At 40.4% G+C, this 71,504-nt stretch overlaps 8 protein-coding genes across 9 annotated transcripts in view; 2 read left to right on the forward strand and 6 right to left on the reverse strand.

The window, feature by feature from the left end:
- Positions 1-95, forward strand: part of LOC128701235 (cuticle protein 8) — an 871-nt gene extending 776 nt beyond the window's left edge. The window contains exon 3 of the mRNA XM_053794821.2: positions 1-95. This exon is cut by the window's left edge and continues 274 nt beyond it. Coding sequence (XP_053650796.1) covers positions 1-14 — 14 coding nt within the window. The 3' untranslated portion in view covers positions 15-95.
- Positions 96-4,725: 4,630 nt separating this feature from the next.
- Positions 4,726-5,551, forward strand: LOC128701234 (cuticle protein 7-like). Its single transcript, XM_053794820.2, has 3 exons — positions 4,726-4,760; positions 4,878-4,994; positions 5,181-5,551. The coding sequence occupies exons 1-3, from the start codon at positions 4,749-4,751 to the stop codon at positions 5,472-5,474; spliced, it is 423 nt and encodes a 140-aa protein (XP_053650795.2). The 5' UTR covers positions 4,726-4,748; the 3' UTR covers positions 5,475-5,551.
- Positions 5,552-10,673: 5,122 nt separating this feature from the next.
- On the reverse strand, positions 10,674-11,910 carry LOC128701390 (cuticle protein 7-like). The gene is made up of 3 exons (XM_053795101.2): positions 11,538-11,910; positions 11,288-11,404; positions 10,674-11,069 (listed from the first exon to the last, which is right to left on the reverse strand). The coding sequence occupies exons 1-3, from the start codon at positions 11,547-11,549 to the stop codon at positions 10,758-10,760; spliced, it is 441 nt and encodes a 146-aa protein (XP_053651076.2). The 5' UTR covers positions 11,550-11,910; the 3' UTR covers positions 10,674-10,757.
- Positions 11,911-14,629: 2,719 nt separating this feature from the next.
- On the reverse strand, positions 14,630-15,394 carry LOC138854882 (cuticle protein 8-like). The gene is made up of 3 exons (XM_070100462.1): positions 15,374-15,394; positions 15,157-15,252; positions 14,630-14,964 (listed from the first exon to the last, which is right to left on the reverse strand). Exons 1-3 carry the CDS (start codon positions 15,383-15,385, stop codon positions 14,713-14,715), a joined length of 360 nt encoding a protein of 119 aa, XP_069956563.1. The 5' UTR covers positions 15,386-15,394; the 3' UTR covers positions 14,630-14,712.
- Positions 15,395-27,116: 11,722 nt separating this feature from the next.
- On the reverse strand, positions 27,117-27,909 carry LOC128701236 (pro-resilin-like). The gene is made up of 3 exons (XM_053794822.2): positions 27,889-27,909; positions 27,677-27,772; positions 27,117-27,459 (listed from the first exon to the last, which is right to left on the reverse strand). The coding sequence occupies exons 1-3, from the start codon at positions 27,895-27,897 to the stop codon at positions 27,190-27,192; spliced, it is 375 nt and encodes a 124-aa protein (XP_053650797.2). The 5' UTR covers positions 27,898-27,909; the 3' UTR covers positions 27,117-27,189.
- A 7,892-nt stretch (positions 27,910-35,801) lies between these two features.
- Positions 35,802-36,587, reverse strand: LOC128701447 (pro-resilin-like). Its single transcript, XM_053795151.2, has 3 exons — positions 36,554-36,587; positions 36,335-36,445; positions 35,802-36,137 (listed from the first exon to the last, which is right to left on the reverse strand). The coding sequence occupies exons 1-3, from the start codon at positions 36,563-36,565 to the stop codon at positions 35,886-35,888; spliced, it is 375 nt and encodes a 124-aa protein (XP_053651126.2). The 5' UTR covers positions 36,566-36,587; the 3' UTR covers positions 35,802-35,885.
- A 2,334-nt stretch (positions 36,588-38,921) lies between these two features.
- On the reverse strand, positions 38,922-39,726 carry LOC128701393 (pro-resilin-like). Of its 2 annotated transcripts, XM_070100212.1 has the most exons (3): positions 39,693-39,726; positions 39,452-39,580; positions 38,922-39,252 (listed from the first exon to the last, which is right to left on the reverse strand). In XM_070100212.1, the coding sequence occupies exons 1-3, from the start codon at positions 39,702-39,704 to the stop codon at positions 39,001-39,003; spliced, it is 393 nt and encodes a 130-aa protein (XP_069956313.1). In that variant the 5' UTR covers positions 39,705-39,726; the 3' UTR covers positions 38,922-39,000. The 2 variants fall into 2 exon arrangements, with proteins under 2 accessions (XP_069956313.1, XP_053651077.2); XM_053795102.2 differs by lacking the exon at positions 39,693-39,726 and having other exon boundaries at positions 39,452-39,685.
- A 3,104-nt stretch (positions 39,727-42,830) lies between these two features.
- Positions 42,831-43,631, reverse strand: LOC128701448 (pro-resilin-like). The gene is made up of 3 exons (XM_053795152.2): positions 43,593-43,631; positions 43,354-43,482; positions 42,831-43,155 (listed from the first exon to the last, which is right to left on the reverse strand). Exons 1-3 carry the CDS (start codon positions 43,602-43,604, stop codon positions 42,904-42,906), a joined length of 393 nt encoding a protein of 130 aa, XP_053651127.2. The 5' UTR covers positions 43,605-43,631; the 3' UTR covers positions 42,831-42,903.
- Between the last annotated feature and the right edge of the window lie 27,873 nt (positions 43,632-71,504).

Below are 71,504 nucleotides of genomic sequence, written 5' to 3' on the forward strand. Positions count from 1 at the left end.
CTAGCTATGCTTAGTGCTTCACTGATATTCACAAATGATCTATTTATATAAATATATTTTAGAAGTATTAAACCCAATAAAGAAATGCAAATTCTTATGCAATCTTTAAATTAATTCAAACTTACATTAATAATTCGACCGCGAGATGCAAGTGAGTACTCCTTATTATGTGCTCTTAGTTTCTGATTATCATTGCTTCACCAGCTGAAGGAATGGTGTATACGGAAGAGACATTGTCAATTATAGATCTTCATGCGTAGTATCATGCTTATCTGATACCATACAGACTTCGAAGCATTTCGACTTTGTGCTTCTGGCTTCTATTTTGTTTGTATAATTCAATAGGTTGTGTGGAAAAGCTGTACTCAAGTGACCCTGTATATATTTTTAATACCTTGCATTTATATATTCTGGTCCACAGCACAGCAAACCACGGATACCTAATTGTAGACACTTTTGTGTTAAATGAGGACATCGGTGCGTTGTGAATAACTTCCAAATTCATCTATCTTACGGGATGAAATGGAATTACAAACAGCAATACGAGTCATAAGTGTATAACAAGCTCCTTTATCCCCAGAGAAGTGTTTAAGCATTTTTGAGGTTATGTTCTCTTTATTAGTACTGTTGCGCTGATATTGTCTGTGATCGTTATCTGAAGCTATGTTAAAGTACCTGTAAGTTTATCCCAATTACTGGGTTACTCAATAATCTTAGATTTATGAATCTCGTGCGGGGTTTTCAAGCACTCTGGCAAGAATCTTCTCCACCTAGTATATACTAAATACAACGGAGGAATATATGAATGAAATTCTTGCAATGTTCAGTGTCTTAAAAGCCTGACTCCGAGTTGAAAGCTTGAATGATGGACTGGTAGCTCAACTGGTGTGCTGGTAGTTTGGTGGGCTAGTAGGTTATTGGACTGGTAGTTTGGTTAGCAGAATGTCGTTTTGATATGTGGTCTGTTAGCTAATTTAAGTGGGTGTTAGCAGCGCTGATTGGCTGGTAGCTGGCTGGTGGTCTGGTAGCATGGCTGTAGGCTGGTAACTTGGTGGTAGGATGTTAGGTTGGCTGGTCTGGTATCATGATTGGTGGGCTGGTAGCATGTTTGTGGGATGGTAGCATGGGTGGTGGGCTGGTACCATGGTGGTTGGATGGTTGGTGGGCTGGTAACTTGGTGGTTGGATGGTTGGTGGGCTGGTAGCATGGTGGTTGGATGGTTGGTGGGCTGGTAGCATGGTGGGCTGGTAGCATGGTTTGTGGGCTGGTTGCTATTTTATAAAGTGGATTATTACAACCAAGGAGTCCAAAAGGCCTGTTATCCTGGGTGTAAAGGGAGCAAAATAAACGCAGCAGAAAAACTTTTGACTTATATTATCCTTCACCAATTTAGAATAGAAGTACGTACACTATATATACTATGTACAACAATAGGTATTAGTGCACTCCACGGTAAGCAATGCAGAATAGAAGCCACAAGAGAGCAGACCGTGCTTCAACCAGCTCTAGAATGGGAATGACAAGGGCAGACAGGTGAGTGGTACCCACATCACCTCTTCGATTGCCAAAATCATCTTCTCATTGGCTGGAACCTGGGTACTGATTGAACGACGGGGCCCCATCGTCAACCCTTAGCCCCTGGTTCGCTGGTTGGGGGAGATAGCCTGTAAATGAGGGTGTGTACATGCGCCGAATAAAAGTTACGGACTCTTTGCATGCCACATGGATGCAAGATGATGAGCTGGTAATTGGGTTGGTTAGCCAAAAGCTTAATTGTAGGTTTCCTAGCTGGGTTAAGTTGGCTGTGATTTGGTGGGTTAGTAGCTGAATTTGTGAGTTGGTAGATGAGTTGGTGTCCTGTAAAGGTGGGCCAATGGCTGTATTAGTGAAATAGATCTACTACAGTAAATATGGTAATGGACAGAGATAGATAGAGGCGAAATGAAGAAATTAATAAAAGTTTGTAATTAGTGAACATAGTAAGAAACTTCAGTCAAGTGTAGAACTGCGTTGCATCTAAGCAATTAAAGTTACAATTTCCTGATTAAACTGAATCACAGGAAGTCTACAAATTTTAAATTTAGCCAAGGTGATTTTTTTTTCCTTTCTTGATAACGAAGCAGAACACAATAAGTCAAGGCCAACATCAATTGCTTCAAACACTAAATGACCTGTTTAAACGCAACCCACGGAAGTACCTCAATATGCAATAGCTTTCCTCGACGCCAAGCAGGGGCCTCCATTTCGAATCTCCATCGAAGCACCTGCTGCCTGGGCTTAAGAGACTGCCACTTTGAGGCACCCTAACTACAGTTACCACAGCACCATGTTATTAACCAACAACCTCAGGTAAATGCGCTTCTTGAAGTACTTACAGCTACCACCAAGGAAGTCACGGCGTAACTACCAGCAGTAGTTGTTACGGAACCAGAGCCAGTGAGACACTCCTTCAGTCAAGATCACATTATGAACACTGATCAGTTAAATGTACCACAAATACTAGTTCAACCATCAACAGTGATAATCTCCAACAACCAGGCTTCCATAGCAACCACCCCCACGACAACAACCTCCAGCAACCACCCCCACGACAGCAATCTCCAGCAACCACCCCCACGACAACAACCTCCTGCAACCACCCCCACAACAACCTGCAGCAACCACCCCCACAAAAACAACAACCTCCAGCAACCACCCCCACAACAACAACCTCCAGCAACCACCCCCACAACAACAACCTCCAGCAACCATCCCCACAACAACAACAACCTTCAGCAACCATCCCCACAACAACAACAACCTCCAGCAACCACACCCACAACAACAACCTCCAGCAACCACCCCCACAACAACAACCTCCAGCAACCATCCCCACAACAATAGCAACCTCCAGCAACCATTCCCACAACAACAACAACCTCCAGCAACCACCCAGACAACAACAACCTTCAGCAACCACCCCGACAACAACCTTCAGCAACCACCCCTAACAACCTCCAGCAACCACCTCCACAACAACAACCTCCAGCAACCACCCCCACAACAACAACCTCCAGCAACCCCCCCGACAACAACAACCTCCAGCAACCACCCCCACAACAACCTCCAGCAACCACCCCCACAACAACCTCCAGCAACCACCCCCACAACAATCCCGTAATAACACTAGCTCCAGAAGTAACTTCATCTATAGAGGTGAATAATAACAATCACTAACATATTACCTTTTACTTAAATAGTGATGATACTCTTATATTTATTGCACAAAAAAAAAACTCAAAACCGAATACTCAATGGAACTATTAACTTCAAACTTTAAATTCCCGTCGAGAAAAACTGCCCAAAAGTGTAAACAAAACTGAAAGATTAAATTTAGTTTCCTGTTTGTTTAATTTTCCGGTTTGTTTCTATTTCATGAAGGATAAATAATAAGAGTGGGAGGAAAAGTAGGAAAAGTATATTGAGGAACTATTATACATTATATATGTCGTGCCAAATAGGTAAACTTGGTCAATTAGCAAGAGCTCATTTAAAATTAAGTCCTTTCTAAAATTTTCTCTTATACGTTTAAGGATATATTTTTTCATTTATGTTAATGTAAAAATTAATAATTTTGTGCCAAAAGAACCTTAGAAAACTTACCTAACCTTATTATAACAAGCGCAATTTAATTTAGCCTAATCCAGTTAAATATATTTTAAATAAGTTTACAATAATTTATTAATAAACAAACACACTGAAACATACTTTTTCGTCAGGTTCAGAATGATTTTTGCTAAATTATTGCATACACAAATTTTCGCTTGCCTTATTCGGCAAGAAGAACGTTGCTATATAAGACAAAATAGCAAGTTTTACCTATGCCAACTCCAGTTGACAGGAGTGGAGTAAGTCATGTTTATATTTAACGTGTTGTACATAGTGCGATACTTTGCGTGTTTTATATTTTTCATGGTCGTTATACCTGTAGTATACCTGGAGAAGGTTTCGGGGGTCAACACCCCCGCGGCCTGGTCTGTGACCAGGCCTCATGGTGGATCAGGGCCGGGCTGGCCAGGTACTGACTTTAGGTGCCTGTCCAGTGCCTTCTTGAAGACAGTCAGGGGTCTATTGGTAATCCCCCTTATGTATGCTGGGATTTTCGTGTGCAAGTTTGGTACTAATCCCTCTAGGATTTTCCAAGTGTATATAATCATGTATCTTTCCCCCCTGCGTTCTAGGGAGTACAGGTTGAGGAACTTCAAGCGTTCAAAGCAGTCGTTTTAACTAACATGTGTACCACTAATTTCGCAACAGGGTATGGCATATGCAGAAGTAGCGTTACCCTACTTTGGTTGTATACGTTGTTGTTTCCTCAAGATACGTGATTACGGAGAAAAAAAAAATTCCAGCACACTTTTCTCACCATTTGGAGGAGTAAAAATTTAAACTCGTCTTCATAACTTAATTAAGCACACAAATATTCCTAGTTCATTGGTGTCTCTGTTATTCGTCTGCCCATTAATACATTTCCCGGCAAAGATTTTCCTGAACTTCTAAAAAGGAGCAGAGAAAGAAAAGGAGGAAGGAAATGAGGTCATGATGACCACTACTCCTCGGTCAAGTGCGCGAGTTATTTCAGTATGTATAAAATGTGTTGCTTCCCCTGTAATACTACTGACGTCACACTGTGGGTGGAGTCTCCGGTATATAAACGATGAGAGTGCATCAGCCAACATCAGTTTACCTAGACTTGAGTTGCTAATATCATGTTCATCAAGGTAATCTTTTGCATTAAGAAAAAAAAACGTGATAGCAGTGTGCGAATAACATGAATATTTCTTTGGGCACTTTTCAAGATTATTTAAAAATAAATGTCACATATCTATGGTTTGCAGGCTTTTATCGTGGCAGTGTTTGTTGCCGTTGTCTGGGCAGAGCTTCCTCCCTCCTACAACCCTCCAACACCCTCCTACAAATACCCAGCTCCCTCCTACGGGGCCCCAGCACCAACTGTAGGTTTATATATGTATCTCATATATCAAAGCGTGAAAGTGTTACACACTGATATCCTTATGTTGTGATAAATTCCCTGTTGCTATGATCATATCAACTCTTAAGTGTTCTTTGTTATTAAAAATTTGTTGTTGAAAATTTTCTGTAGTAGTTTTGTGATAATGAAATTTGATATTTCTAATCAGGGTCATCCTAAGTATGACTTCAACTATGCCGTGAAGGACGACCCTTCAGGTGACGACTTTGGACATCAAGAATCCCGTGACGGCTACAATACTCATGGGAACTACTACGTGCTGCTTCCTGATGGTCGTCTGCAGAGAGTTTCATACACTGTGAACGGTGACGCAGGCTACGTGGTTCAAGTTGAATATGAGGGTAAAGCCCAGTACCCAGCCTACCAGCCTGCCCCAGCCTACCATCCTACCCCCAGCTACAAGCCAACTCCCAGTTACAAGCCAGCTCCCAGCTATGCTTAATTTATTGGTACACTGGTGTTAACTATTGATCTATTCATGTAAATACAATTTAACTATATTAAAGCTCAATAAAGATATGCAAATAATTATGAAGAATTTACATTAAGGGAATCTTAACCTAATATTGTTGACTAAGAAAGAGATGCAAGAGAATCCTTGATATTTTGTGGGCTTAGTCTTTAAGAGGGTAGTATACCCAACTGCAGAAGATATGGTGCATAAGAAATAGTTAACATGGGCCAACATGTGTCGTCCCATACTATCTCGTTTCATTTATACGTTTGTAGTGCTTCTGGCAGCCACTGGAGCTGTATAATAGAACACATGTTGTTTACAAGCTGCACTTGATGACACTGTTTACCTCTTAATGTCTTGTCTTCTTTCCTTTTAGTCTGCAGCAGAGAACACAGACGCCCTAAGTGAGGATAGTGGTAGCAACTCGAGTTTTTCTCAAAGAGTTCACAATAGCAAAAAAAAAAAAAAAAAATCCTTCTCATATGGCAACTTCCTTTGCATTCAGAAAAAATAGCCACCTTTAATTAAAGCTAGGCTCTTCTCACTAGGCCCTTTCATTTGATATTTGTCTCTTGGTCATTATGAAGGTGAGCTCGACATAAAACTAAGGTAGTAGATAGCTATGATGGACGACACTCCCTCCCCTCCCCCCGCTTCTACAAGTATCTTGATATAAGTCTTACAAACAGAAGAACGAGACATATTTAATGATGATACAAGATAAAATGATAAAAGATTTTGTACGCCTAATTTATTTACAAAGATTAAAGATGCTTTAGTGACGTTTGAATTATATAATATCAATTATGCACTGTAATTTTAATTATTAATATTTATTATATTAGCCAATAGTATTAGTAGCAGACTACCAGTGAAACTATGGTTAGCTTGACCCATCATAGGATGATTTGACACATGGGTTGACGTGGACGTGTAGGCGAACCTGGGAGTGTAAATTACATTGGGCATCTCACATCATTCGTCTTAATGTTTCTCTCGGGTGTGGACTGTGTAATGACTCATCAGGAAGATCATGGGTCAATACTAACTGTAGCTTGCTTATGCAGGCAGTAAGGTATCGTTGTAATATCCATTCCATGTATCTTTATCCCTGCATAATTCCCTTTCTTGCCAAATATTCATTCATCTTTCATTCAGATATCCATCCACTCTACATGTATTTGTTTTACACTAGCCTTCACCTTTATCAAAATTGCAAACTGCTTCAACGAGAAGTCAAAAACTCACTAAATTATCAAGTGTTTAGAGTGATAAGCCTGACTGAGACCACTGAACATTTATTATCTTCAGCTTTATCTGTCCAGATATATTACCTATTGCTTGTAAAGTGAAGATATTATACCCTCTAAAACTGAAAAACAACAAATTTGCTCATGAATAGAAACCTCAGTCTACTGTTATGTGCTGTTGAAAATTTGGACAATGACGCCATGGTGTCTAACAGACATTGAATGTATCGTGATTTACATTCCTGTTTTCGTCTGTGTTATCTTATGTATTTATGGAGAAGATTTTCGAAGCAGTTGAAAACTTTCATGAGATTCATAGACGAGTAAATGGTAGAGCCTTACAGCATACTTAACTAAAGCTGCTTCTCATTAACGATAACAAACAATACCAGTGTAAGAATAAAGAGATTATCATCACAATAGTGCTTACAAATTTCTCTGACAATAAAGGTGTTCGTTATTGTTCCTCTAGTTATCTTAATTAGGGTAGTTACTAGTAATGCCTCCACTGGGCTCATTTAACACAAAGGTTTTTTCCAGTTAGGCCCACCACTCAGGCCTCCATGATGTCAGCCATTACTGACCGGAAGAAAATAGTCATGAAGAGGTAAACATTGTCATCAAATCCGTCCTTTTCACTACCACTAAGCAATTATGCAGACACAATAGCAGCCAGAAGCATCCAAACTTCACACCATTCCACCTTGTTGGAGGTAATATTGGAATGTAAATTTAAATTTACAGTGTCCAATGCCAGTCTCTTACATTATTTATTCAGAAGGTGGCACTGCTACGTTCTGAATTGATATTAATTTAAGAATAAATTAATGAAATGGTGGTATAAGGATTTGAATTTCTTTATTGAGTTTAATACATATAACTTCACCTTAAATAATTAGATCAATAATGAATGTCAGTGAGTTACATAGTTATGCATAGCTTGGGGTAGGCTTATAGCTGGGAGTTGGCTTGTAGCTGGGGGTAGGTTGGTATTTTCTGGGGCAGGCTGATAGGCTGGGTACTGGGCTTTACCCTCATATTCCACTTGAGCCACGTAGCCTGCGTCACCGTTCACAGTGTATGAAACTCTCTCCAGACGACCATCAGGAAGCAGCACGTAGTAGTTCCCCTGAGTATTGTAGCCGTCACGGGATTCTTGATGTCCAAAGTCGTTACCTGAAGGGTCGTCCTTCACGGCATAGTTAAAGTCGTACTTAGGATGACCCTATGAGTAAACACAAGACGTTTTATTATCACAAAATTATTGCACACAATTTTTAAGTACTTTGTTCATAACTTTCTGCAATGAAAAATATAAAGGAATTCAGATGTTATCACATAAGTTTTAGCATACTTGTGGAAGCAATGTAATTATCACAAGATATGGATGTAAGTGTATAACACTTCTATCTTAGAACACATGAGATACATGTATAAACCTACAGTTGGTGCTGGGGGCCCGTAGGAGGGAGCTGGGTGTTTGTAGGAAGGTGCTGGAGGGTTGTAGGAGGGAGGAAGCTCAGCCGAGACAACGGCAACAAACACTGCCACGATGAAAGCCTGTAAACCATAGATACGTATATGACATTAAGTTCTAAAATATAATTCAAAAGTTTTTAATATTTTATTTAAATTGCTCAGTCACTAGTATCGCAATTTTTTGTTTTATAATCTAAGACATACCTTTACGAACATGTTTCTGGCAGACCAAGTACAATTAAACTGATGTTCATTGATGCACTCTCGTCATTTATATACTGGAGACTCCACCCATAATGTGACGTCAGTAGAATCACAAGGGACAGCAACATGTTTTAAGCGGACAGAAATGACGCACACTTGACCTCCTTCAGCTACTCCTTTTCCTCTTCCTATTTCCCATCTTAATTGCAGTCGTCTTCGTCATTCTACTCATTGAAACAATAGTAATTTTAACAAATTTGTTCCTTGTCTCGCAGTTGACGAGTATCATTACAGAATTTCTTTCTCTCAGAATTTTGGATGCTTGTAGTTGTTAGTGTTGTTATTTTTATCACATCGGTTCTTTCTCGTTTCATTTGTGTGGCCCCAAAGAAGGTAACAAATCCAGCATCAATCATTCAACTTTTGTCTTCCCATAAGTTCACCAATATTTAAGTTCAAATGATCCACTAGGTTAAGTTAGGTTAGGTAAGGTTTGTTAGAAAACAGGACAAGTGTTTCTTCACGCTGGTCTTAGTCATATGATAACCCACAGTTGGAACTTTTGCTTATCTGACCGAGACCTTCCACTGGCTTACGGGTCCACCTCTCTAAAAGTTATGATCCACTGAGCTGCAACTTCCCCACTCATTCTTCGGTTTCCCCTCCATCCTTTCGTAAATGTTAGCTTGTTCATACTCCAACAGCAAGTTGAATCCCCATAACAATTACTTCGTCACTAAAACCTTACACTCACATACACTTGTTGAATAATGAATCCTCTAGCATTTCTTTCCTCCTTCATCCCCTCACTCCAACAGTTTTAGAGACGACTCATCTCCCTCTTTACATACAGCAAGACTTATATATCTTGGTCAACTTATTTTTCACCATCCAAGTAATTAAACCATCTCAATAATCCCATTTCTTTTACCTGCATAATATTTACACAGTATAATGATCTCAAATGATATTTCTTCTGCTTTCAGCCACATTATTGCAACGATTCAAGACTCTGCCTCACACCCATAAGAAAGCGTTGATATCACTATACTTTCATGTATTCCACAGTTTGCTTCCGTTTCTTAATTTTTTTCCCAAGACTTCTCAATAGTATTCCCACTTGGTTTTTAAAAACATTTCATCTTTCATCTACCCATCATTCAACACATCCACTTCCAAATATCTGAACACACACTTACTACCCTCCAAACCTTCTTCCTCCAATCTGATGTCTAAAATTTTGTCTAATTTTTTTGTATACTAGCATCACTTTCCTCCTTGTCTTTGCTCACATTTAATTTCTTGTTTTTAGACAGCCTTCCAAAGTGTGCCACCAATCTGTCTTACCTTTCTTAAGAGTCTCCCTTAAGAACTGTGTTATCAGTAATGAGCAACTGTGATAACGTCTTAATGCCAGAGTTATTATCTTCATAGCTGGATCTAGGTACCGCCAGTATTGGCAGTTGACCGGGACGAAACAAATTACAGGGCTTCACATGGTAAGGGGCATCACGTGCTTACAAAAGCCAAGTGCTAAGATGGATTACTTGCCACAGGGGATGACGAGGCAGTGTGAGCCCAGGAGTAAACAGTGAACATTATCTTGAATCATTCATTTCTGCTTCTAGAGTTCTGATAGCTTCATAAAACTTATCAGAATATAACAGAAATATTCATTACACATTTACCTTCACTAACTGCATTTAAGAATATAAGAAAGAAGGAACACTGCAGCAGACCTACTGGCCCATGCGAGGTAGGTCCAAGTCACCTACTGGCCCATGCGAGGCAGGTCCAAGCCTCCTACTGGCCCATGCGAGGCAGGTCCAAGTCACCTACCTATCTCTCTAAAAAAATTTTTTTATTTTTTTTTATCTTCTAATATTTGTGAAATCAAACTAACATCATCAGGCCTCCGTGTATCGACTGTAGTAGACCGTAACAAGAGAATGCAATTCATTAAGATGTTAATAGTGTCACAAAGTGCATTCATTTCACAACCCTCATGCAGTAATACAAACTCAACAGCAGTCAGAAGCCCAGAATCTTACCCTGTAACACTTCATGTACGATATCAGTCAGCATAGAACTGTTAATGTAAATTTATGTTGTCAGTTACCTCTCTTATACACTATTACTTAAGGACGTGGCGCAGGTACATTAAGACTGATCCAGATAACCACAAGATATCATGGCATCACTTCAGCCTCTTTCTGGCTCGATATTAGTTAACTTTAAATGAAATATGATGTAAGGATTTGCATTTATTACATTTAATACACACATTTAGAAATTATATAAATAGATCAATAGTGAATATCATTGTACTTCTTTGTTAGGCATAGCTGGGGGCAGGCTTGTGGGTGGGAGCTGGTTTGTAGGTGGGAGCTGGTTTGTAGCTGGGGGTAGGTTGGTATGCTGGGGCAGGCTGGTAGGCTGGGTACTGGGCTTTACCCTCATATTCCACTTGAGCCACGTAGCCTGCGTCACCGTTCACAGTGTATGAAACTCTCTGCAGACGACCATCAGGAAGCAGCACGTAGTAGTTCCCCTGAGTATTGTAGCCGTCACGGGATTCTTGATGTCCAAAGTCGTCACCTGAAGGGTCATCCTTCACGGCATAGTTGAAGTCGTACTTGGGATGACCCTGACAGTGAAAGTACACTACATTATCAAATATTGAAGATTAATATCCATGTGCTGTCAATTTTTTCAGGACATTCTCAAATAAAGAAAATATTGGAGCTCAGTGTATAACATAGAATATTTAGTATGCTTATGGCAGCAGGGAAATTATAACATTATATGGATGTCAGTATGAAACACTTCTATCTTAAGGCACATGAGATACATATATAAACCTACAGTTGGTGCTGGGGGGCCATAGGAGGGAGCTGGGTGTTTGTAGGAAGGTGCTGGAGGGTTGTAGGAGGGAGGAAGCTCAGCCGAGACAACGGCAACAAACACTCCCACGATGAAAGCCTGTAAACCATAGATATATGACATTAGTTTCTATAGTAAATTTGAAAAGCGTTTGTAAATTTGAAATGAATATTTTCATATTGCTCACACACACTGGTATTACAATTTTTTTGCTTTACATTCCAAGAATTACCTTCAGAAACATGTTATTAGTTGATCACTTCGTCTTAAACTGATGATCACTGATGCTCCCTTGTCGTTTATATACTGGAGACTCCACCCACAATGTGGTTGACCGAGAAGTGGCCATCATTGTGACCTTCTCCTTTTCCTTTTACTACTTATTGGAAATTCTGAGAAACCTCTACCTAGTGCATTAAGAAGCAGACGAATGCTGGAGAGACCACTGAACGAGGAGTGTTTAACTGCTTCCATTGTAAACTGGCTTGCAAATTCATGCATCTCTAAATTACGCCAGACCTTTGTTTTTGCTGGATAAGAACACATTTTACGCGCCCTTATCACCTATCTTCAAAGGAACCATTACCTGTACTATCTAACAGTTCCTAGAGGCCACCCAAATTAATAGTGGACAAATTATTATGTAAGCGCACCTTTCCCTCTCGTTTAATGCAAATTTGGTGGCTGTTCTCGGTTAGTAGGTAAGACACATAGACAACGTTTAGGCAACTTTATTCCGAAACGTTTCGCCTACAGAGTAGTCTTCTTCAGTCGAGTACAGAAAGTAGGAGGGAGCAGTAGAGATGTGAAGACGATGTAATCAGTCCATCACCCTTGAAGTCGTAGATTTGAGGTTGTCAGTCCCTCAGCCTGGAGAAGTTCTTTTCCAGGCTGAGGGACTGACAACCTCAAATCTACGACTTCAAGGGTGATGGACTGATTCCGAAACGACTTCAAGGGTGATGGACTGATCCCGAAACGTTTCGCCTACTGTGTAGGCGAAACGTTTCGGAATAAAGTTGCCTAAATGTTGCCTATGTGTCTTATCTACCAACCTGTCGGTATTGTATACCATTTGATAATTGTTCTTGGTTAATTCAACCAGTGTAGAAATAAAACTGTATTTCCGATGTAAATAACACAATAATAAGAGCAGTTCATTCAATGACCGCGGGTTCAAACCCCACCCGTGGTATGGTTTGTTTGCAATCGTGTCATTACGATTTCGTGAGTCTAGTAGTGTTGGTATGTTATATGTAAACTAGACAGTGCTGCTCTGTCCTGCCGGCTTGGGCTCGCGTTTCTATGAATTACATGGCATCTGCTACAGGAATTATTTATCTAAAAGCACAGAGACAGTAGAGTAACAGGCAACAACTCGACACTCTGACTATAATCGCCCTCGCATGGACAAGTAGGTCTGCTGCAGTGTTCCTTCTTTCATAACTTACTTCCTATCAACTTTGAACATCATCACAAATTCTTATTTATTTGTATTTATGACTTGTGTTTACGCTGAGTCTTCCAGAGCGACCTAACTAATTAACACAAATCGTAGCCTTGCAATCCAAGCAGTTTTTCTTTTATTTTATTTCAAACTCTATTATTACACTTATTAAAAGACGTTACTTTCTGTGAGAATTATGTGACTCTTTGATATAGAGTAACAAAACCCATTTTTACACTCATTACAATCAGTCTATTGTTGCTCTCCTTTCACCAGTGACAGCACCTTTTGACTCTACTGAGATTTATTAACAATGAGCTGAATTTGTTGTATTTTGCCTCCTCGATATCCTTCACCTGCTCTTCCTCCTCCAACTCCTATTTATTCTCTTATTGCTCTCCCTTTTTATGAAATAATTTTAGGAGAATAACATATGCTTATCACACTGAATAAAGAAAGAACAACAAGACACAACACTGCACATAGGAGAGAGAAGCTTACGACAATTTACAAAGTCACATTGTGTGACTGTGTAAATGGTCCAAGTCGGACCGAAGCGTTGTCTTAAGCTCCTCTCTCCTATGTACAGGTTATTTGTGTATTGCTTATCACACTGGATATTTGCTTTTAGCCCCTATGATGTGATGCATATTAAGTCACACAAAACTATAATAAACAGTTGTAACTTTTTCTATTGACTGCAGGGGATCGAACCACGGGCAAGAATTTACAAGCTTCTCCCCCCCCCTCAACACTCCTGCCACCCTCAGCCTTATAAATACTTATTATAACGCTTCTGAGCAATTTTACTCTAATCTACATACTTCCTGAATATAACTTCCCATTTTCCTAGTTATTCATTTACTATTATCCCTACTCCTTTAGCTCTAGTTCCATCATTTTTTTTTTATCCTGACTTACGCATATGCAAGTTCCTCTTGTACTTTTCTGGCAACTGAAGCAGAACAACGTGTTGCTGATCTCTTGTTCTCTACATTTTTAGTCGTCCCAAATGAAAGAAGGAAAAATTACAACCCATTTTCCAATGAAAATTTGTAAGAAAACCCTACAAGAGCAAGAAATTTTTAAGAAATGCCGAAGACAACTCAGAATTGTTATTATTATTATCATTATTATTATTATTATTATTATTTTTATTATTATTATTATTATTATTATTATTACTATTATTATTATTATGACACTTGATCTACGACCAAGTGTCACTTGGTCGTACACCAAGTGTCATTAGACTATGTCAGTTGGCCTCTTCATTTGACATCATTTCAGCTAAAGATTCCACGTGGAATATGTTTATATAAGTAAGAACCTCTTCCAGGTGAGAAGTTAAGCGAAGATAGTAGATGAGAAAACACTTTGATCAGTGAAGGAACAAAAGAAAGTGACAGTGCCAGAGCTTGACCCAGCTGAAGATTGTCTAAGTTATGATGCAAGATCTTAACGTAGCTGCAGGATAGTGAAGTGTAGACGATTGGTCTTGATTCTGGCTCGGGGCGTCAAGTGGTATTAGAGTACAATGTGTGAACTGACATTCATTGTGTGCCGAGTCCCATGTAAACACAAGGTGTTAGCTAATGTTCTCTTGTTGAGGGTTTAGTTGTGCTCTGCACTTTCTTGCATAGTTTATTGAATATTTTTTTGAATTAGTGATATAAGGCAAGATATTATTTTGGATGTTACATAGAAGATTGTAATGGACGGCACATGATCCCTTACAATGGTTAATTATTTTTAATGCATCATTTTGTCACTAGATGGTGCTGCTATATTCATCCATACGATATCAGGTCTAGGCCGTCTCTCTGAATCACTGATCATAAGTTAACTTACTGCTATTTAAAAGACTATACTTTGATTTGCTTGTCTTTATTAAGTATAATACACCTTTTTTATATTTACATAAATATAGGGTAATAATATATATTAGGGAATTAATAAGTTAAGCATAGCCGGGGGCAGGCTTGTAGCTGGGTTGGTAGGCTGGGTACTGGGCTTTACCCTCATATTCCACTTGAGCCACGTAGCCTGAGTCACCGTTCACAGTGTATGAAACTCTCTGCAGACGACCATCAGGAAGCAGCACGTAGTAGGTCCCCTGAGTATTGTAGCCGTCACGGGATTCTTGATGTCCAAAGTCGTTACCTGAAGGGTCGTCCTTCACGGCATAGTTGAAATCGTACTTGGGATGACTCTGGAATTTAAGGCTAAGCGTTTTTTTTTTCACAAAATTTTTGCTTCCTGTTTTTTTTTTATATTCTCTCAATCATAACACATTATCATAAAACCTTTATCATGCCTATAAATGCAAGAAAATTATCACATAGTCTGGATTTCATTATACGACACTTATCTTGGGATACATGAGATACATTCATGAACTTACAGTCTGGGCAGGAGCCCTGTAAGAAGGAGCTGGAGGGTTGTAGGAGGGTGGAAGCTCTCCAGACGCCACAACCACAAATATTGCCACGGTGAGAGCCTGCAAACCATAGAAATATGTTATATACTTACATGAACTTCAAAGCTGTTTGATATAATTCAGGTTTTTGAGACAATGATGTTGCAAATGCTTCTGTTTTTTTTCCGCTTCAGTACAATACCTTGAGTAGCATGTTATTGGTAGATTAAGAAAAGTGAAATTAATGTTTACTGATGCGTTCTTCTCGCTTATATACTGGAGACTCCACCTATAATGTGACGTCAGTAGCACCGCTGGGAAAGTAGCACATTCTAAATGTGTGAAAATAACATGATTGCTTGATGAAGATGTGGTGATCATTGCTTGATGGAGGTGTGGTGATCATTGCTTGATGGAGGTGTGGTGATCATTGCTTGATGGAGGTGTGGTGATCATTGCTTGATGGAGGTGTGGTGATCATTGCTTGATGGAGGTGTGGTGATCATTGCTTGATGGAGGGAGCAATTTGAGCAGTTAGGTATTTTTTTAAAGTTTCGCCTAAAAGTATTTTTTTCCAAACGAGTACGAAAAGTTAAAGAAGCAGAAGAACTTGGCGAGTAAACAGTCCCTCACCATTTTGGGGTACCCCCGTCTGAAGAAAAGTATTTTTCCCAAATCGAAAAATAATTGAAAGGGCAGGATGAAGTTATATAACGGAAAGGGGAATAAGACCAAAAGGGGAAGAAGAGTCGTTGGGAGGTAAACAGACACCAACACGGGGTATCTTGGACAGACCAAAAACAACTTGGACAACTTCTACAGTGGGAAAGGCTGGATTTGAGAGGGGCCTGACCCCCAACATCCCCTTCTTACCTCAACAGTTCATCTCCCCCCTGGCTAATTGACACCATCCAAGCCCTTTAACCTATTTGTTTCCACTGGGCAAAACTCTTCTCAGCGAGGTAATAAAACTTTAAGGGTGATGGACTGATTACTGTCTTCAAATCTCTTCGCTTCTTCAACTTTTTTTGTACTCGACGAAGAAGCCTACTGTGTAGGCGAAAGTTTCGAAATAAAATCCCAACTTGCTGTGTTTTTCCCCCAAAAACCCGTTATTTTTACCATTTTTGTTCATTGATGGGTATGGGGATCGTTGCTTGATGGAGGGTGGTGTCATTGTTTTATGGAGGGTTTGGGGATCATTGCTTGATGGGGGTGTGGGGATTTGCTTGATGGAGGTGTGGTGATCATTGTTTTATGGAGTGTGGGGTCATTTTGATGGAGGGGTGGTGATCTTGCTTGATGGAGGTAGGGATATTTTTGGTGGGGGTGTGGTGATCATTGTTGATGGAGGGGGGTATCTTGCATGGAGGTGGTGATCTTTCTGATGGAGGGGTGGGGATCATTGTTGTGGGGGTTGGGATCATTCGATGGAGGGGGGGTGTTTGCTTGATGGATTTTTGATCATTGGATGGAGTGGTTTTTTGTGGAGTGTGGTGGCCCCCCCCTTTTTTTCTCCCAAACCCTCACAATCCCCAGAAAAAATCAAATTTTATTCCTTGCCCATCCCCCTTTTATATAATGCCCTCGCCCAAAACGGGGAAAATTTAAAAAGGAAATACTTTCTTTTTGTCGATTGCGTAAGTGAGAAAGGCATAATAAAGAAGACATAAAAAATTTTTTCCAAAGTTTGTTTTTTGTCCAACCCCTATCCATCCAAATATAAAAACAAAGAGTATAAAGGGTCCTTTATTGTGTTTCCCCAAAAGTGGGTTTTTTCCCCCAAACAGATCGTTTGTGAGAAAAACCCCCTTTTGCCCCTTCAAATTTTATACCGTTTATTTGCATATCCATCCTGTTGACGGTAGCGCAAGAGTATCTGGAGACACAAAAGGCCTAGAAAGTAGGTCCGAAAGGGCTAAAATAAATATCTGGTTTTAGCCTTTGCAAGTTGAGTTAGGATATTTGCTATAATCTCTGGTACCTGGCTGTAACTAATAAGATACCACAATGTTTCCTTCAGGACTGGACATAAATACACTGTAAAGTAAGCGAGCACATTTAGAGTACACTCGGGAAAGGTGAAAAGAGAGCTGAGAAGTGAGGGTAGCACATAAGAAAGGAGGAACACTGTAGCAGGCCTACTGGTCCATAACTGGCAAGTCCTTGTGAAGTCCAAACCCCCTAATAAAAATATTCACCCAACCCATTATCAATGTTACCCAAGGAATAAGTTTTGATAACTCTATTAGATTTAGTGCAAGTAACACTCAATTCCAACCCCTCTCACTCATATATTTGAAGCTACCCAAGATCAATAATAAAAATATTACGTGTGGATGTGACGAGGGATTCCTCTCACATTATCCGCTCTTCAATAGAAAAGTCAGATTCATTCACACGACTTCCAAGGAGACCAGCATCGATCATCGGTTTGTCCTACCCACAGATCAGGTTACCACCACTATCACCCTCACTTTCCGCAAAGCCAACATGGACATATCTGTCGTAACCACCAAACCATCAAAGAAATCACCAGACCTCACAGAACCAAGGGCACCTCAGCTGTAGGTGCCTATAGCATTCCGTGTGGAAGATGCAGCAAGGTTTACATCGGCGAAACAGGATTGGGCTTTCAGACTCGCCTGGAGGAACATCAATACGCATGCAGGCTGGACAGGGCCATCAATAAGTGCATCATTCACCTCAGTTTACACTACCACATCATGAACTGTGGAGTGGCACTACCGTTGTACCAGCAGGAAAAAGCCAAGTGTAGTATTCTGAACCTATCGCTCATATAATCCTTCGCATCGGTACCTAATATACTAGTGTTTGACTCACGAAATCGTAATGACACGATTGCAAATAAACCATACCGTGGTATGGTTTATACTAGTGTTTGACCTGTCCCTCACCCCCTGACCTTATTATCTCTCTTTTCTCCTTTCCTGTACTTCATCTCAAGATACTCCCTTGCCTTATAAGGTGGTGTATCTGTAGGTCTTTGTATAACTGATAAAGTCCAGTTGTGGACAAAACGTTGTAATAAAAGTTACCCTGCAGTATTGTGTCTTTCCCTACCTGTCGGCATATACCATCATTCATCCAAATATATGTTAGCTAGATGACCAGGACAGTGATGAGGGCTGGTTAGTTTATCAGAGTAAAGCCTCTCGATTGAACGTTGGTCATTTAGGCTGCATTTCACTGGTAAATTGCGCGGTAAACTTTAATATTTAAAATTTGTGAGTTAAAGTCAATTCTTACTGCACATCCATTGAGCCATTTCTCAGCGTCAAGACCTACGCAGTGAGTAAAGGCTGATCTGAAATGATGATCATCACCACACTTTTGGTCATCACCACACTTCACCCTCTGTGTGATGATCATGAGTTACACTGAACAGCTCCTCATCACCAGTTTTCACTTGATACGAAAAAATTATTATTAAAATTGTCAATAATAAAATTATTATTGATATTGTATTGTGGTGTTGTTCTATTTGGTTCGCTGTGCATTTTCAACTGGTCTCGCTTTATTCATGTTTACGGTATTGTTCAACATTTCTTAGGCCATTTATACATTATTACGAGTGTTTTGAGATGTCTTGTATTGCTCACTAGAGCCATTAAAACGTTACATATAGAGTCCAAATTTACCATTGTGACTTGTTTAAATTTATTTTCCTATATACGATAATTTGAGACAACCTTTTGTGATTGGCTTCTAACCTTCAACATTGGTGTTTCTAAGAGGAAAGTTCGTAGGTACTAATTTGAAACGAAAAATAATGGGTAATTTTTTCTGTGCAATGACTTGAGAATGCATCGTCTGAGTAGCTTTTAACTTAGAGTGCTGAAGTATTTTATTCAAAGGAAGGTAAGCAATGTTATTCAGAAGTATAAGTCCAAGGTTAATGAATGAGACTCCCGCAACAATTGGGTATCTTTACTGTGGAAAATTTCCCACAAGAAAGATCTCCAACTATCTCACATGTATCTCGTTCATCAGCTTGTCGGATTTTTAACCGATTTATACAAGTCTAAATTTATCAGTTTTAATAACAGTTTACAGTATTGGTTGCTTTGTAATAACTATAGAATGCTTCGATCACTAGCGCACTCAGCTCACACACTGAGGTCCGGAGTTCGCATCTTCGGTACGGCTGGTAAACATCATGAACGTGTTTCCATTAGACACCTGCCGTCCTTGTTCACCCATCAGTATAAAATGGATACCTGGGTGTTAGTGGACTGGTGTGGGTCGCATCCTGGGACAAAACTGACCTAATTTGCCCACTATGCTCAGCATAACAAGTGGCTTTCCATATAGTAGTATGTGATTGATGTCAGCTAGGCCTGTATACCTTGTACATGTACTTGTAGAAATAAACATATTATAATTATTATATATTATATATTAAATTAAATATAAGTTTGAAAGCTGGTGTATCTTAGTGAAGGTTAAGATTGGCTTTGGGTTGTGTAGGTAACAGGTTGAAGTTTCCATTAGACAAAATGGGATGTTGCTTTCTATGCAGTAACTCGTGAATATATCATCAGAACAGCTTCAAATCTTCAGATCTGTTATTTAGCTGCACTAGAAACTTACGCCGTTTTCTGTACCAGTCCGAGTTCTTACACCGAAATTCACCAGGCTGGGCCTGTAAGCAACAGAGGAAGAGTTTCTCAGAACATGCACTAACAGAAATACATCTAATTTTGCTGGGGCTTGACCCCTGATACAGGATAGTTAAGTATAATCCGATGGTTTGAAGCCTCACTCAACTTCATCAATAAGTATCAGTGGAAGGTGTCCACGAACATTCACTGAGCATCAACTTCCTCATGAAGAAAAGGTATAATCTTTGTCCTTTAGATTTACTTGTATTTTTGCGCTGCATTACACTGAAATTTCTTGAATCCATAAGATTAAGCCTGACATTAGCTACAGTGGACAGTACTTAACTTGTATTCACCATTTAGTCATTAGATGGCGCTGTTACATTGAGGGAGGCTCTTAAGATCGTAAATACCAGGGCCTCACTTAAATTTCTGAATCTTTGATAAAAATCAACTTAAAATTTATTAAGATATCGTGAATGGATTGCATACCTTTATTTATAAGCATCTACTTTGTATTTACATAAATAGGCTAATAGAAAATATTTGTGAAATGCTAAATTAAGCATAGCCAGGGGCAGGCTTGTAGCTGGGCTGGTAGGCTGGGGCAGGCTGGTAGGCTGGGTACTGGGCTTCACCCTCATATTCCACTTGAGCCACGTAGCCTGAGTCACCGTTCACAGTGTATGAAACTCTCTGCAGACGACCATCAGGAAGCAGCACGTAGTAGTTCCCCTGAGTATTGTAGCCGTCACGGGATTCTTGATGTCCAAAGTCGTTACCTGAAGGGTCGTCCTTCACAGCATAGTTGAAGTCGTACTTGGGATGACCCTGGAATTTAAGGCATGGTTTTTTCATCATAAAATTATTGCAGATTGCTTTTTTGATTTGCTTTCAGTCTTAACCTAAATTTCTTCAATTAATAATAAGTAGAAATGGAACATTTTGCCATGAAAGCGTTTGTATGCCCATAAACAAAAAAAATATAATAAGATTTAACAATTGGTGATGCGTGAGATGCAAGTATGAACCTACAGATGGGGCGGGAGCCCTGTAGGAAGGAACTGGAGGGTTGTAGGAGGGTGGAAGCTCAGCCAGTGTAACAGCCACAAGGACTGCCACGGTAAGGAACTGCAAACATGGAATTAATATGTTATGCTTTTTAACTTTATAGCTAGTAAAGATATTTTTCCAAAATCAGTTAATAGGTTTACAGTATATCTAATAAAATACCTTGAAAACCATGTTATCTGAAGAAGAGATAGAGTTAAACTGATGTTCACTGATGCACTCTCTTCGTTTTTATACCGGCGACTCCACCCATTGAGAGGTCATTAACATTGCACTGAAGGCAACACATTACACGTACAGAAATAACGCGCGTTTGACCGAGGTAGGGTTATTATAACCTCCTCCTCCTCCTCCTCATATATTCTTCTTCCTGTTCAAATTGCTCCCTATTCTATGGATTAAATAACCGCCAAAATTTCATCATCAGTATTAAATATTTCAATATATTCTCTCTCTCTCTCTTTTCAGTAGTTGCGCTCACTTATCCAGCATCTCAGATCTTGCGTTATTAACTGTGTTCTTTACCAAGATGATACATGTGTAAAATAACCTGCAAGATTTAAGTTTACATACATCATAAAGCCCATAGTTATGTAAAGTATTTCAGGCAGCCTTAAGCCTAAACTGATATGAAAAATAATTGAAAAAAAAGGCTATTGTTACTTTATATAATTGCGCAATGTAATTAAAGTTTATGAAAGCATGGTAATTGAGTACAGACCATTTAAGTAATAAAGCTCAAATTATTGCGACAAATGTGTTGTAATGATAAATTATATATATGCTCAGCAATTCACGAAATGGTTCTGTGGTTCTGTGATTTATAAACGTATAATATAAAGTAAGTAACAGGAAATGACCTTTAGAAATCTCTCTCCAAAACTGATTCATTTTCTCGGATTTTTTTTTTTATAAAAACTTGCCAATTTTCATATTTACTTTTCCTGTATCCTCCCTCACCACTCTCTCTCCTTATATACTCGACAGTCCATATATCTTGTTTTTTTGTTTTGTGAAAGTCTTTCAGATGGTAACTTATTCTCCCTTTGATTCTATCACCGTTTATACTTTATCATTCCACCATTCATTCCCTTTTGCACTTGAACCTGCCCACCTATTAATTACCATTAACCTCCACTGGCCACTCTAGCAGTTCATTCTGAAGTTTTCCCTCATACTACCTCTACCTACCCTTCATTATCTATATCTCTCTTACCAACTTTTCTTCTTGTAGTTACTTATTCTTCTTACTACATGTACCCTTCTTTAGTTCACTCACTTTCGCTTCTCTCTTACCCACTGACACCATGATTCTTGTATTCCACCTGTCTCTTCCTCTTTCTGTAGTTGCCACTAAATAATGAACTGACATATCAGTTGATACTGTAAACAACTGTTTCCTGAGGTCAGCCATCAACTATTTATCCTTCGATACTCAGTCTAGCAATCTTATGCGTCCTCTTTTCTTTTAAAATCTTGGTCAATCTTCGGAAAAGCCGCTCAGCGGAGTTCACTGAAAATTCATACTTTGAAAATTTTACACTATTAAGTGAGTTTTGTAGCAGAAAATGTTTTGTTTTGTGAAAATTGTCCAGAACAATTTTTTAGTGGATTTTGAATTAGAGTAAGGTTAGGTTAGGTTAACTTGAAGTAACCCAACCTAACTTAACCCAACCTAACTTAACCCAACCTAACTTAACCCAACCTAATCCCACCTAACCCGGCAAAAGTGACCAAAAAGTTGTAGTTGAAGTACTGATAGTAATAGTAGTAGTAGTAGTAGTAGTAGTAGTAACTGGAGCACTGGTAGCAACATTAAAAGTACTGATAGCAGCAGTAGGGGTAGTAAATATTCTTACATGTTTTTGTCTTATATTCCATGATCGTCTGAACAAGTATCCCATTTTCATGTCCCCAGCAAAATACAATTTGGACAATATAAGCTATGCCTATTGCAAAACCTACTTAATATGTAACACTTCAAAGTGCCATTTAATAGTGAACTCCACAGAGCAACTTTTCAAAATATTGGTCAAAATATGTATTATTACCAAGAATTTTTAATATACATAAATCATTAGATGCCACCCGTTGCTGTTTACGACTAGCACTCCAAATTTAGGGTCTCCCACAACACTAGGGTCTCCCACAACACTAGGGTCTCCCACAACACTAGGGTCTCCCACAACACTAGGGTCTCCCACAACACTAGGGTCTCCCACAACACTAGGGTCTCCCACAACACTAGGGTCTCCCACAACACTAGGGTCTCCCACAACACTAGGGTCTCCCACAACACTAGGGTCTCCCACAACACGAGAGTCTCCCACAACACTAGAGTCTGCCACAACACTAGAGTCTGTCACAACACTAGAGCCTGCCACAACACTAGAGTCTGCCACAACACTAGGGTCTCCCACAACACTAGGGTCTCCCACAACACTAGGGTCTCCCACAACACGAGAGTCTCCCACAACACTAGAGTCTGCCACAACATTAGAGTCTGTCACAACACTAGAGCCTGCCACAACACTAGGGTCTCCCACAACACTAGAGTCTGCCACAACACTAGGGTCTCCCACAACACTAGGGTCTCCCACAACACTAGGGTCTCCCACAACACTAGGATCTCCCACAACACTAGGGTCTCCCACAACACTAGAGTCTGCCACAACACTAGAGTCTGCCACAACACTAGAGTCTGCCACAACACTAGAGTCTGCCACAACACTAGGGTCTCCCACAACACTAGAGTCTGCCCCAACACTAGAGTCTGCCACAACACTAGGGTCTCCCACAACACTAGGGTCTCCCACAACACTAGGGTCTCTCATAACACTAGGGTCTCCCACAACACTAGGGTCTCCCACAACACTAGGGTCTCTCATAACACTAGGGTCTCTCACAACACTAGGGTCTCCCACAACACTAGGGTCTCCCACAACACTAGGGTCTCCCACAACACTAGGGTCTCCCATAACACTAGGGTCTCTCACAACACTAGGGTCTCCCACAACACTAGGGTCTCCCACAACACTAGGGTCTGCGTCAACACTAGAGTCTGCCACAACACTAGAGTCTACCACAACACTAGAGTCTACCACAACACTAGAGTCTACCACAACACTAGAGTCTGCCAACACACAACACTACACTAGAGGTCTACCACAACACTAGAGTCTACCACAACACTCTGCCACAACACTAGAGTCTGCCACAACACTAGAGGTCTACCACACACTACACTAGAGGCCACAACACTCTACCTGCCACAACACTAGGGTCTGCGTCACACTAGAGTCTGCCACAACACTAGAGGTCTACCCACAACACTAGAGGTCTGCCCACAACACTAGGGTCTGCCACAACACTAGGGTCTCCCACAACACTAGGGTCTCCCACAACACTAGGGTCTGCCACAACACTAGGGTCTCCCACAACACTAGGGTCTGCCACAACACTAGAGTCTGCCACAACACTAGAGTCTGCCACAACACTAGGGTCTCCCACAACACTAGGGTCTCCCACAACACTAGGGTCTCCCACAACACTAGGGTCTGCCACAACACTAGGGTCTCCCACAACACTAGGGTCTCTCACAACACAAGGGTCTCCCACAACACTAGGGTCTCCCACAGCACTAGGGTCTGCGTCAACACTAGAGTCTGCCACAACACTAGAGTCTGCCACAACACTAGAGTCTGCCACAACACTAGAGTCTGCCACAACACTAGAGTCTGCCACAACACTAGAGTCTACCACAACACTAGAGTCTGCCACAACACTAGAGTCTGCCACAACACTAGAGTCTGCCACAACACTAGGGTCTGCCACAACACTAGGGTCTACCACAACACTAGAGTCTGCCACAAAAATTACTTTAGTTCAAAACTCCTTAAAATCACCTAACATTTCCCAGAATACGTCTCCTCAACATTCCTTTCACCTATAAATATATAACAATAATAACACTTTACATTCTAATTTTATTCTTACCTACAAAAATCATAAACGTCACCAAACTCCCTCTTTTCTTCCCACAATTTGACAATTAATATTTCAGCTACTGATTTATTCTCATTTTCTTTATCCCAGTAACACTACCACCCCTTTCAATATTTTTATTTTGCTCAGTGATAATATATTCTGTTTCTTTTTTACTGCAATACATCCATATACATTATATCTCCCGGTATTTTAGTCGCTTCTCAAGACACATATGACTTATACAGGACGTATTCTAACCTAATTATCCATGAAAGCTAAATGTGAAAAACTATTACGAAATACAGAAGATATCGGGTGAGACTGCGTACATTACTACTACTGCTACTACTGCTACTACTACTACTACTACTACTACTACTACTACTACTACTACTACTAATAATAATAATAATAATAATAATAATAATAATAATAATAATAATAATAATAATATATTATTATTATTATTATTATTATTATTATTACGTTGCGTAGCTGTAATTCTTTCTTGTTATCAGCATCCAGAATTATTTTCTGATATAGGTACATGTATATGTATAATATTTTACTTACTGTTAGTTTTAAATCATAATCATGGCATTTCTCTGAGCACTTGCTAGGTCATTTATACATAGTTATAAGTGTTTAGAAATTTGTAAACAAGATATTAAATACCGACAGATGTTAACCATCTCTCGGTAATAAATGCCATGTTTAAGAAATTGATAAGAAAAACTTGTGACTGCTTAAATATAGCGTCAGGCAACATTATTGTAATATTTCGTCCACCAGAGACAGAGAGATTCTGTAATAAAGTTGCCTGACTTTGCCTAATTGTTTTTTTATAGGCACAAGTTTTGATTTATTTGGCGATAATTTCAGGTAGTCGTTCTGTAATTTTTATTTCTTATTTCTTGTTTAGCTTATACAGTGACACATGGGGAACTAATGTGACATTTTATTACAGCAACGTTTCGCTCTCCATGAACTTTGCGAAGCCAATACTAGGACATAGAGAATATATACAGGTAACAAATTGAGGTGAAAGAGAATGTTGTCGGTATTTCTACCATCATTATTACTTGTTTAAGAAATTTGTCGTGTAAGTAGAAAATCATTTAGAAATTATTTAAATTGCAGTCTTTTTATGATCTTCCTTCTTGACACTAATTTAACAAAGTGAAAGCACTGAGAAAAATCATTATCAACAAAGACACTATCATTTCAATATATCACTCGGTCTTTTCATCTGATATCATTCCAGCTGAAGATGTCATGTTCATTTTATTTATATTGATAAGATCCTCTTGAGAGTAAAGGCTAAAGTCAGAACAGAAGAAAAAATTTCTTTTAGAGAAGTTCTGAGGGGTAAAAGATAGCAACAGGGTTTAATCCACCCACAGAGTGGATTGTTCCAGCTGCAGTGTGACTAAAGAATGGCTAAACTTGGCTCAGCTTCACCGAATGGTTTCAGAATGTAAGCTGTCCACTAACGTTAAGTGTAGACAACGTACCTACCTGGAAGGTGTTCCGGGGGTCAACGCCCCCGGATTTATGACCAGAGCTTTGGTAAGATGGGGAAGGAAGAAGGATGAGTAAGCATGGAAATATGGAAAAGTGTGGGTAGGGGAAGGGGAGATGGGGGAAATAAAGGTAAGTTGCCTAAACACTTTGGTGCATTTTAATACAAGTGCGTGTGTGCATAGTGTTATTTATAAAATTCATAGAATGGGGTATACCCCACTACCCATCAGCAGCACACATTTATACTGGCTGCATACATGTCCTTGTGTTAAATAACTTTTAGTTATTTGTTAATTTCTTTAAATCTCTTCAATCCATGAGATTAGGCAAGTTAACTTGGATACATAATAGATAGTATTTTACTGCTCAGACACAACTACTTTGGTCAATATCTAATTCTCAGGCACCATTTTATCACCCCTGGCTGTCTTCAAGAAAGCACTGGACAGGCACCTTAAGTCAGTACCTGACCATCCGGGTTGTAGTTCGTACGTTAGTTTGCGTGTGGCCAGCAGTAACAGCCTGGTTGATCAGACCCTGATCCACCACGAAGCCTGGTCTCAGACCGAGCCGCGGTGGCGTTGACCACCGGAACCCTCTCCAGGTAAACTCCAGGAGACGCTGTTATGTTCAGGGAGTTCGAAAGACCATAAAATGTCATATCGACTGTTCGACAAATTTCAGAATCGTAGCGAATAAGTTAACTTTAAGTCAATTGAAAGTTCGTACATAGACTTGCATGAATTTATTTACAGAATCTAATTTCTATATACATACATAAACCACAAGTTCATTTTAGTTTAATAATAAGTTAAACATAGCCGGGGGCAGGCTTGTAGCTGGGTTGGTAGGCTGGGGCAGGCTGGTAGGCTGGGTACTGGGCTTTACCCTCATATTCCACTTGAGCCACGTAGCCTGAGTCACCGTTCACAGTGTATGAAACTCTCTCCAGACGACCATCAGGAAGCAGCACGTAGTAGTTCCCCTGAGTATTGTAGCCGTCACGGGATTCTTGATGTCCAAAGTCGTTACCTGAAGGGTCGTCCTTCACGGCATAGTTGAAGTCGTACTTAGGATGACCCTGGATTTAAGACAAGGCATTTTCATCAAAAATATTACATACTTATTTTTTTTATGTTCCTAATCTTAGCATAACTTCCTTTATTAAGAACTTCCAAATAAAGCTTTCATCATGTAAGTTTTTTATGCCTATAAACGATAAAAAATTATTGTCATATTTAAACGTCAATGTACAATATTTTTTTCTTAAGATACGAGAGATGCTGGTATGAACCTACAGTTGGTGCTGGGGCCTTGTAGGAGGGAACTGGAGGGTTGTAGTTGGGAAGCAGCTCTGCTGATGCAAATGCCACAACGGCTGCCACTGTGAGAAACTGAAAAATCATGGGAAGTATCATATTATGTTGTCAAGTAAACATCGAATCTCGAAAACCCTGTTTCATTAACTAAAATCACGATTTTTTTTTCTTTTTTCAAACTAATGAAATACCTTAAACATGTTCGTGAAGGATCAAGTATTGTTAAACTGATGTTCACTGATGTACTCTTGCAGTTTATATATAGTTCTGGAGACTCCACCCACAATATGACGTCAGTAGTTTCACACTGTAAACAGCACATTTCACACGAACAAAAATAACTCGCAAACTTGACCGAGATGTAGATGTAATGACCTCCTGCTATGCTTTTGTTTTTTTCCCACCTGATCTTATTGCTCCCTGCCCAATGTATTTAATCCTCGCCTCCCTCTCATCATTATTTTTTTTAAAAACTTAATATGGTTTATCTTTCCAATAGCTACATGACCCATCTAAAATTTAAGCTTTCTCGTTCTTAACTGCCAATTGGCAGTATATATTTTCTCAAGGCTTTGTGTATTTATTAATCTCAGGCTCAGGAAAAAAAATTAAATACTCACCTATTTGAACTGCTCTTTCTTTGCTTCCCCTCGCGATACTCTTAACCTCTTTCTCTGTATATGCTATCTTAATTATGTTGCAAAAAATAAATTCAGAGTTTAGCTTATTTCTTCCCAGAATTCTCTTTCCAACCTCTTCATTGCATCATCCCACAATCATTCCTTCTCGCACCTCCACCAAATTACTTGAAGCCACAAGCCTCTACTTTATACGCTAGAATTATATTCTTAAGCTTTTCCCCAAACCTCCTCAACCTCTTTACCAGTGCTTTCTCTACCCCTCCTTTCTTAAAGTAGTCGCTTACACTCATCATTACCTGTCCTCTTCATTAATTCATTCACTGTCACAAGTCACTTATTCATTACCACTGTTCTTCTTGTACTGTTTCTTACTCATGCTACTCGTCTAAAAACTTGCCCATTCTGAAGTCTACCCATCAACAATTTATCCGCCAGTACAAACTCTACAAACTGCGTCCATTGCGACTTTCATTATACATCTTATACTTGTGTATCTTATTTTTTGTTAAAATATGTATTGCCTATTACCAAATCCCTTTCTATATATACATCAGTTAGATGCATTCCATTATTATTTGCCCTTTGTACGTTATATTCCCTACTAACAGGATATTACGGTATCCTACAACATTACAGTCTCCCACAACATCAGAATCTCCCGCAGTACTTCTCTCAGTTCAAAATTCCTTTAAAATTAACTTAACATCTACTAAAACATTTCTCTTCAACACTCAACTACGAAATAAATAAACTCTTGTAACAGATTTTTCATATTCCAATTTTATTCTTTTAAACAGAAATCTTAAACTTCAACACGCTCCCTCCTTGTTTTCCACAATTGTTTATTTAATATTACCGCTACTCCTTTATCTCTTCTTCTCTCAGATACACCTGATTTATTCTCATTTCCTTTATCCCAAAGAAACTCTGCCACCCCTTTTAATATTTTGTTATGCTCAGTGATAATATATGCAGTTTATTTTTCACTTAATTACATCTATGCTTATTCAGTCAACTAAACCAAAAAAAATTCTTCCTTCTCATGTTTTTTTAACTGATACAAAGGGGGTTACTAGCCTCTTGCTCCCGGCATTTTAGTCGCCTCTCTAGACACACATGACTTACAGAGGAAATATTTTAATCTACCTGCCTTTGGGAACTAAGAATAAAAAAAAACAGTGAGAAGAACTATTGCGAAATACAGAAAACTAACTCCTGATATGAGTCTCCATACATTATTATTATTATCATTATCATTAATAATAATAATAGTAGTAGTAGTAGTAGTAGTAGTAGTAGTAGTAGTAGTAGTAGTAGCAGTAGCAGTAGCAGCAGTAGTAGTAACAGTAGTAGCATTACGTAGTTTTGCGATGGTGTTTCCTTACAGTCAATATCCAGTATTTTCTTATATACATACAGTGTACGTATGTTTAATATATTTTTTTTTGTAAGGTTCTGTTCTTACGTACAGTTTTTTCACTCGAGGTATTTAATACCTACAATTGTATAAAACAGAATCTATGCAATGTTTGGTAACTATTAGACAAACATTTCGCCCACGAGGGATTATTCGTTTCCATAACAAAGTTTCGTAACTTCGCCCAAGTGTTTCTTGATGAACTGAGACACTTATGCAACATAAGGGAATCTTTATTGAAGTGTTTCTTCTATACCTGTACAAGCTTGTTTCTTATTGCAATAACATTTTGTGATTTTTGTCATTTCACTGTAAATAATAGTCACAATGTAAAAAATTGATTGATTTTTCTATTAGTAGATTCTCGTTAAAAAATTTAATTTAGACAGACAATCTGAATTTACGTAACTTGTCTGAGAGAGTTTTATGTACTAAAAAATACATTTGGAAATGTTTTGAAACACATTAGCTTGGTGCCTTTGTTTCTTGACTTTATTGGAATTATGGGCAACAGTGATAAAAACATAAGAATTGAGGAACACTGCAGCAGGCCTACCGGCCCATACTTGACAAGTCCTTCTCAAACCCACTAAAAAATATTCACCCAACCCATTATCAATATTACCAGATTAGCATGTTAGCTCAAGTTCCACTCAGATTTAACCCTTCTCATGTATTTATCTAACCAATATTTTCCTATATCCTTTCTAAATCTAAATAAATTTAATAAATTTTATAGTAAATTTAATATTGACTAATTAAAGTTCCACATTTAATGTGAAGGTACAAGCTGGCCCTAGAGAGGTTTCTTTTTCTATTTTTAATAATATACTATAAGCCCTTAGACAGCAGGTTGTTTACATCCTAGGAGCCAGGACTTGTATTTACGTTACTCAGTCAAAAGTCATAACAAAGGGGAAGGCAGAGAACCGGGGTTTGAGCGCCGGTTCCTCTGTCCGAAACATCATTATAAGCTTCTCTCTCCTACGTGCTGGTTATTTGTATATAAGCTGTCAGCTTACACTTAATATATGCCTCTTAATATGATATAAATGGAAAGAAAAACCAATAAGTTGAAGAATGAGTCACTTGCGCCATATTTAGAACCTTGATTACGAAAATGTTTTGCCAGTCAGTGGTTCTTCAGTCCAAAATATAGAAGAATGGTGAAAGTTCAGGAGGAATTTGAGATAATTAATCCCTTAGACAAGAATCGATGTGTTCAGTCCATCAAGATTGATGGACTAAACACATCGACACTTAATAAAAAATCCCAAATTTCGCACAAGTGCTTCATTCTTCATCCTCCTAATGAACAAAAGATATTATTTTTGTCCTCTGGTTAGGTTTTTAAACTTCTTAAACCCTTCATAATCTGCATATTAACCTTGATGTATGGTAATAGATGGTGTTGGACCGCAAGGTTCGTATATAATATTTAATACCTAACTTATGCACCATTTTGCCACTAGTTGGCGCTGTTACATTTAGACGGTTCCTAACAAAAAAAAAAATACATAAAATATTAAGGCCTCGGTTCAATAAATTCCCGAATCGTTGATAATAAGTTGATTTCAAATCAAGTAAAATGTCGTATATGGATATGCATGAATTTATTTAAAACAATTTATATTTACATAGACTTAGTGAATGTTAGTGTAACAATAAGTTAAGCATAGCCGGGGGCAGGCTTGTAGCTGGGCTGGTAGGCTGGGTACTGGGCTTTACCCTCATATTCCACTTGAGCCACGTAGCCTGAGTCACCGTTCACAGTGTATGAAACTCTCTGCAGACGACCATCAGGAAGCAGCACGTAGTAGTTCCCCTGAGTATTGTAGCCGTCACGGGATTCTTGATGTCCAAAGTCGTTACCTGAAGGGTCGTCCTTCACGGCATAGTTGAAGTCGTACTTGGGATGACCCTGGAAGTTTAATCATGGCATTTTTATTAAAAAAAAAAACAGATTTATTTTATGGTCCCAATATAACACAAGTTATTTCAGTTTAGGTGTGGAAGTGGAGTATTCATAATAAACGATTCAGAATGCCTAAAAAACGAAAGAAAATTATCAGAAAAAAATAATGCTAGTGTACAAGACTTGTATGAACTTGCACTTGGGGCGGGAGCCTTGTAGGAAGGTGGAGGGTTGTAGGAAGGTGGAGGGTTGTAGGAAGGTGGAGGCTCAGCCCATGCAACAGCCACAAGGATTGCCACGGTGAGAACCTGTAAACATGGAAATATAATACTATATTCTTAAACTTCAACACTGATTAAGATATATTTCGGATTTTTAAGATACATATACTGCGTGTATTATTCTACTTTAAAAATTACTTTAAAGAACATGGTTTTAGTAGATTAAGTCGAGCTAAACTGATGTTGACTGATACACTCTCGTCGCTTATATACTGGAGACTCCACCCACATTGTGACGTCAGTACAAGAAAAGCAATACAGTTTACCAAAACAAAAATTACCTAAGTACTGTACTTGACCGAGGTGTAGCGATAATCCTGACCTCCTTCCCCTCATCATCCTCATCTTGTAGTGCCGACCAAACAAGATACTGTTGACACAGAACATTGTTATGCTACTCAACTTCATCCTTCTTCTTTTAATGCAGACCAATACAGGGAACTATCTTAAAAAATTAACTTCACACCTCACAACTCGGTAGGAGTCATTATTTTTGTTGACTCATTATTAAATTTGAGAAGGTGAATGTTACGTGAGCATGTTAAGAGGTTGGTTGTCAATGTGGGAATCTGTAAGTATGGTTGTCTAGAGAGGATGTATGAGAGGCTGTGTCGGACTTGAAGGAGTAGTAAGCTGGAAGACGCGGTGTATTAAAGGAGCTTATGATGCTTCCAGTACCAGAGGCATTGTATGGAACCTTAACTCAGAGGGCAAGGACTTCCGTAGAGGAGTTGTAAGAATTTTCACTAGAAGTATATACGGAAAGATTATCATTCAGGATTTCCCTCATGGAGCGGAAATTCAGTCATAAGTTCTTGTATGGCACACTGCCGGCGAGAGAGCAATGTTCCTGTACAAGGAGGCTGTGGCCCCGGAGGTATACATTGCGTAGGGGAAATGAGTGTACAGCGTTATGTTGTGTATGTTTGTGACAGGTTTACTGAATTATGTTAATGTATGAAAAGGTGTCAGCGTTTATGATGGGATATGTAAATGCCCCTTTCATGACGTGAATTTAGAGAATATTTCTAGGGTGTCTATCAGGGCGGAGGCAGATCTTACAATGGACTGTATGAAGGCTAAGAACGTGCTCCGGGATGCAGCACATGAGTTGGTGATACGCAAACTATTCTTAGTGGACGAATAATCCTACAGGATCCTCCGTCGAATCACATGATATATAGAGGACCGTTTGGTATGAGATTTCCGCGTCCTTTCTACATGATGTGTGTGTGTGTGAGACTGTGGCACTGATATAGTGTGAAGGTTGTGTTAAGAAGTCCTCTAACGCAATGGATGCTGTAATATCTGAAAAAGTGAATCTAATATGTTTCGGTATCTATGATGTATATATATATTTCATTATGTATGGTGTATCATGTTTCATTGTCTATGATGTATCTGCAGTTTTGCATAAGTAATGTATCTTTTCAGAATTTTTTCACCTACCTCGGGCAAAAAGGACATAAGTTTCATCTTTGATAACTGGGAAGTTCCAGAACTTAAGTTGCTCCGTAATGCCCGAGTTCCATAGCGTAAAGGCCCTATGGTTTATGGTATGCAAAATAAGGACAGTACCGCAGCTAGATCTGAGAGCAATAATGTTTGTGTTATGTAACTGGGATGTCGTCAAGTGAGCTAAGGAGAGAGAAATTGTTAGCTTCCTCAGCATCCTGCACAGAGACATTGTGCAGTCCACTCTTGAAGGCATGAAAGGAAGAATTTTGCTCAACCTACCTTAATTAAGCTTCCTTTGCTAATGTTATTGTCGGAAATTTAAACAGTTGGCATCGTTGGCTGAAAAGACAAGAATTTCGTCCATGGGTGTCTTTGTAATACAGATTGGAGAGGAAAAGATTTCCAGGCAGCTTCTTTCTTACAACAGGAATGTGAAGTGTAAATAACGGTGTTAGCATCAGCCGTCTAAGGGTCGAGGACCCTTGGATGGAGGTCTCGACCCAATCCGTCCTGTGATGTTCGATCGATCCGAAAGTCGACGCACCGTCGTGTCGCTGGAAGGTCAAAGGCATGAAAATAATCAGTATAAATTCCCTCAAGGAAGTCAGACAACGAGTCGTTGCCCAAAGGAGATCCTGGGTTCTTAGAAAGATCCATGGGCGCTCCGGGGTTAGTTATCTGTGCCACTGGAAAAAGAAGAGGATTGGAAGGAGTCAGATTATGAATATGATCGTCAATGATAAAGTGAATTTCATTTGTTATATATATATATATATATATATATATATATATATATATATATATATATATATATATATATATATATATATATATTTTGTGCCGAATATGTAAAACTGGTCAATTAGCAAGAACTCATTTAAAATTAAGTCCTTTCTGAAATTTTCTCTTACAAGTTTAAAGATATATATTTTTCATTAACGTTAATGTAAAAAATTTCAATTTTGCACCAAAAGAATCTTAGAAAACTTACCTAACCTTATTATAACAAGATCAATTTATTTTAGCCTAACCCAACAAAATATATTTTAGATTTGTTTACAATAATTTAATTCTAAACAAACACAATGAAATATATTTTTTTCGTTAGGTTCAGAATGATTTTGGCGAAATTATTGCATACATAAATTTTTGCTTGTCCTATATGGCAAGATGAGCGTTGCTATTTAAGCCAAGATGGAAAGTTCTGCCTATTCGGCACGACATATATATATATATATATATATATATATATATATATATATATATATATATATATATATATATATATATATATATATATATATATATATATAGATATATATATATATATATATATATGGGATGGGAAAGGGGTTCAAACGGGACAACACTGATGAGAAACAAAAGAAAATTGCATATCCTCCTCTGCATCCTAGACTACCATAAGTGTTGCTGGTAGTGCTGATGTTACATGATAACTACTCCCTAGTGACTAGTCTATCCTTCACGCCGGAAAACCAGCAATTCTCGATTTCATCTCCCACACCAATCGAGCCACCTAGGCCGACAAAAGAAATGGGCGGTCGGACACCCACTAAGATATACCCTCTTAGCCGCCACCTTACTGAACCGACTGTCAGCCTCCAGGAATACTCCCGTCACCTAAGGACACACAAGGATACCCACCAAAACTCCGGAGGGCAACTCATCACATCCCTAGTTGATTCAACACCCCCGACAAGCAATGCCACCATCAAGGTCCTCAACGGAATGGGACGAACAACGGTTCCCTTTCTATGTACCTAAGATCAACTTATAACGGGAATATCATTCAAGGCCGAATGGGTAGGAGAGGAGGGGTGAGAGCACAAGATTTAGTTCTTCAGATCAAGAGCCTCCTCACCTCAACTAACCTTGAAATTCGAATTATGCAAACAAGCAGTGGTGATAATCGAGATAATTTGACAACGTGAAAGTATGATATAAAATCATTATAAACAAAAAAATATCAATGTCCTATATCACATGGTCTCTCATCCGGCAGCGTTTCAGCTGTTTTCGTAGGTATTTTATTTATATACAGACAGATAACCCTCTTGAGTGTGAAGGATACAAGAAAGCAAAAAATTTCGAGCAGTGAAGTCTTCAGGGAGAGAAAAAGTAGTTGTGTCCTGCATTCACTTTCATATTCTCTTAAAACATTTTTATCCATGACACTACACATATTAGGTTGTATAGTATATGGTAAAAGATAGAATTAGACTGTATGGGTACTTCCACAATGGTGAATAGTTAACTCTCATGCGCCACTTCCTCACTAGATGGCGATATTACGTTTAATAAATTCTAGAAAAATATTAAGGTATCACTTGCACCAATTTCAGAATCTTTGACAATAAGTTAACACTGATTCTAATAAAAGAGTGTATATTCATCTTGCATATATTTATTAAAAGTATTTACATAAACTATAATCGAATGTTAGTGTAATGTTCATTTAAGCATAGCCGGGGGCAGGCTTGTAGCTGGGCTGGTAGGCTGGGTACTGGGCTTTACCCTCATATTCCACTTGAGCCACGTAGCCTGAGTCACCGTTCACAGTGTATGAAACTCTCTCCAGACGACCATCAGGAAGCAGCACGTAGTAGTTCCCCTGAGTATTGTAGCCGTCACGGGATTCTTGATGTCCAAAGTCGTTACCTGAAGGGTCGTCCTTCACGGCATAGTTGAAGTCGTACTTAGGATGACCCTGAAAGTTAAAGAATAGCATTTTAATTACAAAATTACTACGGTTTTCTTTATACTGCAATTGTTAACACAAGTATCTTCAATTATGAAGGTGTATTAGTGGTGTACTTATCATCAGCGATTCAATATGCGTAAAAAATGAAAGAAAATTATCAAAATAAAATTGGATGCAAGTGTACAGCATTTGCATGAACTTACACTTGGGGCGGGAGCCTTGTAGGAAGGTGGAGGGTTGTAGGAAGGTGGAGGCTTGTAGGAAGGTGGAGGCTCAGCCCATGCAAAAGCCACAAGGACTGCCACGGTGAGAACCTGCAAGCATGAAAATAAAACACTATGATCTAAAGCTTCAATGTTCATTAAGGTATATTTCAGATTTTTCAGACTCGTAAACCACATGCATTTTTCTAATTTACTTACTTTAAAGAACATGGTTTTAGTAGATCAAGTCGAGTTAAACTGATGTTGACTGATGCACTCTCGTCGCTTATATACTGGAGACTCCACCCACAATGTGACGTCAGTAGCATTACAGGGAAAGCAGCACAATTCACAAATACAAAAAATTCTAAAATACTGTACTTGACCAAGGTGTGGCGATCATCCTGACCTCCTCCTCCTCCTCCTCCTCCTCCTCCTCCTCCTCCTCCTCCTCCTCCTCCTCCTCCTCGTCCACTTCCTTCTCCTTCTATTCTTCCTCTTCCTCTTCTTCGTCCTCCTACTCCTCCTCCTCCTTCTTCTGTTTCTCCTGTTTCTTCTTTCTTCTACTTGCAGAATGCATAATCTGAATTGTTATAGATCTGGAACAATGGACGATAGTTTGCTGGAGTATAGACCAAACGAGATACTGACTACATAGCCTTATACTGCTCATCTTCATCTCACAGCATCCTCTCTTTTTTTACAAACACATAAAACATAAAAACATCATACTTCATCGTGATGTATCTGCTAATTTGTATAAATGATATATTATCTTCCGGTATTCATCACCGACCTCGGGCAAGAAGGACGTCACTTTGATAACCGGGAATTTCCTGAACTCAAGTTGTCCGTAATGTACGAGTCACACTGCGTGAAGTCCCTTTGGATTATGATATGCGGAATGAGAACAGTATCGCAGAATTGAGAGAAACTTGTCTGTGTATTGTAACTGAAGTGTTGTCAAGTAAGCTAAGGAGAGAGAAATTGTGAGGTTGCTCAGCATTCTGCAAAGAGACAATGCACATTTCATTCTTGAGGGCATGAAATGAAGCGTTTTGTCCAACATGCCTTAGGCATCCATTGCTAATGTTTTTGTCGGAGATTTAATCCGTTGGCGTCATTGGCCGAAGAGAAAAGAATTTCATCCAGAAGAGTCTTTGTAATACAGATTTTAGAGGAAGAGATTCGAGGCAGCTTTTTTCTTAGAAAAGGAGTGCGGAGTATCAGTAACAGCTTCAGCATCAATAGATACAGGTCGAGGGCCCTTGGACGGAGGTCTCGACCCAGTCCCTCAAGTGACGTTCGATCGATCCAAAGATCGACGCTCAGTCATGGGAGAAGCCAGAATCGAAGTCGGAGTCGCGCGAAGGTTAGAGGCATGACAAGGGTTAGCAAAAACACTGGCAAATGAGTCAGGCAACGAGGTGCTGCCAAAAGAGGAATCTGTGTTTGTAGAAAGGTTTGGGGGCATCCCGGGGTCAATTATGGGTGCCACTGGAAAAACAAGGAGACTGGGAGGAGGCAAATTATGGAACGGTCGTACATGATTAATTTCATTTCACTTGTTTTCCTACAAAATGAGGGGGGGGGGTTAAAGCGGGGCAACGCCAATGAGAAACAAAAAAAGACTGTATATTTCTCTCGGTGTTCTTAGTAATGCTGATGCTGAATGAAAACTGCTCACTACCCTTCATGCCAGTAAACCATTAATCCATGACTACATTTTCCACATCAACCGAGCCACCTTGGCTGACAGGAATATGGGACGTTGGACACCACCCAAATCAAATCCCCATTTGACGCCACCTTCCGGAACCAACTGTCATCTTCCAGAGACAATCCCGTCACCTAAGTGCGCACGAAGACACCCACCAGGACTCCGCAAGGCAGCTCAGCAAATCACCAGTTGATTCAATGCCCACGACAAACACCCCTATAACAACCAAGGTTCTCAACGGAACAGAACAGCATCGGTTCCGTTTCCATCTACCTTGGACCATCAATTTACAAAAGAAATATCCCCAAAGGTGGAATGGGTAGGAGAGGAGGGATGGAGGCACAACATTCGATTCGATGAAGGATGGAAATGCCTCTTCACCTCAACAAAATACTATTTGAAAGGCGAATTATGGGAAACAGGCAATGTTGATCAGCAAGATAGCTCAACGTCAAGTATTGATAGAAAATCATTTTCAACAAAGACAGTATCAATGCTCTATATCACATGATCTTTTAATCTGACAGCATTCCAGTTAAATTAGCATTTTTTTTTTTTACACAGGTAACCATCTTGATAGTGAAGGAGAGAAGATAAAATATTTCGAGGGGGGAAAAGCAGTTGTGTTTCGCAGTCGGTTTCTTATTTTCATGAAATTTCTTTTATCCATGAGATTATGCATATTAAGTTGTGTATAGTAACAGGTAGTATATGATTGTATAGCTACTTCTACAATGATCAATACTTAACTCTCTCTGTCGCCACTTCCTCACTAGATGGAGATATTACGTTTATTGAATTCTAGTAAAATATTGAGTTTCAGAATCTTTGACAATAAGTTAACACTGAATCTATTAAAAGACTGTATACCCATCTTGCATATATTTATTTAAAGTATTTGTATTTACATAAATAAACTATAATCGAATGTTAGTGTAATGTTCATTTAAGCATAGCCGGGGGCAGGCTTGTAGCTGGGCTGGTAGGCTGGGTACTGGGCTTTACCCTCATATTCCACTTGAGCCACGTAGCCTGCGTCACCGTTCACAGTGTATGAAACTCTCTGCAGACGACCATCAGGAAGCAACACGTAGTAGTTCCCTTGAGTATTGTAGCCGTCACGGGATTCTTGATGTCCAAAGTCGTTACCTGAAGGGTCGTCCTTCACGGCATAGTTGAAGTCGTACTTAGGATGACCCTGGAAGTTAGAGAATAGCGTTTTCATTACAAAATTACTACGGATTTTTCTAACACTGCTATTGTTAACACAAGTATCTTCAATTATGAGGGTGTAATAGTGGCGTATTTACCATAAACGATTCAGTATGCTTAAAAAAACGAAAGAAAATTAACAAAATAAAATTGGATGCAAGTGTACAGCACTTGTATGAACTTACACTTGGGGCGGGAGCCTTGTAGGAAGGTGGAGGGTTGTAGGAAGGTGGAGGGTTGTAGGAGGGTGGAGGGTGGTAGGAGGGTGGAGGCTCGGCCCATGCAAAAGCCACAAGGACTGCCACGGTGAAAACCTGCAAGCATGAAAATAGAACACTATAATCTAAAGCTTCAATGTTCATTAAAGAATATTTCAGATTTTTCAGATTCATATACCACACACATTTTTCTAATTTACAAAGTTACTTTAAAAAACATGGTTTTAGTAGATCAAGTCAAGTAAAACTGATGTTGACTGATGCACTCTCGTCGCTTATATACTGGAGACTCCACCCACAGTGTGACGTCAGTAACATTACAGGGAAAGCAACACATTTTACAAATGCAAAAAATTCTAACATATTGTACTTGACCGAGGTGTAGCGATCATCCTGATCTCCTCCTCCTCCTACTCCTCCTCCTCCTCCTTCTATTTCTCCTGCTTCTTCTACTTGCAGAACGACAGTTTGCTGGAGTGCAGACCAAACGAGATACTGACTACGTAGCATTATACTGTTCATCTTCATCTCACAGCATCCTCTCTATTTTTACAAACACATGCAAGCATCATTCTTAAAAAATAAACTATTTTTCTCACGCTCTAGCAGGAGTCATTATTTTTCTGACATTATTTCAGGAGGCGGACTCTACGTGTTCATGTAAAGAGGTTGGTAATCCATCTGAAAATCTTTAAGGACGGTTAGCTAGAGAGAATGTACGAGAGATTGTATCAGACTTTCAGAAGTGAACTGGAAGACTGGGTGTATCGAAGGAGCTTCGGATGTTCCCAGTACCAGGGAGGTATGGAACGTTCTTTGGGTAAATATTTCCATTTTGGAATTGTATGTACGTTTACTAGAATTATATATGGAAAGATTGTGACATTTGAGGATTTTCATTATAGAGAGAAAATTCATTCATAAGTTCCTGCACCGCACATTTCCAGCGAGAGAGCAATGCTCCTGTACAGTAAGGTTGTGGCCTGGGAAGAATACACTGAATAAACGAAAGAATCTACAGCTTGCCATGTTGCGTATATCTGTTACAGGTTTATTAGATTAAGTGAATGTATGTCTAAGGTGTTAGTTAGCCTTTATGATGAGATGTGTAAATATGCCTTTCTTGACGGCGTTGTCAATGAAATTTGAATACGTTTAATATGACTGTCAGTGCAGCGGCAGATCTCACAATGGACTATGTGATGTGGATAATGAGTTGGTGATACACAGTTGTAAGCAGATAAATATTACAGGATTTTCTATCGAATCGCATGGATTATGGAAAACTGTTTGGTAAGAGAGTTCTCCATCCTTACGAAGTGACGTATGTGTAAGATTGTGGACCTGTGAGAAGTCCTGTAACGCGATGGCTGCTGTAATATCTGTATTGTGTGTCTGTTATTATCTATGATGTATCTATTTTTCATTATCTATGGTTTATCATATTTCATTTTCTACCATGTTTCTTTATTTATGATGTATTTGCTATACTTCATCGAGATGTATCTGCTAATTTGCATAAATAATATATGATCTTTCAGTATTCATCACCGACCTCGGACAAGAAGAACGTCACTTTGATAACCGGGAATTTCCTGAGTTCAAGTTGTTCCGTAATATACGAGTCACACTGCGTGAAGTCCCTTTGGATTATGATATGCGGAATGAGGAGAGTATCGCAGCAAGAAATGAGAGAAATTTGTCTGTGTATTGTAACTGGAGTGTTGTCAAGTAAGCTAAGGAGTGAGAGGTTGAGAGGTTGCTCAGTATTCTTCAAAGAGACAATGCACATTCCACTCTTAAAGGCATGAAAGGAAACGTTTTGTCCAACATGTCTTAGGCATCCGTTGCTAATGTTTTTGTCGGAGATTTAATCCGTTGGCGTCAATGATAGAAGAGAAAAGGATTTCATCCAGAAGAGTATTTGCAATACAGATTTTAGAGGAAGAGATTCGAGGCAGTTTTTTCTTAGAATAGAAGGGCTGAGCGTCAGTAACAGCGTCAGCATCAATAGATACAGGTTGAGGGCCCTTGGACGGAGGTCTCGCGTTCGATCGATCCAAAGATCGACGCTCAGACATGGGGGAAGCCAGCATCAAGGTCAAAGTCGCTCGAAGGTTAGGGGTATGAAAAGAGTCAGCAAGAACACCGAACACCGGTAAATGAGTCGGGTAACGAGGCGCTGCCCAAAGAAGAGTCCGTGTTCGTAGGAAAATCCGCGGGGCATCCCGAGATCAGTTATGGGTGCCACTGGAGAAAGAAGGAGACTGGGATTGGGCAAATTATGGATCCATCGTCCATGATTAATTTCATTTCACTTGTTTTCCTACAAAATGAGGGGGAGGTGGCGCGGGGTTAAAGCGGGACAACACCAATGAGAAACAAAAAAATAGACTGGATATTTCTCTCGGCGTTGCTGGTAATACTGATGCTGCATGGAAACAGCTCACTGCCCTTCATGCCAGAAAACCATTAATGCACGAATGCGTTTCCACATCAACCGAGCCACCTTCAATGGGAGGTCGGACACCAACCACCTTCCGGAACCGACTCTCAGCTTCCAGAGATAATCCTGTCACCTAAGTGCGCACGAAGACACCCACCAGGACTCCGCGATTCAGCTCAGCAAATCACTAGTTGATTCAATGCCCACGACAAACACCACCATCACCACCAAAGTCCTCAACAGAACAGAGCAGCATCGGTTCCGTTTCCATCTACCTAGGACCATCAATTTACAAAAGAAATATCCCGAAAGGTGGAATGGGTAGGAGAGGAGGGATGGAGGCACAACATTCGATTCGATAAAGGATGCAAAAGCCTCTTCACCTCAACAAAATACCATTTGAAAGGTGAATTATGGGAAACAGTCAATGTTGATTAGCATGATAGTTCAGCGTCAAAGTATTGATAGAAAATCATTTTCAACAAAGACAGAATCACTGTTCTATATCACATGATCTTTTAATCTGGGAACATTCTAGTCATATTGGCATATTTTTATTTATACAGGTAACCATCTTGATAGTGAAGGAGAGAAAAGAAAAGATGTCGAGCAGTGAAGTCTTGAGAGGAAAAGTAGTTGTGTTTAGGAATCGGTTTCATATTTTCATGAAACTTCTTTTATTCATGAGATTATGCATATTAAATTGTGTGTATAGTAACAGGTAGTATATGACTGCATAGCTACTAAAACAATGATCAATACTTAACTCTCTCTGTCGCCACTTTGTTAAAAGATGGAGATATTACGTTTATTGAATTCTAGAAAAATATTAAGGTATTACTCGCACCAACTTCAGAATCTTTGACAATAAGTTAGCACTGATTCTAATAAACGACTGTATAATCATCTTGCATATATTTATTAAAAGTATTTACATAAATAAACTATAATCGAATGTTAGTGTAATGTTCATTTAAGCATAGCCGGGGGCAGGCTTGTAGCTGGGCTGGTAGGCTGGGTACTGGGCTTTACCCTCATATTCCACTTGAGCCACGTAGCCTGAGTCACCGTTCACAGTGTATGAAACTCTCTGCAGACGACCATCAGGAAGCAGCACGTAGTAGTTCCCCTGAGTATTGTAGCCGTCACGGGATTCTTGATGTCCAAAGTCGTTACCTGAAGGGTCGTCCTTCACGGCATAGTTGAAGTCGTACTTAGGATGACCCTGGAAGTTTAAGAATAGCATTTTCATTACAAAGTTACTACGGATTTTTCTAATACTGCTATTGTTAACACAAGTATCTTCAATTATGAGGGTGTAGTAGTGGTGTATTTATCATCAACGATCCAGTATGCTTAAAAAACGAAAGAAAATTAATAAAATAAAATTGGATGCAAGTGTACAGCACTTGTATGAACTTACACTTGGGGCGGGAGCCTTGTAGGAAGGTGGAGGGTTGTAGGAAGGTGGAGGGTTGTAGGAGGGTGGAGGGTTGTAGGAGGGTGGAGGCTCGGCCCATGCAAAAGTCACAAGAACTGCCACGGTGAGAACCTGCAAGCATGAAGATAAAACACTGTAATCTAAGGTATATTAAGGTATATTAAGGTATATTTCAGATTTTTCAAACTCATATACCACATACATTTTTCTCATTTACTTACTTTAAAGAACATGGTTTTAGTAGATCAAGTCGAGTTAAACTGATGTTGACTGATGCACTCTCGTCGCTTATATACTGGCGACTCCACCCACAATGTGACGTCAGTAGCATTACAGGGAAAGTAACACAATTCACAAATACAAAAATTTCTAACGTACTGTACTTGACCGAGGTGTGGCGATCGAGCATCCTGACCTCTCCCTCACCATCCTCCACTTCTACCTCCTTTCTTCCAATTTCCTCCTCCTCCTCCTCCTCCTCCTAGTCCTCTCATCTTCCTCTTTCTTCTCTTACTCCTTTCTGAATACATAATCCAATTTGTTATAGATCTGGAACAATGAATAACAGTTTGCTTGAGTGTAGAAAAAACGAGATACTGACGACACAGAACATTATAATACTCAACTTCTTTTCGGAGCATCCGTTCTTTTGTGTTCTGACAAATACAAGCAACGTTCTTAAAACATGACCTTTGCATCTCACTCTCTGGTAGGAGTCATTATTTTTGTTGATACATTATTTGATTTGACGAAGTGGTAGTCCACGTGGGAATCTTTTACAAATTGCGGCCGTCTGCATACGATGTTTGAGAAATTGTGAGGGACATTCGTAAGTTCCTGCATGGCACATGCAGGAACTTACGAATGACTGTTGTCGTCCCCAACAACATGGCTGTCGTCGGGGACGACCCCCCTGCGTGGAGAAACGAGTTTACAGCTGTCATGTTGTGTATGTATGTGACACGTTTAGTGGATTACGTGAATGTATGTCCAAGGGTCATATGGGATATATCACAGTCCCTTACATGCCGGAGCTGTCATTGAAATTTGGAGAATATACCTAGTGTGACTGTCAGGCGGCGCCAGATCTTATAGTGGACTATGTGGAGACTAAGTAGGTGTTCCATAGTGTGGATTATGAGTTTGTGATACACAAATGATTGTTAGCAGATAAATCCTACTGGCTCCTCTGTTGAATCGCATGGTTTATGGAGGATTGTTTGGTAAGGGATTTCCGCATCGTTACTAGGTGACGTATGTGTTAGAGATCGTGTCACTGACACAGTGTCAAGGTTGTATTAAGGACTCCTATTGCACGATGGCTGCTGTAATATCTGAATTATGTATCTGTAATGTTTCAGTATCTGTGATGCATAGATTATGTATCCTTATTTATGATGCGTCATCTTTCACTATCTATTATTTATCATGTTTAAGCATCTATTATATATCATGTTTCAGTATCTATTATTTATAATGTTTCTTTATCTATGAGGTATCTGTTATGCATCTATGCTTCATTATCTGTGTTCTATCTAGGTTTCATTTTCTATGATGTATCTGTCATGTTTCAATATTTATGACTGGAATTTGTTCACTATTTCAGATTGGTAGCAAATTATATTGCAATGACAATCAGATCAACAACACTGTGATTAGTTAACGAGACGTTGATCAGTGACACTGCTCAGTGAACCATTGATTTATAAATTTGGCAGAAATAGCAAGGAACACTCAATAAAGATTCCAAAATATATAACAAATTAAATAGATTGAAAATATATATATCGCAAATTAAATTAAAAAACGGGGATGCTTGAATGTGCGTGGATGTAGTGCAGATGACAAGAAACAGATGATTGCTGATGTTATGAATGAAAAGAAGTTGGATGTCCTGGCCCTAAGCGAAACAAAGCTGAAGGGGGTAGGGGAGTTTCAGTGGGGGGAAATAAATGGGATTAAATCTGGAGTATCTGAGAGAGTTAGAGCAAAGGAAGGGGTAGCAGTAATGTTAAATGATCAGTTATGGAAGGAGAAAAGAGAATATGAATGTGTAAATGCAAGAATTATGTGGATTAAAGTAAAGGTTGGATGAGAGAAGTGGGTCATAATAAGCGTGTATGCACCTGGAGAAGAGATGAATGCAGAGGAGAGAGAGAGATTTTGGGAGATGTTAAGTGAATGTATAGGAGCCTTTGAACCAAGTGAGAGAGTAATTGTGGTAGGGGATCTGAATGCTAAAGTAGGAGAAACTTTTAGAGAGGGTGTGGTAGGTAAGTTTGGGGTGCCAGGTGTAAATGATAATGGGAGCCCTTTGATTGAACTTTGTATAGAAAGGGGTTTAGTTATAGGTAATACATATTTTAAGAAAAAGAGGATAAATAAGTATACAAGATATGATGTAGGGCGAAATGACAGTAGTTTGTTGGATTATGTATTGGTAGATAAAAGACTGTTGAGTAGACTTCAGGATGTACATGTTTATAGAGGGGCCACAGATATATCAGAACACTTTCTAGTTGTAGCTACACTGAGAGTAAAAGGTAGATGGGATACAAGGAGAATAGAAGCATCAGGGAAGAGAGAGGTGAAGGTTTATAAACTAAAAGAGGAGGCAGTTAGGGAAAGATATAAACAGCTATTGGAGGATAGATGGGCTAATGAGAGCATAGGCAATGGGGTCGAAGAGGTATGGGGTAGGTTTAAAAATGTAGTGTTAGAGTGTTCAGCAGAAGTTTGTGGTTACAGGAAAGTGGGTGCGGGAGGGAAGAGGAGCGATTGGTGGAATGATGATGTAAAGAGAGTAGTAAGGGAGAAAAAGTTAGCATATGAGAAGTTTTTACAAAGTAGAAGTGATGCAAGGAGGGAAGAGTATATGGAGAAAAAGAGAGAGGTTAAGAGAGTGGTGAAGCAATGTGAAAAGAGAGCAAATGAGAGAGTGGGTGAGATGTTATCAACAAATTTTGTTGAAAATAAGAAAAAGTTTTGGAGTGAGATTAACAAGTTAAGGAAGCCTAGAGAACAAATGGATTTGTCAGTTAAAAATAGGAGAGGAGAGTTATTAAATGGAGAGTTAGAGGTATTGGGAAGATGGAGGGAATATTTTGAGGAATTGTTAAATGTTGATGAAGATAGGGAAGCTGTGATTTCGTGTATAGGGCAAGGAGGAATAACATCTTGTAGGAGTGAGGAAGAGCCAGTTGTGAGTGTGGGGGAAGTTCGTGAGGCAGTAGGTAAAATGAAACGGGGTAAGGCAGCCGGGATTGATGGAATAAAGATAGAAATGTTAAAAGCAGGTGAGGATATAGTTTTGGAGTGGTTGGTGCAATTATTTAATAAATGTATGGAAGAGGGTAAGGTACCTAGGGATTGGCAGAGAGTATGCATAGTTCCTTTGTATAAAGGCAAAGGGGACAAAAGAGAGTGCAAAAATTATAGGGGGATAAGTCTGTTGAGTATACCTGGTAAAGTGTATGGTAGAGTTATTATTGAAAGAATTAAAAGTAAGACTGAGAATAGGATAGCAGATGAACAAGGAGGCTTTAGGAAAGGTAGGGGGTGTGTGGACCAGGTGTTTACAGTGAAACATATAAGTGAACAGTATTTAGATAAGGCTAAAGAGGTCTTTGTGGCATTTATGGATTTGGAAAAGGCGTATGACAGGGTGGATAGGGGGGCAATGTGGCAGATGTTGCAGGTGTATGGTGTAGGAGGTAGGTTACTGAAAGCAGTGAAGAGTTTTTACGAGGATAGTGTGGCTCAAGTTAGAGTACATAGGAAAGAGGGAAATTATTTCTCAGTAAAAGTAGGCCTTAGACAAGGATGTGTGATGTCACCGTGGTTGTTTAATATATTTATAGATGGGGTTGTAAGAGAAGTAAATGCGAGGGTCTTGACAAGAGGCGTGGAGTTAAAAGATAAAGAATCACACATAAAGTGGGAGTTGTCACAGTTGCTCTTTGCTGATGACACTGTGCTCTTGGGAGATTCTGAAGAGAAGTTGCAGAGATTGGTGGATGAATTTGGTAGGGTGTGCAAAAGAAGAAAATTAAAAGTGAATACAGGAAAGAGTAAGGTTATGAGGATAACAAAAATATTAGGTGATGAAAGATTGGATATCAGATTGGAGGGAGAGAGTATGGAGGAGGTGAATGTATTCAGATATTTGGGAGTGGACGTGTCAGCGGATGGGTCTATGAAGGATGAGGTGAATCATAGAATTGATGAGGGGAAAAGGGTGAGTGGTGCACTTAGGAGTCTGTGGAGACAAAGAACTTTTTCCTTGGAGGCAAAGAGGGGAATGTATGAGAGTATAGTTTTACCAACACTCTTATATGGGTGTGAAGCATGGGTGATGAATGTTGCAGCGAGGAGAAGGCTGGAGGCAGTGGAGATGTCATGTCTGAGGGCAATGTGTGGTGTGAATATAATGCAGAGAATTCGTAGTTTGGAAGTTAGGAGGAGGTGTGGGATTACCAAAACTGTTGTCCAGAGGGCTGAGGAAGGGTTGTTGAGGTGGTTCGGACATGTAGAGAGAATGGAGCGAAACAGAATGACTTCAAGAGTGTATCAGTCTGTAGTGGAAGGAAGGCGGGGTAGGGGTCGGCCTAGGAAAGGTTGGAGGGAGGGGGTAAAGGAGGTTTTGTGTGCGAGGGGCTTGGACTTCCAGCAGGCGTGCGTGAGCGTGTTTGATAGGAGTGAATGGAGACGAATGGTTTTTAATACTTGACGTGCTGTTGGAGTGTGAGCAAAGTAACATTTATGAAGGGGTTCAGGGAAACCGGTAGGCCAGACTTGAGTCCTGGAGATGGGAAGTACAGTGCCTGCACTCTGAAGGAGGGGTGTTAATGTTGCAGTTTAAAAACTGTAGTGTAAAGCACCCTTCTGGCAAGACAGTGATGGAGTGAATGATGGTGAAAGTTTTTCTTTTTCGGGCCACCCTGCCACACACACACACACACACACTATATGTTTATAGATAAGAAAAAAAAACACGAAAACCAAGAGTGCTACGTCACTCTGGCCACCAGATGGCTCCCTGGATGACTGTCAATACCTCTTACAGAACCGCCAATGCTCGCATCTCTTCTCATACACTAAGGTACGAGAGGCAATTGGAGGGTTTAAAACAGCTGATTGTATACATAATTAATAAACAGATATGTAATAGCAAGTATGCCGTTAAAATTTATGCAAACACAAATAAAACGGAGTGCCAGCAGTTCTTAAAAAAAAAAAAGGTGCTGTTTACCTCCATGGAAGAAGAGATTTGAGTAGAAGATTGTGGAGTCGCAAGAAGTTGAAAACAGAATATTGAATGGAACAGGAGTGTTCAAATACTAGATAAACCACGGAACGGGTGGAGTTTGAACCTGGAGTATACCTGGAGGGTGTTGCGGGGGTTAACGTCCCCGCGGCCCGGTCCATGACCCGGCCTTGTCAGACCTTGGCAAGTGAATCCTAAAACTCCAGGTCAGTGGGTAAGCCACTAGTATCGTGGTTTGTTAGTAATCGTATTATTACGATTTCGTGAGTCAGGTACGAGATTTTGGGTTTTCGTGGTAAGGATGTGCAACATTATTTATAGCTGTCGAAATAGCCGCATTAGAAACGTTAGTAACTGTTGATGTATCACAAAAGATGTTGCTTGCCATCAAAATTTAAGTTGGGTGATATACAAGGATTATATATTTGTTAAGCGATGAACCCGTGTGGGTCATTAAGCGCAAGAAGTGGAGGAGGATCGATCCTCCGTCCGCAAATCATGAAAGGGAAGCGCTACTCTGGCAGCCAGCTAAGCTGAGGGAAAAATCTGGAAACGGATGGATGGAGGAACAATGAGAAAGTGATAACCAGCTCCCCGTTATGCTTTGGTGGAATCAGCCGACCTTGTCGACGTCTCGCGACACCAGCTCCGTTTTTGGCGTTGTCATTATTTCTTCCTCTTTCTGCTGTCCCAGGAAAGGTATTGGCATCTGGCTCTGCCTCGGGTTCATGAATGACTCTACATAACCTAAATAGGAACGCATGTTTTTTTTCCGAACAGACTAAATAATGTTCCTTCCAAACACGGGGAGCTAGGGCTCTTTACGGCGCAAACAATCAGTGCCCTTTAAAACCCCAACCACAACAATAACAAAAAGAATAACAGCTAAAACAAGTTTATCATCACTCCAGATACAGGAAATGGTGGATGATAGAATTCACTGAACCAAAACAATAAAACAGTTGAACTCGTTCAGTCATCGTAAGGAGAAGAATCCTCCAAGCAACCTGTATCCTCAAGAACAACCCTCCAAGCCACATGTATCCTCAAGAACCATTCAAGCCACCTGTATCCTCAAGAACAACCCTCCAAGCCACATCTATTCTCAAGAGCCCTCCAAGCCACATGTATCCTCAAGAATAACCCTCCAAGTCACCTGTATCATTAAAAAGTCACAAATGATAAAGGGACTCCAAATGTTTGTCAATACAAAATGCCCATTTTGAAGATCCATTTCCTGAGTGCAGTTGATCAGTTATTAGGGGAAAGTTAGTTATAACATATTCCCGGTATAGTTTCATTTTCCTTATCCATAAGAACGACACATCATACAAAGACTGGTCACTTTCAACAAGCAAAAGTGATCTTTAACTCTCCGCACATAGTATCGCTCCATCAGTCTGAAGAAAGAACCCCCGAGGGTGTGTTTAAAAAAAACCAATAGGGGGGTCTTTCGAAGGGTTTTAAAGGGTCTTAATGGTGGAGGTAACAGTAAAATATTAAACAGTCTGCTGATCGTAATGTTAATACGATTAATAACTGAATATACCTACAATATACCTACATATTGCTCTTTCGTGAACTGTATCCGTCGCTGGAACAATACATAATTGTGAATTGTAGGAATCTAGGAAGAATTCATAATTGTTGGAACAATTCACAATTGTTGGAACAGTTCACAATTGCAGGAACAATTCATAATTGTAGGAAAAATTTAGTTGTGGGAACAATTCACAATTGTGAACTGTGAATTGTTCTCACGTTCCTGCACTCGTCATGACCACAGGGAACGGTGGCAGAAAGTGAATCTCCTTGCCAAGAATAGCTTATATTCTGTGATTGTTACGAGATGGTCAAGGACGCACGCCCCTCCCACGTACCTGCACCAGTTCCCCCACGTACCTGCACTAGTTCCCCAAACGTACCTGTACCAGTTCCCCCACGTACCTGTACCAGTTCCCCCCACGTACCTGCACTAGTTCCCCAACGTACCTGTAACAGTTCCCCGACGTACTTGTACCAGTTTTCATCAAGTACCTGTACCAGTTCCCCCACATACCTGTACCAGTTCCCCCACGTACCTGTACCAGTTCCCCTGCGTACCTGTACCAGTTCCCCCACGTACCTGTACCATTTCCCCTACGTACCTGTAGCAGTTCCTCCACGTACCTGCACTAGTTCCCCCACGTACCTGTACCAGTTCCCCCATGTATTTGTACCAGTTTCCCCCACGTACCTGTAACAGTTTTCCCCACGTACCTGCACCAGTTCCCCTGCGTACCTGTACCAGTTCCCCCACGTACCTGTACCAGTTCCCCCACGTACCTGTACCAGTTCCTCCACGTACCTGCACTAGTTCCCCCACGTACCTGTACCAGTTCCCCCACGTACTTGTACCAGTTTCCCCCATGTACCTGTGCCAGTTCCCCCACGCACCTGTACCAGTTCCCCCACATACCTGTACCAGTTCCGCCACGTAACTGTGCCAGTTTTCCCCACGTACCTGTACCAGTTCCCCCACTTACCTGTACCAATTCCCGCACATACCTGTACCAGTTCTCCCACGTACCTGTACCAGTTTTCCCCACGTACCTGTACCAGTTCCCCCACTTACCTGTACCAATTCCCGCACATACCTGTACCAGTTCTCCCACGTACCTGTACCAGTTTTCCCCACGTACCTGTACCAGTTCCCCCACTTACCTGTACCAATTCCCGCACATACCTGTACCAGTTCCCCCATGTACCTGTACCAGTTTCCCCCACGTACCTGTACCAGTTCCCCCACATACCTGTTCATGTTCCTGCGTCATCCATGCAACTGTGTTGTGTGGATGACGCAACTGTGTATATGACGCAAGTGTTGTGTGGATGACGCAACTGTGTCGTGTGGATGACGTAACTATATAGTGTGGATGACGCAACTATGTGGTGTGGATGACGCAACTGTGTAGTGTGGATGACGCAGCTGTGTCGTGGGGCTGACCCAACCATTTGAAGCTCTAAATCCAACCAACGTGAGCCACCCTCCGTTTCCTCGGATCCAGTTTAATAGCTTCCCGCTCTTCCTCTCACTGTGTGACCCCTACGAGCTTAGCTCAATAATAATAATAATAATAATAATAATAATAATAATAATAATGTGATGGTAGGATTGCTGGTGTCTTTTTTTCTGTCACATCTTGCTACTTCTACGTACACTTAGGTCACACAACACATACATGTATAAGCCTATGTATACACACACATCTCTGGGTTTTCTTCTATTTTCTTACTAGTTCTTGTTCTTGTTTATTTCTCATCTCCATGGGGAAGTGGAAAAGAATTCTTCCTCCGTAAGCCATGCGTGTCGTAAGAGGCGACTAAAACGCCAGGAGCAAGAGGTTGGTAACCCCTTCACCTGTATATATTACTAAAGTTAAAGAAACTTATTTTTCTTTTTGGGTCACCCTGCCTCAGTGGGATACTGCCGGTACGTTGAAAGAATAATAATAAAAATAATAATAATAATAAAAATAATAATAATAATAATAATAATAATAATAATAATAATAATAATAATAATAATAATAATAATAATAATAATAATAATAATAATAACATAATATAATAATAGTAATAATAATGATAATACAGAAGCTTAGAAAAACTTCATAAGAGTGCGTGTGCAGTCGTGACCTTGAGTTGGGGGGCGGTGGTCACCAGGGAGATGGCGGCGGCGGCGGCGGCTGTAGGTATCAATAACGCAGGGGGAAAACATTGTTATGTGAAGCTATGAAGAGAATTGCTGGCGTGAGGAGCCTGAAGCTAGCCCTCATATTGATAAGTCACACACATACACACACACACAGGGGGTTAGGAGCCGTGACTCAACTCTTGTCATATAGGTGAGTACACACACACACACACACTCGAGGACAAATGAACCATTATGAATATGGTATGCTAAGGGTATGTTACATTTCATTATGTGTATATCACTAACCTCCCGGCCAGTGAACCAGGTATGACCGCCTCGTTATGCTAGCACCCTGGTTCAACCAGCCAGTTACAATAAACCAGAGTTATGAAGCGATGTTGGACACTAGTGCATCATCACTGGCAGAATTACCTCCAAGTCTGGTCGAAGACGGTTCTTACCGTGTCTCTTGCTTGCAAATTGCCTTTCTGTACATATCCTCTTTAAACACTGTATATATAATTGATTGCTGTTTGGTGAAGTATTTACTCACTGATGTATTATGCTCGTTCTTCATTTCTACCGTGGTTATCGTGCTACAACCAGGTGTGCAGGCCACAAGACTACACCTGTGTTGGTAATAATGAAGTACAAGATTGGGCAAAGTAGCTACTGGAATGCAACCCTAGCAAATGTATGGTTATGAAAATTGAGGACGTAGCCAGAAGACCAGACGCTGAGCATGAACTCCGGGGACAGGGGATACAATCTTTACACAGTCAGCACCCGTGAACCATCAGCACATGTACAGCATTAGCAGCTGTGAACCATCAGCATCTGTGAACTACCAGCACCTGTGAACCACCAGCACCTATGAACCACCAGCACCTGTGCACCACCAGCACCTGTGAATCACGAGCACCTGTTAACCATCTCTCGGCCTGTGTACTATAGTCTAAGGATTTTTTTAATAATATCATTGTATAAGAAACGAGAAATATATTTCGCTGTATCTTCACTTATTTTAAGATTTTAAAGCATTTTGAGGAAGTTGCAGTTTTTCCTCTAGTCTCAAGCAAATTTCCAGGTGAACACACTGATCGATGTTATTGTATCAAGGCTTAGGCTTGATTACAAGTACTTCTGACAGTTTGGCAGACACACAGATGATGATCAAACTAAATGCAAAGTATATGGTCACCCTTATAATCACTTTCTTTAGCACTAGGTGCTTAATTGTCCACTTACTGGGGAATACAGAGATAGCACAATAACCTTTGCTATATGTCAGGGTATCTTATTAATTAAAAACGAGATACCAAACATTAAGCAAATATCCAGTGTTTGCATGCAGCAGATAAGTGAACTGTATTTATAAACCCAGACGTACTCCTGTTAATCCAAGGTCTTTTGTGCATCTATAAGCTCTTACCTACCTTCCACAGGATGGTTATGGGGTACACAATGAACTAGCTGCTTCGAAAGCAAAATCTAATCTCCTTGGATACTATCATGCATTACCTCGAGTGGTGATTTCATTCACAGAATAAACATATTTTTTATTTCTGTACCACTTTGTTACATATTGTGTAAAAGAATGGATGAGAGATACTTTAGCTTCAAATCGTCTCTTCAGGGGAAGTCCATTGCTAAAAGAGTAAGAAGGTTTAATCGGAAAATTAATTATAATTGAGTGACTGCGAGAAATGGTTCATGATTCTAGGTCACTTCTGAAAGGGTTTTTTTTTTTTTTTTTTTGCAACAGCCTTGTCGATAAACTGAAAACTGGCAAGGTTAGGCCGGTTGGCTGGACCTTCACAGTGGGTGAACGTAATAGCTGACTGACTACATGAGGTGAGCAAATTGTTTGATCACTAAACAAGATTCTTAATTTAAAAGAAATTGATTAAATGTTGTTTATTGAGAGAGGGAGGTCGCTGCTGGGGCCCCTCAGGTGGTGATGGATGTGGGGGCCCCTCAGATGGTAATGGATGTAATGAGTCCTTTGGTGCTGATGGATGTGGGGATCCACTAGAGCGGTGAAGGATATGCTGGTTTGTATGTGTTGTGAGGATGTAGTGGTGGTTTATGGGTGTGGTGTATGGGATAGGGGGAGGGAGAGAGGTAAACGACACAAGGAGAGAGAGAAATAGATCATGTATTTACCTACTTACCTGCATGTGCTGGCAGAGATCAAGTCTTAGTTCCTGGCTCTCCCTCTTTGCCGGCTACTTGTTAAGGTAGGGTAAGTCCAGCTCCCGCTATTCCCCCTCCCTCCCCTTTTCCCCTCTCCCCGAAAGTGATAGTTTGATTGCCGGCTGCCTGTTAAGGTATGGTCAGTCTAGCTCCCACTATCCCTTCCCCTCCTTCTTCCTCCCCCCCCCCGAAAGGTGACGTGTGGGGCTCCGGTCCAAACAGTAATCACTAGACTCACAGCTCCCAGCACTACTGTAAGTACATGCCTGCCTTGTATTCTAGTGGATTTATTGGTTGAAAGCTTCACTTTTGACCAATAATAAACTTAGTCCTTTCAGTCTTGCTCTAAGTTGACTGTTGTAATAATCACCACGTCTTTTAGGTATTGTACTTATCATGGAGAGTGATTTCTTAAGCAGTGGGTAACCTGTCTATCTTTCCAGCTTGGATGACAGAGAGGGTCACCTGCCAATCAACGAGTAGAATTGAAGGAGACGGACTAACGTTCTGAGATGTCCCAAATTTTGATCCACTTACCTGTTTGTGTATGCAAGTAGCAGGATATAACCCCTCATCATTGCAGTGGAGAAAACCTGCTTTCCTGTCATCTGGAAGGATTATTGAAAGCTAGAAAATCTGTGAAGAACGAGCCGGTGGGTTGTCATCAACACCTGCGACCCCCCCCCCCCCCATCATCAGCAACGGCTACGATTTCAACAACACGCAGTGTCACCAACACCAGACACCCACGTTTTATATACATTTATATTAGCGTTGAATTCAGTTATCATTTATATTTTTCATTTTTCATTTTCTTTAATGTAGGATTAATACTTCATATTTAAGTGTTTTATATTTTATATTTTCTAAATAATAAAGTGTTTATGTTTGTCAGTTTTTATTCTTTTTCTATACATTAATTTTCCTGAGGAGGAGCCAGCCTTGGTAATACTGTCTGAAGTTGTTACAGGGCTGAGTAAGCCTTCACAAGTGGCGACCTTGCCAGGATCAACTCTACTGAATCAAGATTCAACTCCATCTCGAATCTACCATTGGAACTTCAACGCCGCATACCACAGACGGTTACCACCAGCCATGAGTAATCATTCTCTATGGTAGGACTACAGTACAGGTATTTAAAAGATTTGGTGATTGTTATAGTCTCAATTTATTGTAAGTCAAGTCAGGAAGGATATAATATTTAGTTCTGCCACCTTTTTTGAGTGAGCTTGAAACACTTTGGAGGATTAGTCTCTAGGGACCCGAGATTTCCCAGTGAAAATTTGTTTCATTGAGCTCTTTATTTTATCAAGGAAACTGTCATAGGACACTCTTGATTTGTTGGTGTGAAGATTGGATGGTCAAGTGGCCCCATTCTACTTACTGTTTGCTCGGAGCTGGCATAGAACCCTTCGTTTTAATTAATACATATTGTTTAATTGAAGTAGGGATCGAGCCCTCTGGTTTATTTACAGTTTGAGCGGAGCAGGAATTGAACCCTCCGTTTTCTTTAATACCCGTTTCATTTCCCCTGATAGTTTAAGTTATTCTTGCAAGTATGGAGGAATACCAGTTTTGGATGAATGCTGGAAGTAAGTTAGGAATAACAGGGAAAAATTTAGAATCTTTCATTAGTGCTAAGATCCAGGAAAGACTTGAAAGAGAGAGAATTGAGAGAGAAGAGAGACAGTTAGAAAGGGAAAGAGAAGAAGAAAAGGAGAGAGAGAGAATCGAAAGAGAAGAGAAAAAGGAGAGAGAGAGAATTGAGAGAGAAATCCAAGAAAGACGGTTAGAAAGAGAAAGAGAAGACAAAAAGGAGCGTGATAGACTTGATCGTGAAGAAAGAGCTAGAGAACGTGAGGAACAGGCTAAAATACGTGAGGAACAGGCTAAAATAAGAGAAAATACGTGAGGAAAGAGCAAAGGAGGAAAGAGCAAAGGATAGAGAAGTTGAGGAAAAAGCTAGAGAACTTGAGTTAAATAGAGAGAGAAAAGGATCGCGAGCTCGAAAAAGCTCGCCTTGAATTAGAGAATAAAAAGTTAACTCTTACACAACAACAATTAGAGGAAGGAGTAATTGAACATCATGCAGCTAGTGCACATATTCCAACACCTAATTTACCTCCCTTCACAGAGGGGGAAGACATAACTTCATACATTATCAGGTTTGAAAATACCGCTACCCTCTGTGAATGGCCTGCTGACACCTGGGCTACCAGGTTAGGAATGTTATTTTCTGGTACCGCTTTGAATATCTATGCAACTTTGTCGCAGGATATTATATGTAATTATAACCTACTGAAGAAGGCAATCCTTAAAGCATATCAAAAAACCACTAATTCTTACAGGAAAGATTTCAGGTATGCCACCTTACAGCCTGGCCAGAACTTTCAGCAGTTACAGGTAACACTCTTTCGTTTGTTCGACTTTTGGATAGAGAGTTCAGGAATTGATCACAGTTATGAATCTCTTAGAGACTTCATGGTTGCTGACCAGTTCCTGACAGCTCTTCCTCACCAGATACGAACATTCATTAGAGAACGTAACCTGATTAAAGCTGAGGAAGTTGCTGAGGCTGCTGACCTGTATGCTGAGGCTCACAATTCCTATAAAGACCTAAAGGGATCGAACCCTAAGGGCAAGGGTTCATCAGACCTTAAGAAATCAAAGCCTCTAGTGGAAAGTAAAATGACTTCTTTTATTCCTGTTTGTCATTTGTGTGGTGTTAAGGGACATAAACGTCCAGATTGTCCTTCTAAGAAGGTCCAAAAAGTTGGAAGATGTTTTAAAGACTGTAATGACCAAGCACCCTTCTGTTCAGGAACAGTTAATGGACTTAATGTATCTACCATTTTACGAGACACTGGATGCACATGTATAGTCATTTCTGATAAGCTGTTCCCTAACCTTAAAGAAACTCATTCCTCTGCTATACTTTCAGACTACTTGGGCCGTACGGACACTTTTCCTACCATCCGTTGTTACATTAGGTCTAAATGGTTCACAGGTTGGTCTGAAGCCGTACTAGCTCCCATCACTTCTTGCTCCGTACTAATAGGTAATGTAAAAGGTGCCATTCTTCCTTCTGAGATTGACCTTTCATCACCAAAGGTGGACATAAGCTTTTTAGATCTTCTTCCTGTAGAGTCAGAGAAGCCCCTCGAAAGTTCAGATGAGACAATGTCTCGTGAGATTCGTGTGGGATTAAAAACCAGTGATGCTACTCTCGAAAGCGAGGTAGTAGGATCACCGGTTCACTTGTTAGATGAAAGTGAAGATATCACCTCCGATACCATAAATGTCTTGACTAGGGCTCAGACCAAAGCCCAGGCTTCTCCTACTATCCATCCTTTGATTTTCCCTGACTTTAAGCCTTTAGATATATCGAAGGACTCCTTTGTCAATTTACAACGTAATTGCCCTTCTCTTCAGAATTGCCATAATGCCGCTAAACAAAATCAAGTTATCCAAAGGAAAAACTTTTCATATAAATTTGAATATATAAAAGGTATCTTGTACAAGTCAGTATTCAAATTAAATTCAGATGAGATAGACTATTCCATCTTAGTTGTTCCAAGTCAATGCAGAGAGACTGTTCTTAAAATGGCTCATGACCTGCCAGTGGCCGGACATTTCTCGCATCGTAAAACCTTAAATAAAATTAGGGAAACCTATTTTTGGCCAAAAATGTCCTCAGATATCACTACCTATTGTAGATCGTGTAAAGTTTGCCAACTGTCATCCTCCCGAGGTACCAGGCGAGTACCTATGGTCAAAATGCCAGTCTTTACGGTACCTTTCGAAAGAGTAGCTATTGACATCGTTGGTCCTTTATCTCCACTTTCATCTGGGGGACATAGATATATATTAACATTAGTTGATTATGCTTCGAGTTTCCCTGAAGCCATACCCTTAAAGACCATAACCACTACAGAGGTGGCTGAAGCCCTTTTGTCCATCTTCTCCAGAGTGGGCATCCCTAGAGAAATTTTGTCTGACCGTGGGACACAATTCACATCTGACTTAATGCAACATCTATACCAACTTCTGGGAGTGAAGCCTCTCTTCACCACACCCTATCATCCCAGCTGTAATGGGAGGATTGAGCGCCAGCATTCGATTCTCAAGTCCATTTTAAGGAAACTTTGCTCCCTTAAACCTAAGGAGTGGCATCGTTACCTACCCTGTGCTTTGTTTGCCATGAGGGAAGTTCCCAGTGACTCTTTGGGGTTTTCACCTTTTGAACTTCTCTATGGTAGACAGGCCAGAGGCCCATTGTCCATCCTTCATGACTTATGGACTAATGAGGAGGTGAGTGCTGAGGTTCAGTCTTCTTACCAGTTTCTCCTTGACCTTAGATCCAAACTTGAGGAGACCTCTGACATAGTTTCGAAAAACCTAAGCTTGTCAATGGACCAGTACAAAACCTATTTTGATTCCAAAAGTCAGAGGAGAAGTTTTAAAGTAGGGGATGAAGTTCTTGTACTTTTGCCTATCAAGTCAAATAAATTATTAGTAGCATGGAAAGGTCCATATAAAGTATTAAAAATTTGTGGGAAAGTTGACTACCTCATAGAAGTCAAGGGGAAACCTAAGCTTTATCATATCAACATCCTTAAGAAATATTACCGAAGAAATTCGGTTAACTGCCTTAATAACTTTGACTTAGTTTTTCCACACGAACTTGATAAGACAACTGAAGAATGTAAGGTGTGTGTAATTGACACCTCTAACTTAGACTATGATGAAGAACTACATGACTTGGTGACTCTTGACCACTCGGGCGCAACCAACATTAATATTAATGAATCTTTGGATGACCATAAGAGACATGAACTACTTCAATGTGTGAGTAACTTTTCAGACGTCTTTACTGATATTCCAGGTGTTACCTCCACGGTAGTCCATAAGATTGACTTAGTGACGGACAATCCTATCAAACGAAAATTATACCCAGTTCCAGTTCACCTTAGGGATGCATTTGACCGAGAGGTAGACAAATTATTAAAACTAAAGATCATTGAACCTTCAGTATCTGCATATTGCTCACCAGTAGTCATGGTTAAGAAGGAGGATAATTCATATAGACTTGCTATTGACTTCAGAGGCCTTAATGCTATAACTCGGTGGGATGCTGAGCCTATGCCCTTAATAGATAGCGATCTACACAAATTTTATGACTCTTCCTTCTTTTCAGAGATTGATATTGCGCAGGCATATCATCAAGTAATGTTAGATCCTTCTTCTAAGCAGTACACCGCTTTTCCTACACACCAAGGACTGATGCAATATAGAACTATGCCCTTCGGTTTGGTAACTGCCTGTGCTACCTACGTGAGACTGATGAGAAAGGTCTTGGGTAATATGCCAAATGTTTCAGTTTATTTTGATAACATTTACGTAATGACATCCACGTGGGGCGAACATATCCAAACATTAACATCAGTTTTGCGTAGGTTACGCTCACATGGCCTCACTGCCAAGCCGAAGAAATGCTTCCTTGGGTATAACAAGATTAGATATCTTGGACTGATACTTTCTAATAACTCTCTGCAGCCTCTCCCCAGTAAGATCAAAGCTTTATTAGAATTTAAATTCCCCAAAACCAAGAAGCTCATGCGTAGCTTTCTTGGTTCTGTAAATTTTTATGCACGGTTTATCCCGAACCTTACTGATCTTACAGGCATCTTATCCGACTTCCTTAAAAAGTCTGTGAAGGAACCTCTTGAACTTTCCGACGTAGCTCGGGAAAAGTTTAATGAGATTAAAAGTATCTTTTCGAAAGACCCTATACTTAAGATTCCAGATATTAATAAAACATTTTGCTTAAGAACTGATGCCTCCAATACTGGCTTAGGTGCGGTGTTACTACAATACCATGATGGTACTCCCTTCCCTGTATGCTTCCTAAGCCGGAAACTCCTTCCCGCAGAAACGAGATACTCCACAATAGAAAAGGAATGTTTAGCCCTTGTGTGGGGTATCTCCAAACTTAAATTTTATTTGCTGGGAAAAGAATTCATTTTAGAAACGGACCACAAACCTTTGATATACCTAGAAACTTTTAAGGGAACCAACAGTCGCCTCTTGAGGTGGACATTGGCACTCCAGGCTTTTAAGTTCCATATTGTGTATATCAATGGTTCATCCAATTATTTCTCTGACTGGTTAAGTCGTGACAGTCAGTAGAAGATTTGTTGCCTTACGCGACTTCCACATGTTAGAACTTTTTCCTCGCCTATTCTTCTTATACTCCTTGACTATAAGTCTTGGTATGGGGGAGTGTGAGGGAAAAGTTCAATAGATAGGAGTAGCGATATAGTAACAATAGTTTCATTGCCGGCTACTTGTTAAGGTAGGGTAAGTCCAGCTCCCGCTATTCCCCCCTTTTTCCCCCTCCCCGAAAGTGATAGTTTGCTTGCCGGCTACTTGTTAAGGTAAGGTAAGTCTAGCTCCCGCTATTCCCGCCTTTTTTTCCCCCCACCCCGAAAGTGATAGTTTGATTGCCGGCTGCTTGTTAAGGTAGGGTCAGTCTAGCTCCCGCTATCCCTTCCCCTCCTTCTTCCCCCTCCCCCCCGAAAGGTGACGTGTGGGGCTCCGGTCCAAACAGTAATCACTAGACTCACAGCTCCCAGCACTACTGTAAGTACATGCCTGCCTTGTATTCTAGTGGATTTATTGGTTGAAAGCTTCACTTTTGACCAATAATAAACTTAGTCCTTTCAGTCTTGCTCTAAGTTGACTGTTGTAATAATCACCACATCTTTTAGGTATTGTACTTATCATGGAGAGTGATTTCTTAAGCAGTGGGTAACCTGTCTATCTTTCCAGCTTGGATGACAGAGAGGGTCACCTGCCAATCAACGAGTAGAATTGAAGGAGACGGACTAACGTTCTGAGATGTCCCAAATTTTGATCCACTTACCTGTTTGTGTATGCAAGTAGCAGGATATAACCCCTCATCATTGCAGTGGAGAAAACCTGCTTTCCTGTCATCTGGAAGGATTATTGAAAGCTAGAAAATCTGTGAAGAACGAGCCGGTGGGTTGTCATCAACACCTGCGACCCCCCCCCCCCATCATCAGCAACGGCTACGATTTCAACAACACGCAGTGTCACCAACACCAGACACCCACGTTTTATATACATTTATATTAGCGTTGAATTCAGTTATCATTTATATTTTTCATTTTTCATTTTCTTTAATGTAGGATTAATACTTCATATTTAAGTGTTTTATATTTTATATTTTCTAAATAATAAAGTGTTTATGTTTGTCAGTTTTTATTCTTTTTCTATACATTAATTTTCCTGAGGAGGAGCCAGCCTTGGTAATACTGTCTGAAGTTGTTACAGGGCTGAGTAAGCCTTCACAATTATTGTAGACGTTTCGCCATCCAGTGGCTTTTATTGTTCAGTGCATTGATTGGTTGGCGAAACGTCTACAATATACCCAGATGTTGCACATGTGTCTAAGTTTTCATGTAGTCGGTATTACATACCATTTATGTACAGTGATCATTATATTCACAGAACTCTCTAAACCTGACCCAGTAATGAGTGACCAAGCTAAAGGTACATTCACTTTCCAAGCTTTCCGATGATGATAGGAATAAATGGTTTAGAAAAAACAACAAGTGGATAAATAAGACACTTATGCAACATTTAGGTATCTTTATTCTAGAAACATTTCGCCAGTCAATGGCTTCTTCAGTCCAGTACAGAGAAAGATGTAACATGGGGAGTTTAAAGTAATCAGTTGAGATTAAGACACATGTGCAACATCTGGGTATCTTTATTGTAGACGTTTCGCCATCCAGTGGCTTTATCAATACAAATTCCAGGACATAACTTGAAGACAGTAGAACTATGTACAGAAGATGAGAATCTCCACGACTATGGTGCTCTTCGCACCTACTCCTAGGTTGAGGGACTGATTACCTCATCTTCTGTACATAGTTCTACTGTCTTCAAGTTATGTCCTAGAGTTTGTATTGATAAAGCCACTGGATGGCGAAACGTCTACAATAAAGATACCCAGATGTTGCACATGTGTCTTAATCTCATCTTGTCGGTATTATATACCATTCGTACACAAAGTAATCAGTCCCTCAGCCTGGAGTCTATGTGTTCAGTCAGTAAATTAGACACATCTGCACATGTGTTGCACATGTGTCTAGTTTATCAACTTGTCAGTCAATCTTGATAAAGCTTCGGGATGCTGAACCAGCCTATCACAAGCCAGTAGCATCCGAGGTAAAGAGGCACCTCTCACGATCTAGCTGTGGGAAGAGCAAAATTAGATAGCCCCCCACTGCCTTGATTTAGATTAAACCGAATGAAATTCTTTACTGAAGGTTGATGTAAACACCTTCAATAATTATATCCTGGATCTCGGGGAAAAGTTAATCTCTAATTGGCAGTGTGTAACCGAACCTTCAGATTATCCTTGTGTTTGTGTACCACAACAGTGAGACAGTTACCTTGCGTCTGCTTACCTATATGGGGTTGCAGGGGTTTATTTACGTTCCCAGACCTGGTGGGTTTATTTACGTTCCCAGATCTGATGGGTTTATTTATGTTCCCAGACCTGGTGGATTAATTTACGTTCCCAAACCTGGTGGATTTATTTACGTTCCCACACCTGGTGGATTTATTTACGTTCCCAAACCTGGTGGATTAATTTACGTTCCTAAACCTGGTGGATTTATTTACGTTCCTAGACCTGGTAGATTATTATTATAATCAAAAAGAAGCCCTAAACCATAGACTTGGTAGATTTATTTACATTCACATGGATTATAAACCAGTCAATAATTATTGACTGGGTTCGTGAGACAGTTGACCTAAAGCTCTGGGCCCCGTTGATGTGCCAAACACTGAGAAATTTGGTTTCAGGTATCAGGACCTGATACACTGATTTCAGGATTGTATCTATGATAGTGATGAGCTCCAGCTCCCGGGCCTTTGAAGCATGTTGAACTCTTAACCGTTTCTGTCAGTCTAATGAAGTACTTGACGATATCCTCAGCTCAGGCTGACACTACTAAAGTCTCCCAGCTCAGGCTGACACTTTTGAAGTCTCCCAGCTCAGGCTGACACTACTGAAGTCTCCCAGCTCAGGCTGACACTACTGAAGTCTCCCAGCTCAGGCTGACACTACTGAAGTCTCCCAGCTCAGGCTGACACTACTGAAGTCTCCCAGCTCAGGCTGACATACTGAAGTTTCCCAGCTGAGGCTGACACTACTGAAGTCTCCCAGCTCAGGCTGACACTTTTGAAGTCTCCCAGCTGAGGCTGACACACTGCTGATGTATCCATTTTTGTTTTAAAATATTCTCCACGCAATGTTTTCCCTCTCCCATGCTTTTTGTCCCTCAGATTACAGAACTTATGGAAAACAACATAAACGTCGTGGCTCTTCAGAATGTACTCAGTGATCGAGAAGCAAAGATGGCAGCGATAACTTCCCCCTTTCAAGTCTTGGGTGGTACTGAGGACTGTGGAGTGATTCTTTGTACATGAGTGACGTCACTGTCTATCCGGGCTGAGATTGGTCAGCCGTGTGTGACGTCAATTCCTTACCAAGCTAAGATTGGTCAGCCGTGAGTGACGTCACCCCCTCCCCCTAGCAAGAACTGGTCACTACAGAAGTTTACACATAACATCTTAATACCATAAGTATGGTATTAAACCGTACATCCATGTAAACATTTTACGTCTAAACCGTTACTACATATAAACCGCTCTTACTGGTTAGTCGTTCCTGCATTAAAACTACTGGGAACGCCTCAAAGTAAGGACCGTAATGGAAATAAGTCACTTTGATATTTTTGGGTCATCCTAGTTAATTTACACGTTTGTTACTATGATAATCGTACTCATGTGTACGTACCTAAATATAATTACCTAATGGAGAGAGAAATACTTGATAACATAAGTGCTCCGTGGCCTGGAGGCAAAAGCTATCGCTTCACACGGTGAAGGTCCGGGTTCGATTCCCGGTGATGGGGTGGGAACATTGGAAGTGTTTCCTTACACCGGTTGTCCATGTTTAGCTCTCAATGAAATGGGTACCTGGGTGTTAGTAGACTAGTGAGGGTCGCATCCTGGGACATAACTGACCTAATTTGCCCGAAATGCTCAGCATAACAATCGGCTTTCTATATAGTAGTATGTTATTGATGTCAGCTATGGTCTGTATACCTTGTACATGTTCTTGTAGTAAGTAAAGATATTATTATTATTATTATTATTATTATTATTATTATTATTATTATTATTATTTTTATTATTATTATTATTATACACGGAGGGTCTAAAGTCAGTAGCTGATCAGCCGGGCTGTGGTTTGTACGTTGGATTACGTGCAATCAGCTTTAACAGCCTGGTTGATCACGCCCTGATCCACCACAAAGCCTGGTCATGGACCGGGCCACGGGGACGTTGACCCCCGGAACAACCTCCAGGTATAAGGAACATGAGGGCCAGGTTCTAAATCTACACATTACCATAACAACGTACTGCAGTGAAGAAACATAAAAAAAGGAGCACTGCAACAGGCCTACTGGCCCATTCTAGGTAAGTTCAAGTCACATTAGCTTGGACCGGGTGTGATTTGGACTTGCAACTGGCCGGGAATCGAACCCCCGATATTTTAACGCGCCACCCGAGTAGCCCGCCATCAATATGATATAAAGGAGGAAATGTAAAAGTATGAGCGCCGTGGACACAATACGAGAACATTGTGTCAACATCCTTGGATCTTCCAGTGGATATCATTAAGACTGCAGGAACAAGTGTAGACGTTTTTAAGAAGAAACTACGTCACTTACCTTCACCAAGTGCCAGATAAATCACTATTAAAAGTGGTTATAATCATAACCATAATTTTTAAAGGAGTGGACCGGCAAGCCAGCGGAAGGTCTCGGTCAGATGATCAAAAGTTCCAGCTGCAGGTCACCATATGCCTCGAACCTAAGTACCAGATCAAACAGGCTGTGAAGGATAGGGACTATAAGTACTCTTAGGGACCTTAAGCACTCCTAGTAATTCCGGTGCTTGACTGAGGTTATACAACCAGTGAAGGTTCTCTGCACACTCTCCAGTTTAGTAATATGGCCTGTCTTGAAGGTGGCCGTTAGTATAAAGTAACATTCCAGCCTAGAGAGGATGAGCGACTCTTACACAGACCACGTATATACATCTATATTATGTTGTCATAATGTAACCGTCATGTAATACAGGAACACTTAGCTTACATCGTCATAATGTAACTATTATATAGAACAGTGATGCCGCACACTATGGGGCTACCCACGTTCATTGAAGTAAAAGACGAAAGGTTTATCCCCCTTCTTCTTCTTCTTCTTCTTCTTCTTCTTCTTCTTCTTCTTCTTCTTCTTCTTCTTCTTCGTCTTCTTCTTCTTCTTCCTCCTCCTCCTCCTCCTCCTCCTCCTCCTCCTCGTAATATGGCTACGGATCAGCATGTTGCATGATAACCACATTTATTGCATGTGAATGGTGGTTAAATCAGTGTGAATTGCTTTCACATTCCTTGAGCAAGTGTGTGGTCAGCCTTTAATGTTGACCACAGTCTGCTTATTGTGCTTCAAGGGTACTGTGTGTGTGTATGTGTGTGTGTGTGTGTGTGTGTGTGTGTGTGTGTGTGTGTGTGTGTGTGTGTGTGTGTGTGTGTGTGTGTGTGTGTGTATGTGTGTGTGTGTGTGTGTGTGTGTGTGTGTGTGTGTGTGTGTGTGTGTGTGTGTGTATGTGTGTGTGTGTGTGTGTGTGTGTGTGTGTGTGTGTGTGTGTGTGTGTGTATGTGTGTGTGTGTGTGTATGTGTGTGTGTGTGTGTATGTGTGTGTGTGTGTGTGTGTGTGTGTGTGTGTGTGTGTGTGTGTGTGTGTGTGTGTGTGTGTGTGTGTGTGTGTGTGTGTGTATGTGTGTGTGTATGTGTGTGTGTGTGTGTGTGTGTGTGTGTATGTGTGTGTGTGTGTGTGTGTGTGTGTGTGTGTGTGTATGTGTGTGTGTGTGTGTATGTGTGTGTATGTGTGTATGTGTGTGTGTGTATGTGTGTGTGTGTGTGTGTGTGTGTGTATGTGTGTGTGTGTGTGTGTGTGTGTGTGTGTGTGTGTGTGTGTGTGTGTGTGTGTGTGTGTGTGTGTGTGTGTGTGTGTGTGTGTGTGTGTGTGTGTGTGTGTGTGTGTGTGTGTGTGTGTATGTGTGTGTGTGTGTGTGTGTGTGTGTGTGTGTGTGTGTGTATGTGTGTGTGTGTGTGTGTGTGTGTGTGTGTGTGTGTGTATGTGTGTGTGTGTGTGTGTGTGTGTGTGTGTGTGTGTGTGTGTGTGTGTGTGTGTGTGCATGTGTTTGTGTGTGTGTGTATGTGTGTGTGTATGTGCGTGTATGTGTGTGTGTGTGTATGTGCGTGTATGTGTGTATGTGTGTGTGTATGTGTGTGTGTGTGTGTGTGTGTGTGTGTGTGGGTGTGTGTGTGTATGTGTGTGTGTATGTGTGTGTGTGTGTACTCACCTAGTTGTGGTCGATTCACAGCTCCTGGGCCCCTTGTGTATGTGTTCACGTTTGTGTACTTGTATATACACTGTGAGGTGTGCTTGTCTTGGTGAATTTACGCACGCATATATATATATATATATATATATATATATATATATATATATATATATATATATATATATATATATATATATATATATATATATATATATATTAGACAGAAGTGCAATGCCGAGGAGAGCAGTGTCAGTGGGATTAATGACTTGCAGTCCTTCCATGACGGGTCTCACTTGCATGACGGCTGCCACTTGGATGACAGATGACACTTACTCGATGGTGGCTCTGCTGAGAAGCAAAGGTTCGCATTTGGAGAGGATTGTGGAGACGCCTAGATTTTCTTCGTGATTTGGGACACTTCTGATGTCTTCTAATAGCGACACTGGTGCAATCATCAATTAAGCGGGCGTTGAGCTCACTGGCCAGCTCCTGGGCCAGAAGAGAGAGGAAGGGGGGTGAGGCTGTCACCCTGCTGAAGTTCTCCACAGGAGTCAATTTCACACTTAACAAAGAGAGGTCCTGAGGCAGTATTGTAACCTGACTACCCAGTGACAAACGATATAAAATACCGATTCGATAGGGAAGTAGACACAAATGGAATATAATACGATCCTTTATTTCGATTTGATAAAGCCCACTGTGTGGGCGAAAGATCACACTGTACTGCATTTCTGTCTACTTTACCAGCGTGACTAGATGTAGACATCAAGGGACGGGGAATGTTGACGGACGGTTACTATAACGGCATTTTCCTTTTAACTGAAACAAAATTAAAAGCTGGTAGTTCATGTGACGTAGGTAATGTATACTAGGCAGAGTAACCAGAAGAAGACAGCTCATTCACCATCATTCACTCAATCGCCGTCTTTCCAGATGTGTGCTGATATTACAATCGGATTGTTCTCAAAACTGCAACATCCTCACCACATCTCTAGAGTGCAGACGCCGCCCTTCCCGCCTCCTGGACTTAAGTCGGGTTTCACAGGTTTCCTCGGAATCCCTTCATGAAAGTTACCTTGCTCACACTCCAACAGCATTGAAAACCACATATCTCCATTCACTCCTCTTTAACATGCTTACACGAGCCTGTTGGATGCTCAAGCCCCTAAAACTCAAAGCTTCTTTTACCCTCTTCCTCCAACCGTTCCATAGACGTCCTCATCCCTTCCTATCTTCCATCCCAGATTTATATACCCTCTGCCACTCTATCCCTGTACACCGTCTCTGCATGTCCAGCGTCCCTGCATGTCCAGCGTCCTTGCATGTCCAGCGCCCCTGCATGTTCAGCGTCCCTGCATGTCCAGCGTCCCTACATGTCCACCGTCCCTGCATGTCCTCCGTCAATGCATGTCCTCCGTCCCTGCATGTCCTCCGACCCTGCATATCTAGCGTCCCTGCATGTCCAGCGTCCCTGCATGTCCAGCGTCCCTGCATGTTCAGCGTCCCTGCATGTCCAGCGTCCCTGCATGTCCAGCGTCCCTGCATGTCCAGCATCCCTGCATGCCCAAGCCACCTCAACAGCCTCTTCTCATCCCTCTGAAATATATCCTCGGTCACCCCACATCTCCTTTTAATTTGTATTCCTCGAATTCTCTCCATAACAGTCACACTACTGTTAAACTAAGCAAAATTTGCTTATAAATAATCGTCTATTGTCTTCTTTGCCATTGTCTGCATTCAATAATTTTCTTCTCCATCAGTCAAGATTAATGGACTTCAACACATTATCTCTAGACTAAGGGACTGATTACTTCAAACTCCTCCTCATCTTCCACCGTTCTCTTCACTGGACTGAAGAAGCTACTGGCTGGAGAAACGTTTCCACAATATAGATTCCCAAACATTGGACGAGTGTCTCATTTATACAACATCCTCCGTTTTCTTTTATTAATTAAAGGAAATTTTTAGTCATGATCCAAAAACATTCATGACTGAGGAGATAAAAATATTTTTATTTTTCTCTGGAAAATTAGAAATGAGAGATGAGAGGATTCAAAAGAAGTGAAAAACAGAAAATAAGGCAAATAGTGGTAAAGTGAATGTAAGAAGAAGGTAATAAGATGTAAATGTTATGCTAAATGTTGGTGGAATGAGAAGAAACGGAAGAGTAATTGTCTGAGATTGTTGAGTATTTACCAGACTTCCTGTGTTTACTGTTAGTGAGGACCAGCATGCACTACCACCACTATCATCACCACCACCCCTTCCTGCACTACCACCACTACCACTACCCCCCTTCCTGCACCACTACCACCACCACCACTACCCCTTCCTGCACCACCACCACCACTCTTTCCTGCACCACCACTTCCACCACCCCTTCCTGCACCACCATCACCACCCTTTCCTGCACCACCACCACTCCTGCACCACCATCACTCCCTACACCACCACCCCCCTTCCTGCTCCATCACCACCTCTTCCTGCACCACCACCACCACTACCATCACCACCACCACCACCACCACCACCACCACCACCACCACCATCACCACCACTAACATCTACCATGATGAATAAGACACATGTGCAACTGAACCCCTTTACAGGGGCTCATTCCCTTAACCTTGTTCTATCTGAAGCAGAAATTAGGTTAGGTTAGGTAAGATTCGCCAGGAAACAGAATAAGTGTTTCCTGACGCTGATCTTAGTCATATGACGACCCACAACTGGAACTTTCGGTCATCAGACTTTCCGCTGGCTTACCTGTCCACCCGTTTAAAAATTATGGTCATAATTTTTAACCATTTCATGTCGAGAAAGAGGCATGAGGGTGGTGATCTACTTGCTGGGGCTAGAGAAGAAGTGCACCCATGTTTGAATACCTCTTTCATTGAAATCCAATTGAAGTTTAACGTATATCTGTCCGAGAGACACATGTGATTTTCCTGGTTTGTAGAAACTCATGGCACCAGGGCTAAACAAGACTTTGTTTACACTACAGAGTCACAAGCTGGAGGGACCGACTCGTGAAAGGAAGTTGGTCACGCCCATAAGTTAGACATGAATAGTTGGCAATAGATTTGTCCTCTGTACCAAGATTCCCTGATGTTGCTATATTAAAATAATTACAGCCATCAACTTGTCAGTATTGTATAACATTACTGTAATGATGCAGTTGCCAGCCTAAAACCGCATAGACCTCCTGGCCAAGACTGGCTGTGACGCAACTTAAATCCCACAAATTTTTTTTGTTTGTTTGCCTTGGTCACTGAGACCTTCAGGGTAATTCTTGGACTGCCGATGGCAGCCTCTTGAACAAGACGAATACTGGGAAAACTTAATCTAATCTAGATATAGCAGTAACGATACTGGTGGTATTAATAATGGTGGTAGTTACAGTAGTAGTAGCAGTGGTAGCAGTAGTAGTAGCGGTAGTAGTAGAAGTATTAGCATAGTAGTAGTAGAAGTAATAGTAGTAGTAGCAGTAGTAGTAGTAGTAGTAGTAGTAGTAGTAGTAGTAGTAGTAGTAGTAGTAGTAGAAGTAGTAGTAGTAGTAGTAGTAGTAGTAATAGTAGTAGAAAAATTCTAACTCTACCTCCTTTTAAATGCTTATTGCATCACAATACATGATCATTCTCTTCAACCAGTGTATCAGGCCGGCAGAGTGACAAGATGGGCTGGTATTTCCATTAAAGTTAGAGAATACACTAGTCCCTCAAACAAAGATTAAAGAAAACAAGTTATTTATAAAACAAGTGAATCTACTGAGGTGCTACGTACACCTTGATTTTTTCTGACGAAACTGAAGACAAATGGTCCATGGTTTTATTTATAGCATCGTTAGTCTTCATCAGTCTTCCACGGTACTTATTGGCTGAGTTTTTCAGTCTGTGTTCGTAGCCATGGTAAAATTTCCTTTGCCTGACGGCACCAGTTTGTTCACACACCAAGACTCATTTGTACGGCTGTTATCCTGAACGTAGTGGACTGCGGATTACACAGGAAATAACACGAGAATTACAAGTGAACTAACCTCAGCCCAGCAGGTACACTGACCATGTATAACACTACCGTTCTTCCTCAATAACACTCCCTTTTCCTCAATAACACTACCGTTTTATTCAATAAAATTCCTTTTATCAGTAACACTCCCATCCTTCTGAATAACACTCCCATCCTTCTGAATAACACTCCCATCCTTCTGAATAACACTCTCATCCTTCTGAATAACACTCCCATCCTTCTGAATAACACTCCCATCCTTCTGAATAACACTCATCCTTCTCAATAACACTCCCATCCTTCTGAATAACACTCCCATCCTTCTCAATAACACTCCCATCCTTCTCAATAACACCCCCATCCTCCTCAATAACACCCCCATCCTTCTCAATAACACCCCCATCCTTCTCAATAACATTCCCATCCTTCTCAATAACACTCCCATCCTTCTCAATAACACTCCCATCTTTCTC

Source organism: Cherax quadricarinatus, chromosome 72 (assembly GCF_038502225.1).
Source record: "Cherax quadricarinatus isolate ZL_2023a chromosome 72, ASM3850222v1, whole genome shotgun sequence".
Taxonomy (NCBI): Eukaryota; Metazoa; Arthropoda; class Malacostraca; order Decapoda; family Parastacidae; genus Cherax; species Cherax quadricarinatus.

Coding starts and splice junctions, on each gene's coding strand:
- LOC128701234 (XM_053794820.2), top strand. Junction 4,995..5,180: donor ACGGGGCCCCAGCACCAACT/GTAGGTTTATAT, acceptor ATTTCTAATCAG/GGTCATCCTAAGTATGACTT.
- LOC128701390 (XM_053795101.2), bottom strand. Junction 11,070..11,287: donor ATGGCCCCCCAGCACCAACT/GTAGGTTTATAT, acceptor TTTCACTGTCAG/GGTCATCCCAAGTACGACTT.
- LOC138854882 (XM_070100462.1), bottom strand. Junction 14,965..15,156: donor ACAGGGCTCCTGCCCAGACT/GTAAGTTCATGA, acceptor CTTAAATTCCAG/AGTCATCCCAAGTACGATTT.
- LOC128701236 (XM_053794822.2), bottom strand. Junction 27,460..27,676: donor ACAAGGCCCCAGCACCAACT/GTAGGTTCATAC, acceptor TCTTAAATCCAG/GGTCATCCTAAGTACGACTT.
- LOC128701447 (XM_053795151.2), bottom strand. Junction 36,138..36,334: donor ACAAGGCTCCCGCCCCAAGT/GTAAGTTCATGC, acceptor TTTAACTTTCAG/GGTCATCCTAAGTACGACTT.
- LOC128701393 (XM_053795102.2), bottom strand. CDS start 39,658: ATGAATCTGAAAAATCTGAAATATTCTTTAATGAACATTGAAGCTTTA. Junction 39,253..39,451: donor ACAAGGCTCCCGCCCCAAGT/GTAAGTTCATAC, acceptor TCTAACTTCCAG/GGTCATCCTAAGTACGACTT.
- LOC128701448 (XM_053795152.2), bottom strand. Junction 43,156..43,353: donor ACAAGGCTCCCGCCCCAAGT/GTAAGTTCATAC, acceptor TTAAACTTCCAG/GGTCATCCTAAGTACGACTT.